Source organism: Alosa pseudoharengus, unplaced genomic scaffold (assembly GCF_046254945.1).
Source record: "Alosa pseudoharengus isolate Yale_2024_CS ecotype anadromous, Long Island Sound unplaced genomic scaffold, YU_APseudo_1.1 YU_APseudo_1.1_scf_12, whole genome shotgun sequence".
Lineage (NCBI taxonomy): Eukaryota > Metazoa > Chordata > Actinopteri > Clupeiformes > Clupeidae > Alosa > Alosa pseudoharengus.
The window spans coordinates 6895150-6967046 of record NW_027468587.1 but is presented as its reverse complement, the minus strand read 5'-3'; the positions used below and the strand labels follow the sequence as shown (position 1 = coordinate 6967046).

Here is a 71897-nt window from a genome sequence, read left to right as displayed (position 1 = left end):
CTGAGCCAGTGGCGGCCCCACCCGAACTGTGGCTCTGCAGTGCGGTGGGCGCTAGTTTTCCGGAACCTGAGCGGGATGAGGCTGCCTCCCAGAGTGAGGAGAAACATGTGAAGACTGTGAGCGAGGAGGAACACGTACCCAATCACAGTCTCTTGCAAAATGGCCAGGCTGCTGACAACGTCTGCATATGATGGGGCCACTACGAGGAGAACGACTACGCTGGTGAGAGCCCTGCAGCAGGGCCATGCTCTGAGTGAGCTGCTTTAACTGCTCTTGCTGACATTTCAGCTGCTCTTGTTGGACTTTTAATAGCTCCTTCAACTCACTCATCGCAGACACCTGGGGGGCACTAGACACAACTTCTGGTCTACTCTGAACCCCATACTGGATGCCAAAAGCTGAAGGGACAGAGTGACTTCGACTCCTCGCACCACCAGGCAAACCTTCCCGTTCCCACCTGATCGCCTCCCCCCTGACTTCAAGTAAGGTTGCAGTAGGTTGCCTGCGGACTATCTGCTTAAGCTCCCGACGCAGTGCACCATCAAGGACATATTCTACAAACTGGTCCCTGAGCAATGCCTCTGCATTAGGCATGTCACTGGGCGCGCGCTGCTTGACCTTCTCCATGAGTCCCATTAGGGCAAGGGAGAATTCTTGTAGAGTCTCCCCGTCTTGCTGTTTTCGGGAGAAAAATGCCTCCTGCAAAACTACATAAGACTCAGAACGCCCATAGAGCTCCTGCAACACAGAGATTATCCGGTCTGGATCGCCCCGATCAGCACTTGGGCGATATTTGATTTCATCACGTGCCTCCCCTTCTAAGTGGTCAAACAAAAAGAACGCTTGATCAGTTCTGGAAAGATGCCGAGATCTAATACAAGCATGCATTTCCTCAAGCCATTCATTCAACTCTATCCCCAATCTTCCCCTAAACATGGGACATCTCCTCTCCCTCGGTACAAAAACCAGTCGCTCTGATACAGAAGCGCCAGCAGTAGGGGGGACAGTAGCTGGTCTAGATGGAGTGGGAATCCCAGCATCAGGGTCAGGTACAGTGCGCTCCCGTTGGAGCCGTTCATTATCTGCTCTAAGCTGTGCCACTTGATCCCTCAACCCTTGCAATTCCTCCTCCATAACTCTATCCCCGAAAAAGAGAGAAGAGAAAGAAAGAAAAAAAAAAAAAAAGAAGGCTCACCCAATTGTTAGAAATCTGTCTAAAAGCCGCTGCTGCTTTGCCTTTTTTAAAAAAAAAAATTTTACACTCCCAAACAAAATAGAAGTTTGCGGAGCACACAAACACACAATCACCCAAGCAAATACTAAAGGAGGAGGGGAAAAAAAGGGAAACAAAAAGAATGTAAACACACGTCTCTGTTTTTAGCAGTAAATCCTGCCGACACTACGCCAAATGTGGCAGATGGGAGTTGAGTAGTACGTAGGTACTAACCCAAGTAAGATCGACTACGCCACCCTGGGAATTGCACCCAGGGAAATGTATATAGTGAATTGGTCTAATATGCACACAGGTTCATTAACTGACAGAGACGTGGTTTCATCCAAGTAAAAAACACAATTTTATTGACAATGTCTAAAATTACAGCTGATGTAGCTCAAGCACACCACACACACAAAGAGGGCGACAGACAACAGGAACTGAGGCTTACCAGTGAAGGGACCGGCTAACTAGTGAGGGGGGCGTCCAGGAAAAGGTCACACCACTGCAAAAGTGTCCACGCGCACACACACACACACGCCAGGTCAAGTCTGAAACACCCGTGATGTAAGTAGCACACCAGAAGGGGAACGCCACCAGGAAGATAGCAGACCCTCCACCGCAGGCCTCAGCTCCTAGGAAAGACACAGGACAGGGTAAGACAATTAGTGGGACCACAGTCAACCAACCAATTAACTAAAGAAAAACAATAACTAAGAGTAGGACACCGGCTCTCAGCAGCTGGAAAAAATGGCCTCCTGCCAGTGCAACCCTAGTGGAAAATCCAGTTCAAACCAGTAGAAAATTCCCAATAGACATCCAGTAGCTCACCAGTAGAAAACGAATAGTATACCCGTAGAGAACCATTTAGAAACCAGTATAAATTCTAACTGGTTCTTATTGGCTTTTACATGGAATTTGGAACACATTCTACTGGTGTTTAACTGGTTTCTACTGGAATGTATTGGTCTGGTTCCAGTTGGAAAATCCTGCTGGTCTCAAATGGTCTGTATTGGTTGACAACGGGTTGGTTCTACTTTCTATTGGTTTTCTACTTTCTATTGGTATTTTACTGGATGTCTACTGGTGTTCTGTTTTCTATTGGTTTTCTACTGTTTTTTTTTACTTTCTACTGGTGTTCTACAGAATGTTTACTGGGAATGGTTTACTGGTTAGACATTGGTTTAACTGGCCGAAATGGTCAGTATGTGTGTAGTCTCAAATGGTCTGTCGTGGTTTCCGCGGCTGCAGGGTCAATAAGTTCACAATAATTTATTGGAACCTTGATAATATCAGTTTAACATAAATATTGAAAGCAACAAGCAAAGGTTTTAGATCAGATACTCTTTTTTATTGATTTATTTATGTCCATAATCTTCTCAGTGACATACTGCCCAATTTTCCGGGTGCGGGTAGCCACCTCTTCATCTGGGAGGCCCTTATCCACCAGCCATTTCCTGAAAGTGTCTGTCATTAGGGAAAAAACACACAGAACAGAGAGAAACAATTTAACAAATTAATTAATTTCAATATTTATACTCAAACTGGACAAAACACACTGATTGGAATAGTGTAAAACACTAACAACTGAATAGGCTTTGCTGCATGGTTTACAGTGCCTATGAAATGCATTAGTATTAGATATGTTCCCCTTTTATAGCTTTTATCAACGGAATGTTGGTCACTTTAATCTGGCCTTTTTACTATAATTTACAAAACAACTAAAATGGTATGTGGCATAGTAGGAACACAGACATCAATGTGGGAATAGCTGAGTTCATGGTTCGTATTACGGGGGGTCTGACCCCCCTAGATGAGACTTGGACCCTCCCAAAAGGGATGAAAATAATAGTTTGGGGGGTACTGAAAACATGTAATAAAATTTTATGTTATCCAATATTTAATGTAATTAAATGCAGTATTACCATCACATACCAAGAATTCAGGATATAATCTAATGAAATACGATTTTCAAACCCTCACCCCCATTGGGCTGTACCATTTCTCTGGTAAATTCAGATTGTGTTTTTTTGCTATGATATAATACTGACGAATTAATACAAATGCACAGTGTAGGCTTCCTGATATACGAATAGGTTAACAAGCGGTGGCCATACATTTGTCTAATATTTCACTGCCTTTGTAACATAGTGATAGCTAACCTTTGAAAAACATTGATCGCTATGGTTTAATTGGAGGTTTCCCTTCCACTCATTGGCCATGACCATCGCTGCTGCTTAGCTTAAAAGTCATTAGGCCTACAATCACACACCATAGGAGGAGGTCCATAGATATACTTACACAGGGAGAGGTTTAATGAGGCGATTTATCATTTTGTGCAGTTTCATTCTTAATGTCTTAACAAGAGAGAATCTGCACTAATATTCAGGGAATTTCACATGTAGATGGTTCTCAACCTTTTTTAAGCAAATGCCCATATAGGCTACCCCCATAATTGCAACGGATCTGCAGTTTGTTTGAAACGCTACGTGAACTAGGGATGTCCCGATCCAGCTTTTTGCACTTCCGATCCAATACCGATATTGTAGCTTTTAGCATCGGCCGATACCGATACCGGCCGATCCAAGCATGTATTAAAGATTAGAGATATTTACTTATTTTGTTGTTATACTCATGTTGAAAAGGGTTTTACTCTTAAGAACAACTAGCCAACTTAATTAGGTTAGTTTGAATAATCCACAGTGGTTGGTAATGAGAAGCTGACCTGTTTATTCTTAACAGGGTTAAATAAACACAAAATAATAAATAGTCAATTAACCACACAAACTGAATTGGCATCAGTGCTCTGCTCTTGAACAACAAGAGTGTAAACCAGGGCTTAAAAAGCCATCAGTGCAAACAATATTGTAAACTGTATAAAAAAAGCAAAACACACAGAAAAGCTGAGTAGAAAATAAATAGTCAATTAACCACACAAACTGAATTGGCATCAGTGCTCTGCTCAAGAGTGTAAACCAAGGCTTAAAAAAGCCATCAGTGTAAACAATATAAAATTATATATAAAAGCAACACACACAAAACCTGAGTAGAAAATAGTCAAATTACCACACACACACTGAATTGGCTATAACAACCCAAATAACTGTCACGCCTTCTACAGTATTGCTATCTCCTCCACACTTTACTGTTCCATCTCCATACTCCCTTCAATTTCTACTGTTTGCCCCGGCTGCAGTCTGAGCATGATGGGGAGATTCTTCTTCACAAAGGTGATCATTTCAACATGATCAGGTGTCAGCCTGCTCCTGTGCTCATCAATGATAAGTGAGACTGCGCTAAAAAGCCTCTCACTGTTGCATTTTAAAAGCGAAACTGATGCCACAACTGGTCTGGGTTTGCTGAAGTAACCTAGGCTACAGGCTGCATTTATTATCTATCTACACTATCTACACTATTTAGAGACAGGAGCTTAAGTTTACCGCGACAACAGCTGTCACTAATTCACATCGTCGTAGGCTGCGCCGATGCACAGACTAAACGGTAAAAAAAGTTATGATAGCCTACTGGAAGCTTCTACCCTTTTGGATGTGTAGAGTTGTAGGCCTAGGTGCACTTAGTTGTTAGCGACTGACCAGGTTGCTTTTTGAAATGAAATGCATTTGTTAGGCTAGCCGATTGTAAAAATAGGGAAATTAAAGTGCGTGCTGTGCCTATACATTACACAAACAATCTTAAATCGCGAAGATAACATTCGTTAGACAGGCAAAGCTGTCAGCAGCAACATGCATAAGAGCCTTAATAGTAAGAAGGTCTCGCGGACGGTCGCGGTTAACATTAGGCTATATTAATTCAACTGTGAATGAAGTTCCAGTCCTTGCGTAGTGATATGAAAGACCTGAATTAGAAGCACAAACTCCGTTGCCATTGACAGCTGTCATCATTTTTTTTCAGGTCCTTTCCTCAAAAATAATGACCGCTAGAAATCCCATTCAAGTCAACGGAGTGTTCTACTTGCATTCTGAAGAGCCGTGTAATGATATAAATTACAAACCTTTAACTGCCTGATACTTTTCTGGCGTTAGAGGAGGTTTAGCCACAGCTCCTTGTGACTTCATCCTGTTGCAGATCTTCCCCTCAGTGGACCGCAGTCTCAGAACCTCGGATCCCCAGACTGCAACACACAGGTCCTTGCAGAATCTGGAATCGTTTTTGGACCCCTGAATCCACGCCCATGACCCAGAGGACACATATGCTCCACCACCAAGATGTATCTAAGAGGAAAAAAAAGAGTAAAGATCCAATTCCAACTAATTCAGTTCCAAACATCAAATTGTGTTTTTTACTCCTCTTAATTAGTCACGGGTATGTTTTGGGTGTGACACCCATTATTATTAGAGATGCACCGATATGGAATTTTAGGGCCGATAAAGATAACCGATATTTATTGGTTTGTTGTGGCCGATACCGATACGATAACCGATAATATTACTCTTGAAAAAAATTGTGAAAAGTGATTTGGGGAAAGCATTTAATAAGCATAATTTTATTGCAGTAATTTTACCTACCACCAAATCAGGGTGCTTGCTCTTTTTCCAAATTAAAATTCCAGACTTTTTCCAGACTTTTTTAAAACTGGATTTTTTTTTCTCAAGACCTTAACTTTATGTACTTGTATACTTGTGTGCCTACTTCCTACTTCATTGGTTGAGATTGTACCAACTGTGTTTATTAGAAATAAATTTTTTATAGGCTAGAATTCAATTAACAAATGCATTATTCACAGTAAATTATGCTTTTACTGATGAAAATGTTTCAAAACATGAAAATCACAAGTACATGAATTTCACATCAAACAAGTGTCACAAAAACTATCGGTAACACTTTACTTGACGGGTGAGTTCATAACACATTCATAGCAGCTGTCATAAACTGCACATAAAGCATTCATGACTGTTTCATGAGACATGACTCAACATTCATACCAAACCTTTCATGAATGTGGAAGACAGAACGACGAAAACTTGTCAAAATAAAAGTCCATCAATCGTAAAGCAGCATTGCCGTTTTTGTAAATATTTCATGAATATCTTATGAAGTCTACATTGCATGTCACTTTACTATAGAAGTTGTGAAGTATTTGTAATCACTGAGTTTAACACTGGGAGGCAAACTAGCCTACATTCGACTTGTATTTGTGTAACCTGGAATGGTTGGACATTCCCAGTAGCAAAAGATGAGAAATTATCTGCAAAGGTTACATCATAAAACAAATACATTTTTATGAAACAAAAATTATTTACTTGACCATGTTCTGTCTTTTTGGCACTGCACTAGCCCATTGACTCAGATGTGACATGGTCAGGTAAGAGGTTTGGAACAAAAATGGCAAAAATGCTGCTTTGCGATTGATTTTGACGAGTTGTCGTCGTTCTGTCTTCCACATTCATGAAAGGTTTGGTATGAATGTTGAGTCATGTCTCATGAAACAGTCATGAATGCTTTATGTGAAGTTTATGACAGCTGCTATGAATGTGTTAAGAACTCACCCGTCAAGTAAAGTGTTACCAAACTATCTATAAAAAAACATGAATGGATGGATGAATGTATGTAGAATTCAGTCTCACTCACATCTAATTTTTTCTGTCCTTGACATGACTGAACTTATCTTTATGTTATCTCATTTTAACTTCTGAACAAGCTGTGTCACAACACTCACAAAAGTGCATACATTTGACCTAGCGCACTTGGTTAGAACAAAAAATAAACTGCACAGTATGGCAAATACTCAAATTTTTAATTAAATTTAACTTCAAATCCAGCCATAAATTCAAAAACACGCAACGACCCATTTCTGTTGACCACTAGGCTAGCTATGTGTCAATAGACCTCAGCAGTGACGAAAAGGTGCCAGACTAGGCTAAGCAAGCGTTGATTGGATATCATTCCATTAGGCCAATACAGTACGTGTTAGTAAAATTATAGTTTTATAGCCTAGCCTACCTTCCTATTTCTCATTTCACAATGCCTTTGAGCATACTGTAAGATTCTACCATACATTTTTTCCATACTTTATTAAGACTTTCACACAAAATTCAAGACTTTTCAAGGTCTGGAAAACAGTGTTTCAAAATTCCATACTTATTAAGACTTTCAAGACTTGCGCAAGCACCCTGCCAAATGATGGACAGAACTCATAATAGTCCTCAATAGTGCGGCAGTCAACAACATAAAAGAAGCCTAGCCCTACAGTATGTGTGGCTCCTTTAAGTGAACCTGACGTCAGTGAATTGCGAGTGAGTGGCTAGAGAGTATGAATCGTTTTAATTTAGGACTAAACGCTCATAAACGGCTCAGCTGGGAATAAGCTACAGTTAAGTGACCAAATCAGAGTTTGTGAGGGAAACTTAGGTTTAGTTTCAACTGCGGGTAACTGAATAAAGCTGCAACTCCTCAGACTGTATCTTATGTCCGTCTACTCTGTTGCGCACAACCTGCTGCAGCAGAAATGAAAGGGGTTAGCCCCGAAGGTTTTAATAACTTATTATGATGACCTGTCTCTGAAGCAGGAATGGTTAGCATATTTCTAGGTAGTAATACAAAACCCAAGCAAGTAATGCAAATATAATACTAAAACACAACTTAGAACTAGGCCTACTTATGTACTCGTCCCACTAACGAGTTTGTTTATTTGTTTCCCCGACCAGCGCGGTAAAGTGCAAACACACCAGCACAAGACGGCTCTAGATAGGGCTGAGCTCCGCTCTGGTAAAGTTAAATGGCGGATCATTCACGAGACGATTTTGAGATGCACAGATTCCCAAATGAACGCATATCCACAGATTTTTTTTGTGGATTGTGATTTTGAGTGGTGAAATACATTCACACTGCTGACATTATATTGAGGAAAAAGTATAGCCAACCAAGCTCAAGTAGCTCAGTGTAGCCAGACGGACCTTACGTAGGCCTAAATTAGGACTTTAAATATCGGCGCGAATTATCGGCCAGAATTCTGTTATCGGACCGATAATAATATTTACATTTTTTCACTTATCGGCCAATAATATATCGGCCGCCGATATATCGTGCATCCCTAATTATTATACTGATCTTCACAATGCTAGTAGAATGATCCATTGACTTGAATGGGATTTCCCGATGTTCTGCAGTAAAATGAATTCATGTAATTACCGCTGAAACACATAATTCCCACTGTCAATGGTGTGATATCTGCTAGTTAATTTTTTTTTACCCTACCCGGGCACCCTCTCTAAAAAAAAAAAAAAAAAAAAAGGTTCACCTATATTATGGCATTTGGCTGCCGGACTATCAGCTGTGTTTTAAAGAATGTTTGATTCAGTTTCAGCTAGGGGTGCACCGATCTGATATTTGGATCGGATATCAACAAAATAGATTTCTTCTGTGTTTGTCATTAGGCTACATCATTATCTTTACAGTCTGCCCGTCATTATATGTCTGGTTTACTATTCATTATTTTATTAACCGTTTGTCATTGATTAATGACGTTTGATTGATTCATGCATTTTTGTTCAATTTTTAAGCAAAACTGAAACGCAAACGTTCAATGCGTGACGGTCAACAAATATTCAAACCAAACACATTATCATTTTCATCTCTCATCTGTATAAACTGTTCCTGGTATCAAGAAATGCAAATGTTCACACTAGCTGTTAAAAACTTCTCATTTATTAGTTAAAACTTACAACTTCGTATACCGATGTAAGCAGGGGTGCCTTAATACCACTCGAGGCCCCTGAGCTATATGTTTTTTAAGCCCCCCCCCCCAACCGCAAATATTAATTATGATTAAATGATACCCGGCCCGTGATCTGACCCGCCTATTTACATAGCGTGCACTTTTGGTTAATAACATGCAGTGTAGCCTATCATTATTGAGCCTATATAAAACCTTTACATAAACAGGAACAGAAAGTCCTCGAATCACGTCAGCCTACCCATGACATCGCTTATCAAAAAGGCTAGCCTACTGCACGAAAACAAGCGTTGAACTTTTACAACACTGGCTGTAGGTGAAGTTAAAAGATGGGTACACATATGGACGTTTAAAAGCTTTTGAAAAGTGCATGTGTTTGTCGTGTCGGGGGGTTCCCCAGGAGTTTTTTTTTGATATTCTGTCTACTTAACACACCAGTTTAAAGGGGTGGTTCAGGATTTTGGACATAGGACCTCATTTCCAAGTAAGCAAGTGTGATATTTATCAGTGGAGACCGTTTTCAACACGTTTCATTCAGTCCTTCTAATTGCAGAGTTCGCAGGTGCTAGGCTAGCGCAAGTCAACGGTATGTGCTAGCCTGCCACTAAAAACAGTCTTACCCACTCCAAAGTACACCCGAGGCAAACAAATTCTAACGCCAGACTATCGATGTAAATGTCTGCATTGATAGTGTTATTTCTAACGTAAATCTATCTTTGCATTTCAACGATCGCATTACATTTTGATGGACTAGTTTCTTAGCAGCGGCGGAATTATACTTCTCCGGTTAGTAGTACTGCGCCGAAAAGTAAACAATAAAGCGCACTCCAATGGGGATACCTAGTAGTAGCCTTGGTAATAGCAGTCCGCCGCTGAGTTGCAAAATGACTACTAACAACTTCAGGGACCAAAGTATAACTATTGCAACGCGATGCAAGGGTAGTTGTATTTCTTACACTATTCTATCAACACAGACATTTACATCGATTGTCTGGAATTTGCCTCAGGTGTAGTTTAGAGTGGGTAAGACTGTCTTTAGTGACAGGCTAGCACATACCGTTGACTTGCGCTAGCCTAGCACCTGCGAACTCTGCAATTAGAAGGACTGGATGAAACGTGTTGAAAACGGTCTCCACTGATAAATATCACACTTGCTTACTTGGAAATGAGGTCTTATGTCCAAAATCCTGAACCACCCCTTTAACACAGTTTGGGAGGGACAGAAATACTTTTAGCCTACAGAACAAACTGGCTCATGTGATTTGAACATGGCTACCTTATGCATTATCACTACAGTACATGGAGACATATCTCACGTTGACAATGGAGAAAACATAACATAGGCTATTATATGTGCGAATGGGTTAGCACAAACTTAGCTGTTGGTGAACGGAGATGCAGATCACTAATTCATTTCTTTGCGCAAAACGGTAACAAATAAATGTAAAGAGACATATCGTGTGGAGTTTATTTTTTTTGTTTTGGGAATTAGCCGTATAATAAGCAGGATAATGTATGGAACGCCAGTCATTATCAGTAAAATAAGGCCTTTCAGGGCGAAGCAAGAACCCTCCGCTGGTGCGTTGGGGTCCGGTACGCCTGTTGGGACTTATTTTCCCGATAATGACCACCGTTCAATACATTATCCCTTACAAAAACCAATGAGTGTCACATCTGTTATTCTCTTTAAAAGCAAGGAGCGCAAACAGGGTGTTGGTATTTTGTCAACAAGTAAGCGTTTCTTTGTAGAAGGAATCTGCTTGCACACAAAACTGTGTATGCAAACCCAGGATTCCACTAAACCTTGTTACTATGCGCCGGGTATAAGATAGGGCCCTATATGTGCACAATAACTGTTGTATAATGTAATTTAACAAACAACTTCATACTCAACACTTCCTGCAGCCAATGGCACCGAGGGAAAAGAACAGAATAGTCTAGAATTATGAAATGTACCTTTCCGTCTGGGCAGGGAGGTCTTGGCTCCTCTGCAGAGCTTGTTGCCCCTGTGTCCGGTCCCTGACGAGGTGTGCAGGATACTGCAAAGAGAAACAGTTTCATTATACTATCTTGTAATTGTCAAATCTCTGTTATTGTCAGAAGTGTCTTTTTAAGTAGCAGCAGCTTCAAAATTTACCCTTAAAGGGAAACTTGGCAGGATTATCTATATTTTCCCCTGCTCGAGAAATTGTGCATTATGCTATTTCAAACTGTGGAAAAAGGTAACGATAAAGAACATGGATTTGTTTACAAGCTAGCGAAACGGTTTGCATAAGTTCGGAAGAACAATGTGGATGTTACAAGGTAAGAAACACGATTTAAAACGAGTTTCTTGTTTCTCACTTCCCTTTCCGGGACGGTAGTCTCAATGTTGCAAGGTTGGTTTTCCGCCTGGGGACGCTAGGGGCAGCGGGGAAAGTCACCATTTTCACCGAAACCGGTCATTTAACCATCCAAATGATTTCTAAACAGGTTTATTACGTTGAAATAGTTGCCAAGTTTCCCTTTAATTGTAATATTTATATTTATAAGGGGCAGTCAGCTATTGGTCATGTTGTCGAGTTTGTTTATGTTTATATTTAAGTCTATTGCCAACAATAGGACATGTTGTCCTGTTATCATTTATTTGTTTTCTATGTTTTCTCACCCTGCAACACATCCCCCTTAAACATCCTGGTAATATCTCCCTGGATGGAGCGGAGATGATTTTTGTAGCGATCCCGCTCACTTGTGATTTGTCGATTTTGTGTTTCCAATTCTGCATACCTTGGGGATTACATAAAAAAAGAATCTGTTGTTTAAATTCAATGGTAAACTCAACAATAATGCTAAAGACTAATTACTCATCCAAAATCTATTTCCTTCAGGAAATGTAATTAATGAAAACAACTGTTAAGTACCTCTTCTGTAGATCATTCAATTCTGCCGCCAGTCTCTTATTTATTTTTTTTAGGTTGTGGTAGTCCCCCAACAATTCCTCATGGATTTGTTGAGGGACCACCCCTTCATCACCTGATAAATCAGAATCCTGAATATGAAGGAAAGACATCAATGAATACCTTAGGCTAATCATATTGTAGTGGCCAACGGGTGCAAACTATCTAATTTATGCAAATAAAAAAAAAAAAGAACACAAGCAACTTAAAGGGGTGGTTTAGGATTTTGGACATAGGACCTCATTTCCAAATTAGCAAGTATGATGTTCATCAGTGGAGACCGTTTTCAACACGTTTCATCCAGTCCTTCTAATTGCAGAGTTTGCAGGTGCTAGGCTAGCGCAAGTCATCAGTATGTGTTAGCCTGCGACTAAAAACAATCTTACCCACTCCAAAGAAATGAGGCCCTATGTCCAATATCCTGAACCACATTGTCTTAATCAATTCGACAACATCAGACAGCGTTAAGAAAATTAGCCATTTCAAGAGTCTTCCGTACATAGAGTGCATTCCTCAGAGCCGTAAATGTATGTAACATATTATATAAATATGCGGTTATATTTCACAACTTTTGCTAAGTAGGCCTAGTCTAGGCCTACTGGAAAACGCTGGCAAGCAAGCTGCTGACAGATATTACAGGTATTATAACTTCAACAGATATTTTCTTCCCTAGGCTAGTCCAGCAACACACGCTGGAAAGATGCAAACAGATCAACTTAACATGTAGGCCTACAGTATTTCCTCCTGATTGCGAAAACGTTTGTTTTCTTTTTCTGTCAGTCCGTGGTTCCTTCATAAATTGCGCAGCAAATTATCAGACGAGTGACCGAAGCACTGCGCATAATAATACATACTGTATTATTACCGTTTTCACACCATTAACCACACCCGTGAAAAACATCTTCACTCTGCAACTGCACTTCCTCCCGTAGCCTTATACAATTGCGTTTTAAATACACGAAACTGGATGGAGACATTTCACTCACTCACTTGCTGGCGGTCCCATACAATTTAAGACTTGAATTTAAGCTTGTCTGATTTCAATTGTCATTTCCAAGTGTGAGCTTGTATCTCTTCAGTGATAATTTAACTGAACCTAAATGTTGCATAAAAGGTATTTTTTCATGGGAGTCCTACCTCATCATCTGACACCACTCTTCTTTTTTTTCTTTTTTTGTCAGGGGGTCCCCCTGAGGTATCCTATAGACAGATAGTTCAGCAGTATGACATTAAGGTTCATTATGATTAAAAATAAAATAGCTAATGTAGACTAGATGTTGAGCATAGAAGCATTTGAAAGCAACAGTATTATCAAATCCTGCGAATTACATTGAGACATCCCTAAGGTATCCTATAGACAAGCAGATAACATGAAGGTTCATTATCACTAGCTTAACTGTTGCATAATGCTAAGCATACACTTCGGTGATGGGTATCTGTCATGGGAGTCCTACCTCATCGTCTGACACCCCTTTTTCATCAGGTCTCTCTGAGGTATCCTATAGACAGATATATCAGTAAACTGGCATGAACTGACATGAATGTTCATTCAATTTTAAATGATGTCAAGCCCATACATTTTTGTCACATTCAGCAATCATCTCCTCATGACTGTTCATGTTCAAGCTGCTCATTCTGTTATTACATTGTAAAAAAATTTTTTTTTACCAAATTCGGTGACTTATTACCACAAAGGGGATTTTTTTTCTTTCTTATCATTTTCTTCTTGAGAAGAATTGTGGTTTTCTTCATAGCCTACAAATCAAAAGAATGTGAACGACCAGTGTCATATTTCTATGTCAGAATGGGATTTTAACTTGATGTTACAGCTTTTTTTCTGAATACTTAAAGCTGATGATAGTGCTGGGCGGTATGACCAAAAATTTATATCACGGTATTTTTCGAAATTCTAACGGTTTCACAGTATTTTTTTTTTTTTATGCCTAATCAGGTGTTCAGCATTTTTTACTGGTCGAGAAAGGAATTACTGCAGTAGATTGACTGACTTAGGATAGTCATGATGAGTGAATATTGTAGAATAACTCCACACTTGTATTAATAGCCTACAGGTTTGCATGGCCCCAGAAAATGATGCGCCAAGGAGCCACCCATGATTCTAATGAAAGCAGAAAGCTTTCTCAGAAAGCATAGACAATTTCTAAATATAGAACTTTTACTGTGCAAATTACACAAACATCTTTTATAAAAACAATACAAAAAGTATAGCCTAGTGCAACTTAGAAATAATTATAGGCCTACGTTTCAAGTTCAAGCCAAAGTAGCCTACATTACACAGTATTCAAGTAAATCTAAAAGGTAATATAAAACAAGTGTGACTTAGTTGAGACAATTTGCATTAATATGGGCTTTGACTACTTTGAAAATAAAACCTATCTGCTAATATTCTTCCTCTGTCAAAAAAGGCCTACAGTAGGTCCCATTTAGAAGTGGCCACTTCATTCGCGCTTCCATGACCACGTAGCTGCGTGAAATGTATTACAACTTTTCGCCAAGAGGTGGCAGCTTAAGCCGGTAAACAGGGCAACGCACTGCATTTATTACAGTAAGGCGTTGCAAGCGGCAATGTGATTGATACTGTGTAAGCCATTGGAATAGCTCTGAAACTGGGGGGCGAACACGTCACAGAGGGGACGCCAGAGCCTTGGATATCTCACTAACAAAATAAAACAATATTTCTGTGTGAGCCGGTGTTGCACCAAATTCTGTGGCCTGTCAAATTTTGTGACTCTAGAGGGCGCTGTTTTATTGTGTTGTCTATGAATGTACTGGGCTTTGAAACATGGAACATTGACCGGGTGTGGGTGTATTACTTTACAGGCCTGCCTGTGTATCTTCGTTCTCTATACTATCTCTATAGAGTAGAGCTAAAGCCTACCCCTCACCACTCCTGTGAACAGGTGGACTTCAGCAGGACAGGTCACATATTTTGATAGGCTACTGTCATATTATGTGACTGTAACTGCTTTGGAGGTCACAAACTGCCTCCTTAAGTTTGTATATCAGTTTGAGGTGCCAAAAAGGATATAATTAACAGACAATGGCAACGAGTTTGTCAATAATGTAAGTAAAGTGTTTGCTCATGTAAATGGCAATATACTGTACAATATCAGTCAATTTCTGCAATTACAGTGACATAATTTGACAGTAGCCTATCAAAATATGTGACCTGTCCTGCTGATGTCCACCTGTTCACAGGGGTAGGCTTTAGCTTTACTCTGAAGTAATACACCCACACCCGGTCAATGTTCCATGTTTCAAAGATTTAGATAGTTTATTAGAAGAGTTACACACATAACAGAATTGCCTCGTCTCTGTGTCAGTACAGCTCAGTACATTCATAGACAGCGCAATAAAACAGCGTCCACTATAGTCACAAAATTCGACAGGTCACAGAATTTGGTGCAAAACCTGTTGACCGCCCAGCACTAGCTGATGATACAAAAGGCAACTTTCTGAGCAATGTTATGGTATTTGGCAGACGCCTTTGTCCAAAGCGACATACAAATACAAAAACATAAGCGCTTAATGACCTAAGTGCATGTTGAACAGATATGCCTTAGAGCCCTCTTAAAAGACCCCAAACTATTACAGGAATGGAGAGCCCTGACCAACTGGTAACAGTACTGGGTACTGGTAACAGTAATTTCACTAACCACCCCACTATTAACAGTTTGTCCATAAGAGAACCCTTCAAACTACTGACATACCTCTGATTGTTGGTGAGCAGCACTTATGACCTCCATCATTTTTTGGTCTCCATCCTTTTCATGTCTCTTCATTGCCTGAAGAGCAGAGATGTAGAGTAATAAAGTAGCTATACTTTAGTACAATACTGAAGTATGAATGGGGAGTATCTGTACTTTACTTGAGTTTTTAAAAGACAATTTGAAGACAAATATCTGTACTTCTACTCAAGTGTGGGTTTTGCATACAGTACTTTATACAACTCTGCTAAGGATATTGAATTGGCTGAAGACTACATAGGGATAAGGTTATGTCATGGAAATACAAAATGCAAATCTTTGCAAATTAAATGGGTTATTACAACATCCCTGCGATTCAAAGGCCTACTTTCTTAGTGGCTTTGACCTCCACTGCCACTTTCTTGGTCACGTTATGTCCTGGCGAAGTCTCTTCCCTAATCTTTGGGACAGGGGCTCTTTTGTTTTCCAGACGCTCCCTCAGCAGATTTTCTTCATCTGAAATACAGCACATTTGACTAACTTTACAAATTAAGGCAGAAGGAAAACATTACCAACAGCTGATTGACTTAAGGTACTGGAACAACAGACTGCATATTGTGCCAGTAGGTTAAACTGGCACGCGCTATAACGTTAGGCTAAATGAACTTGTCTTTCTTCAACAAAACAAGCAAGGTGAGTAACGTTAACACGAAAGTTAACTTGACATTATGGTCATATTTCTAAGTAACTGGTCTAATTGTTATGTGTCATTTTCTATAAAGTATCTTTGAAGTGTTGTAGCTAGTGACTGGTGTTAGACTGTTTAATCCTAAATTACAGTAAAAGTTTTAATTGCGCCACTGTCAAGTAACATTAACTTATCAATGCTAACGTTAATGGCAACTAACGTTAGCTAGCTAGCTAGCTGGCATCTATCTTATAATTTTCTAGCCTACGAACAGATCTAATATCTTAAGACTCTATTGGGGTTAAGGTAGAAGCTAAGCAGTTAATGACAGCTTTAGAGTAATTTACTTACCAGAAATGAGCAATACTTGGCCTTGGTAGTAACGTTAGGCACCGTCGCCCGCCCATAAAATCCAGTATGTTTTTTTTTTAAAGTCTGTATCTTCAGGTTTAAAGTTTCTCACGTTTGAAGTGGGCACAATAGCCCGATGATTGTCGGCCAGATATCTCACTAATGCAAACATTTAACTTAACTTTCAGCAGTATATTTCATAGAAATATATTTATGTTTAAACTCTCGCATTCAACTGGAACATTCAACTCGACAACTAACGTTAGCTTCTAGCCTGACTGTCTGAAAAGACGTTAAAGACGTTAGAGGCTGCCTCATAAACGGACCGCTGGCACATGCGCAGTTGGTACAAACAAAGGTTCAAGAGCGCTACGTTCCGCTCTAGAATCGTTGGTCTCGTCCAAACCAGAGTAACATGCAACGCAGACCAGCAGCTGGTGGCAGAAACCTTGGTTCTGGCTAATGGTTCTGGCCTATTGATATCGGGGTGTGGTCCATACAATGATCACTGTAGAGATTATGATTATTGTTTGGTTACTTATCAGATGCCTTTATCCCAATCCACTAGGGTCTATTATAATAACATAAGGATTTATTTGTCACATATATTAGATACTTTATTGAACATAGTGAATTGGCATATAGGCCTACTATAAATAATAATAATGATAATAATAATAATAATAATAATAATAAGTGGCTAAGTGAAATAGACTGTAGGTCCTACAAGACTTTTGATGTGAACGTGTTTCATTCTGTGACTTCTCAATGGACATTTGTGTCATTAGTCCACATTCATTCATTTTATAATGTATTTATTATTACAGTTTAGCTATGGCAACAAGGAGAAGACAATATAAGAGATTCCTAGAGCCACATACCCCTTCTTCAATTCCACGTAATTCTAAGTGGCGACGGCGGGAGCACTCTACAAAAGATGGGTGGCCTGATGAGAACACAAGCGTTGATGATGCTGCCTCTGTGGTAAGTTTTTGACTGATTGTCACACAATTTGCATAGAAGTTATTCAATACTGTAAAAATACCCACAGGGTGAAAGCACATACAGATAGATAGATAGATAGATAGATAGATAGAGATAGATAGATAGATAGATAGATAGATAGATAGATAGATAGATAGAGATAGATAGATTACTTTATTCATCCTCAGAGGGAAATTATGGTGTTACAGCAGCAATTAATAATATGTAAGGGATAATGTATTGTCCGCCGGTAATTATCAGAAAATAAGTCCCGACAGGGAGAACAGAACCCCGACGCGCAGCGGAGGGGTTTTGCTTTGACCTGAAGGGACTTATTTACTGATAATTATTCATGTGAATTCATGTGAATGGAACTTTCTGCAGCACTCTGAATTTCCTAATTCACTGCCCAAATACTTACCTAACTGTACTGTGTAACACACACACACACACACACACAACCCTCATGTAATTCTCCACAATGTGTATTTGTTCCAAACTGTAGAAATTTACAAATTGGAGTTATTTCAATTTTTACAACTTTCCCTTGACAGGAACATGGCGAAAACCCCTGGCCCGATGAAGACCCGGATCTTAATGATGTCGGATCTGAGGTAAGCGTTGTGCCAGGGAAGGTTCTGCAGAATCTAACATTATCCATGTCATTGGAGTTATTTCAATTTTTACAACTTTCCCTTGACAGGAACATGGCGAAAACCCCTGGCCCGATGAAGACCCGGATCTTAATGATGTCGGATCTGAGGTAGGCGTTGTGCCAGGGAAGGTTCTGCAGAATCTGACATTATCCATGTCATTGGAGTTATTTACATTTTTACAACTTTCCCTTGACAGGAACATGGCGAAAACCCCTGGCCCGATGAAGACCTAGATCTTAATGATGTCGGATCTGAGGTAGGCGTTGTGCAAGGGAAGGTTCTGCAGAATCTGACATTATCCATGTCATTGGAGTTATTTCAATTTTTACAACTTTCCCTTGACAAGGAATGTACTGTTATGTAATGTAATGTAATGTCTGTACTTCAATGTAATGTTTTTCTAAGTCTGTAATCTGCTTTAAATAAAAATGTCTGCTACATGACTAAGGGTCCTACCTTGGCGATCTATTGACTGAAAGCGGTTAAAATCAAATACGTAGCCTGAAAAAAACACTTAACCCAATAACGTTCAAATGACAATATGCCCTAAATATGACTGTAATGTAGGCAAAATTTATATGGATAAAACCATCTGCTAAATTATGAGCTTTTTTCTTCCATTCTATTCCAATCTATCTTCTTGTTTAGGCTAATGACAATAGTAGTAGCAGTGACAGTGAAGATACTTCATCTGAAGGATCAGAAAATGAGGAAAGATCAGGATGCTGGAGTGATCCATTTAACATCTTTGGAAGTATCCCAAATATGAGCCAACCACTGTGTACTTTTGTCAATGTAACAAAGGCTGAAGCTCTCCTGCTGGTTCTGTCATTTGCCATGAGGCATTGTCTCAGTGGAGTTGCAATTGTTGACCTTTTACAGCTAATTAATGTTTTGTTTGGTATGGATGTCCTGGGGAGTTCCAAACATTTATTCCAAAAGGTGTTTGGTAAAACTTCAGAGACACTTAAATTCCATTTCTATTGTAGTTTTTGTAAGTCATACATAGGTATGCAAAGCTCTAGTGATGTGACAGAGAAGGAATGCCCTCAGTGCCACGGTATATGTAAGACACAAGACCTTAAACAAAACAATTTCTTTATTACAATTCCCCTTGCTCCGCAAATCCAGTGCATCCTTGAGAAATTAGATGGTACAGATATTTTCAACTACAGAAAAAACAGACACGCCAATGATTCTATTTCAGACATTTTAGATGGTGACCTATACCAAAAATTATCAGGCCCTGGAGAAATCTTAAATGATGATCATAACTTTTCTTACATCTTCAACAGTGATGGAAGCCCAGTTTTCAAATCCTCCCCCTTTTCAATTTGGCCAATCCACTGTATGTTAAATGAGCTACCCCCTAAAGAGAGAGGAAAACATATGGCGCTAGCTGGTCTGTGGTTTGGGAAGGGACACCCCAAAATGAGCAGTTTCCTCCACCATTTTGTTGAGGATGCAAAAATGCTAGCTGAAAGAGGGGTTAGGTGGATGACCAAATCTCACAATTGGGTTGTTTCTAAATTAATAGGTTTATGCTGTGTTGTTGACTCTGTGGCAAGACCCACAATGCAAAATACAACACAGTTCAATGGGTATTTTGGCTGCAGTTGGTGCTACCATCCAGGCCAGTTGGTGTCAGGGCAAGTAAAATACCCTGTGACACAATTTGAATACCCTGACAGAAGTAGCAGAGATATGGTGAGGCATATGGAAAAAGCCCTTAAAGATGGGGTCACCTATAAGGGTGTAAAAGGGCCATCTCCTCTTATAAACCTGCCTTATTTTGATATTGTCTGGGGTTTCATACCAGATTATATGCACTCTGTACTTCTTGGTGTGACAAGACAGCTGACAGAACTCTGGCTTTCCTCTTCTGGGAGAGCATTTTACATTGGTGCTCCAAATGCATTGCAAGCAATTGACTCAATACTTCTAGGCATTCGCCCTCCTAGAAATATTTCACGTTTACCCAGATCAGTTAAAGAGCGCAGATTTTGGAAAGCTTCTGAGTGGCGTTCTTGGCTGTTATTTTACTCTTTACCCTGTTTAAATTCAATTCTCCCCTCAAAATTCCTCAATCATTTTGCTAAACTGGTCAAAGCTGTGTACCTCTTGCTAAAATCAAATATTTATCCAAGAGAAGTAAATGCCGCAGACATGCTTTTACTTGAATTTGTGTGTGGGGTTCAGGAGCATTACAGTGAAGAGCAAATGACTTCAAATGTACATTCACTACTTCATCTTGCCAAAAGTGTAAAGCTTTGGGGACCTCTTTGGGCCCACAGTGCTTTTGTTTTTGAATCTGCAAATGGGGAAATTTTGAAGCTAGTGAAGGGAACGCGAGGTGTAGCCACACAAATAATTGACAAATTTGTGCTGCGTAACACACTTGTCATATTTTCTAAAATTCACACCATCAAAGATGACATTCTTACATACTGTCTAGAGCTAACATCTTGTCCGAGATTAAAAGTGGCAGAAGAGCATTATGGAACAACAGTTTTGGGAGAGGGACATCCATATGAACTTAGCTCTGAGGAGAGGGAGTTGTTTTCCAGGAGTGGTAGGCAGCTAACAACAGTCTCAGTCTACAGCAGAGCCACCTACAAAGGTGAAAGGCTTGACAGCATAGATTATAAAAGATGCTTAAAAACTAAAAATTCTGTAATAGAGTTGCCTGAGGGAAAATTTGGAGAAATAACTCAAATTTGTGTGCACAACTCTGAAATTATGTTTATTGTAAAGCTTTTCAAGGTTGATCACAAGAAATCTATTGCAAGCACCCCTCATATAACATGTGTCCATAATACAGAGCAAAAATGTGTTTTGGTCCCGAGTGAGATTGTTAGTAAGTGTATGCTTGTTGACCTTGGGGAAAAAATTTACATCTGCACATTCCCCAATACCTATGAAAAAGACTGATGTTAAACTTCCAAAATAAACAAAATAAAACAAAGTTGTTGTTATTTGTTGAACTGTTAAACTTCCAAAATAATCTATCTATTATAGGCCTATGTAGCCAGAGGCGGACAGAGTACACAGCTTCATTACTTGAGTAAAAATACAGATACCCTTTGCTAAATTTTACTCAAGTACAAGTAAAAGTACAACAGTCAGATCTCTACTTAATTTAAAGTACTGAAATACTTGTTTTTAAAAGTACTTGAGTACCAAGAGTACAGGAGTAGCCTACATTTTCTAAATATTGCATTACTAGTGCCACAGTGCTTACATTTATGTACAGAAACGTCCTACATGGAGTTATGAAAAATACTAGGGCTGTCAAAATAACTGATTCATTTTGATTAATTAATTTTAACGCAGATTAATCGATTCCGTATGACCTTTGACCCCGAGCTGTTGTAGTCAGTAACCATTAGACTGTAAAAAGAAGGAGAGAAGAAAATGTGCTGTCTAGATCATTGATTGGAACATTTACTTTTAAAAAACGTCCTGAAGGTGTTGATTAAAATAAAGTCCTCTGCGATGTCTGCAGCAAGGAATTTGCATATCACCGGAGTTCATCAACTCTAAAGTCGCACATCAATGCAAAGAAATAGACATTGAGGGGAGTGTTCATTCAGGGTTCATCCCGGGGACACAATGAAAATAAATGAACACTCCCCTCAATGTCTATTTCTTTGCTAGGTTATATCTGTGGCCTGAAATACCTTGTATTTAAATTTATTTCCTCAGCATATTAGGTCATATCATAGATTATTATGTCCATTATTAAAATAATAATAAAAGAGTTTTTGAACTTTAATGTCACTAATGCTGATTATTCAATGATTAATTAGTTAATACCTTGGAGAATGTAAAAGGAATTGAAAGTAAAATCAAGTCATTTTCATCTTTTAACATGTTGCCAGGGATGAGCAGTATTTCTAATACATGTATTTAAAATACTATTTTGTAATTGAAACACTTGAAGGGAAAACTATCATTAACTTTTTCAGAAAATTGAAATAGTCTGGCGAGGTGGGGCCACAGGTTGGCACATTCCCGGGATGGACCTTTTGCGTCTTCATCCATTGTTTCATCCATGGTTTCGTCTCTTATCTAAATCTGACCATGGAGTTGACTGAAGGTGATTGCTGATAGGCTGTCCCAATCAGTGGCGCCTGCACAATCCAATCACGTTTGAGAGGGAAACAACAAATTGAGGGTTTCCGAGATTTTTCTTTTTTCCTTTTTTTGTACAAGTAGTAACGGGTACTCACAGTTATGGATAGAAATGTGGTGGAGTAAAGAGTATAATATTTGCCTCTTAAATGTACTTGAGTAGTCATGAGTACTCCCCAAAAATGATACTCGAGTAAAGTACAGATCCCTCAAAATTGTACTCAAGTACTGTAATAATAATAATAATATAATAAAATTTATTTATATAGCACTTTTCAAGCACAAAGCACAAAGTGCTCTACAGACAAACAAACAAACAAAACAAAGCAAAAAACAAAACAATAGTAATGATAACAACAATAATAATAATAATAGTAATAATAATAATAATAATAAAAATGATAAAATAGTAAACTACCAAACTACAAACACAAACTTAACTAAATATATATAAAAAAGAAAATAGAAAAGGTATACAGTATAGTACCCAAGACAAAATAAACAAACAGAAATGATAATAATGATAATAAATTAGCAGAGACATGAGTGGAATCATTCACTATTTAAGGAAAGCTATTTTATATAAGTGGGTCTTTAGACTAGATTTGAAAACAGCCACAGATGGTGCAGATTTGATGTTATAAGGGAGGCTGTTCCAAAGCTTGGGTGCTCTAACTGCAAATGATCGGTCACCCCTAGTTGAAAGTTTACTTTCTGGAACAACTAAAAGTCCCAGGCTGGAGGATCTGAGGGGCCGAGCTGGACAGTAGGGGGTTAATAAATCTGTTAAATAGTCAGGTGCCAAACCATGTAATGCTTTATAGGTAATAAGGAGGATTTTAAAATCAATCCTAAAACTCACTGGCAACCAGTGAAGATTGGCCAAAACTGGGGTGATGTGTTCCCTAAATTTAGACTTTGTCAAAAGTCTGGCTGCGGAATTAAGAACAGTTTGTAAACAAGAGATGGAATGACGATTTAAACAGGTGAATAAGGCGTTGCAGTAATCAAGTCTAGATGAGACAAATGCATGTATAATTCTCTCTGTGTCCTTTAAAGAAAGCATTGATCTGATTTTGGAAATGTTTCTCAGTTGATAACAGGACTGCACAAGGAGTTTTACATGTTGGTCAAATTTTAAATTTGTATCAAATAAAACCCCTAAGTTTCTAGAAGTAGTCTTGTTATTTGAGGCTAAATTTCCAAGAAAAGTCTTAGCTTGATTATAAACTTTGTCAGGGCCAATGAAAAGGACTTCTGTTTTGTCAGAGTTAAGCTGTAGGAAATTCTGAGACAAGTTCTGTACTCAAGTAAATGTACTCCGTTACTGTCCGGCTCTGTATGTAGCATAAAGGCCATTTGTTTTCAGATAGATTAAAATACTCTTGAATTGATTAATTAATCCAATGTGGTTTTAGGCCCTGCTAGACCAGTTGAGACCACTTGTTTAACCAGTTGAGACCAATATTCATTTAAACTGGCAGACACCAGTTACATCCTATTGGTTTCAACTGGATGGTACTGGTGAGCCACCCCTGCCCAATAGCTCTATTGGTTCTAATGGGTTTAAAATGGTTTTAACTGGTGTTACTTACTGGGCAAACCAGTACAAAATCAAAAAAACAGTTGGAACCAATACAGACCATTTCAGACCAGTTCACACCAGTAGACTACCTACTGGATTTTCTACTGGAATTTCCACTAGGGAACACAAACAAAATATACAAAATAAAGAAGTGAATAACAAAACAAATGCTAAGACACTGGTTATCAACAGCGCAGGTGAAATAGCCTCCTGCCAATGATAAATCAAATTGGAATAACTGCAAACCAGAAAGGAGTTACAAAGTAACAGAGGTTGAGACACTGGTTATCTGCAGCACAGGGGAAGCGGCCTCCTGCCAGTGGAACACAAACAAACAGACAAATATACAAAATAAAGAAGTGAATAACAAAACAAATGCTAAGACACTGGTTATCAGCAGCACAAGTGAATGGGCCTCCTGCCAATGGCAAATCAAATCAACAAAAGAAATCAGACGTTAGAAACAAGTTACAAAATCAACATAAATCAGAGTTGGAGAGGTGAGATGGCTGGACACCTTAACTAAACACACAGAATGGAGGGGGTGACACATAAGACAACATGAAGTCGAGACAATGATGGTCACACAATAATACACTATAGGAAGACTGATGGCCAGCTAGCCAGCTAGGTGTAAGCTGCGGCGTTACGACCGCTTGTCTATGCGCCGCTAACAATAAAACAAAAATACAAGGGCAGATTGCAGCACTTTGTGTAGAAGGCCTAAACACTGGTGGCAGAAAGGGTCCGACGTAGTCAAGACAAAGCAGCAGCGGTTACACAGCAGCACGGCAGCAGTTCCCCATCCCGCTGTTAATTACCCGTAGTTTTCTGCAATACGAAATAAAACTGAATGTCAATGTATATTTTAAAAGGAAAGACTGGCTAACACTCGAAAAGGGCTACGTACCAGCAAGTTTGCACTGCAGAGGGCAAAAGCACTAGGGTGAAAGTAGCAGCAACTACCTAAAATGCAAACAAACATTTACTATATGTGACACAATGTAGCCTACATGTGCCGCGAAGAAAAGTGTAAACATACCAGCTGCGAAGCGATGCCAGCTACAGAGATGGGGGAGGATCGATCCACAAGGACGCTGTATACACAAAAAGGCACTAGTATAACTAAACGGCCACCAAGTCAAACAAAAGCAGAGCCTCAAGAGGAAAACGCCGAAACGCTGTTACCTGTGTAAATAGCGGAAATTGGGTGAGCAACAACCAGCCAGTCGGACGTAACAGAAAAAGGCAGTCACTGAGTATATATGTAGGAGTCTCACCAAAGCGATTGGCTGACCAATTACCTGCTAGTTGACGTGACGTTGACTACAGACAGGAACCACATTCCTTTCTGCTACACATGCAAAACCAAAGTTAATGAGATGCATAAACTGGAGATTGATATGAACATTTGTCTCGTAGAAACGGCAGAAATTAGCTGTTTAAAATGCTAGTCAAAGTCTGCAGTGTAATGCTAGTTGACTAGTTTTGTTTACTTATGGCAACAGTTGACATGGATGGTCTTCAGGGGCCCGTTGCACAAAACTAGGATAAGGGATTAAGCTGGGATATCTTGGTTATCCTGGCTCAATTTATCCGTGATCCAGTTGCACAAACGTGGGATAGGGGGCAGCAGGATATGTTATGGTATAAGTTACCATGGCGATTTATTCTGTGGAGCTAGCCTGCTCCAGACCAGGCTAAATTCCAGGATCTATTTAATCTCATCCCTTATCTCAGTCAGCAGTCACCACAAACGGAAACCAATAATTTTTCCATTGCCCACTACACATTGTTATCACATATACCTAGACCCACTGTCATTATTTAAACGTTTGTGATCATTAAATAACTTTTACATACTCGCCATTCCCGACCTGCATATGCGACAATGTGACGTCACGGGAGTGCCTAACCATTTCACGCGTGGTGGTCGCGGAACTAGTTGCAATATTCTCCTTAACAGAGGTGTTGCTGTTTGTTGCTGTTGTGAGAAGACTATCTACCTACTTCACACCGTAGAAGAAGCAATGAAGCCGCTCTAGTTGCCATGGTGAATCAGTGAATCTGTGATCGGTGGCGGGGTCTATTTGAGGTAGCCGTGAGCGCGCACTTATCCAGGATAGGTTTCACCTGGCTTGATGAATCCGTGTCTGCTCATCCTGGCTTGCTCGTTGTGCAACCAATTAAGCCTGTACGCTCTTGTTTTGGATTCATTGAGCGCAGCTCAGTAACTTATCCTGGATGTCTTAATTCTGCTTTTGTGCAATAGGCCCCAGGAGGAATACTCACTGGCGCGAAGATAAAAGCACAGAGCAGGCTACTAACGTCCTAGTGATGTCCAGGCTGTGAAAGCAGGCAAAGGTATCACCCAAAGGCCATCTCGCACTTCAGTTGAACTGCCTTGGTCCCACAGCAGATGAAGAGCTGTTCAGTCTTGTATTTGGGGCCGTGTTCGGTTGGTGTAAGTGCAGAGCGCTTTCACTGAGCAGAGTTTGTGTAGCCACATCTCCTCCTGCTGGACATCAGGACGGAAAGCAGACGGCTCGATGACTCTGAGGGCTGAGGTAAGCACCTTAGTGGGTTCGGATGTAAGATGGTAAGGTTTACTGATAGTGCTGTTAGGTCACTCACACGTCTGACTCTTGTCTGAGCAAGCAGCAGCTCTGTTTTAACACATTGAGCTCAATATTATCTAGGGGCTCGAAAGGCATGCTAGCAAGAGGTTTTAGCATCACTGTGAAGTCCCATGGGGGCATTGACACTGTCGACGGCACTCTAAGGGGTTGTGTGCCTTAGTGGAAGCGGGACACAAAGTGGTGAGCCCTTGGTGTCAGGCCAGACCAACCTTCGTGGAAGGCGGGGCTGCCAGGTACACTTTGAGGGTGGAGGTGGATGCTGCAAGATCATTAGTACTGATTCAATGATACGCGTCAGTCGCATCTGGCAGATATGTACATTGAGGGTATCTCCCAGCGGAACTACTGTATGCTTAGCAGGCACACATCGAGGATGTCCGCCTGTTGCCTTTATGTCTGCTTCGCTGCCATGTGCTTGGAGTTGAGATCGGGTCCAAGAAAATCCAGCCTCTGAGTGGGTTTGAGAGAGCACTCTGAACAGTTCACTTGTAAGCCGAGCCACCTGAGGTGACTGAGCGTGACCGACAGGTGGCGCTTTAGGAGTGTTGGTGCGCTAAGTCAGTCCCAATGCCGAACACTGTTCAGGATTTGATGATGAGAAATCATTCTGAATGGTATTTGTTTCAAATAGGCATTCAGATGACTCAAGTTTAAGATCAGTCTGAGACCGCCATCTTCTTTCAACCCAATATAATATACTCTGTAAAGCCATTTCTGTCTGTCCACAGCATACATGGGCAACATACGGCCCGCGGGCCACATCCGGCCCGTGGCCTTTCTCTGACCGGCCCGCGTAAGGTCCGTGAAAGAACAATAGTCAAGAGCCTAGCATAGAGATAATGCATGCAAATCAATATCGTTGTTTTTATTTTTAAAGCGACTGCTATTTGTACGCCCATACATTTGTGCGTGGATGCATACGACGTAAACACCCTCACTGATGTGCTGGTGAATAGAATTTATGCTTCTGCGTCGACACAATGCAGTTGCCTTTACGTCGGCGTAAAAGTTTTGTGTCTTATGTCTGCGTCGCTCACCACCGCAAAGGTTGTTAGAACGAACTCCTACTGCTGCTCGTTGGCGATACGAAGTGTTCATTTCAAAACGTTACTGGCAGATAGACAGTTTACAATCGGATAACCCCGTAATTGTAACCAAAATATGTCTGAGTTTATTTGCAATTAAAGCTTATGTTAGCAAACTAGTATGATGCTACTACCCACAGGTTGCTTGAAGCAGCCGACTCAACACACAGAGCGAGTTGACCAATCACAGTTATGTGCATAAAGTTAAAGCAAAAACATAGCCTACATTTTTAAAATAGTTTTCTTTGTGCATGTTGATTAACTAATGACAGCCTACTATTGTCTGCTCCACATTTTCGTAGTCTAATTCTGCATAGAGTTAATGTAATGAATGATTTAATGATGAAATATTGCTGAGTGTTGATGAAATGGTGGCACAGGCCTATCGGTTGTACTGACTCCTTCACATTTTCATGACCTAGCCTAACTATATAGATATTGTAGTAGTTTTTTATATCAGTCTTTGAAAACTGAAAAAAAATGTCAATGTCAAAAAATAATTTTCGAGAATGAGGATTAAATACTGGACATAGATTAAATATTGCTGTTTTTCCTTTGTCTCCCTCACATTTTCATCTGTTCTTACGACTAGTAAACAAAACCATATGATTTACTTAATGTTATACAAGAACAGAATAGAATTGAACATAATTGAGTTCAGACTTGAGTTCGGTATTTTGGGTCCGGCCCTCCTCAACAGTCCCAGTTTGTCATGTGGCCCCTTGGGGAAATTAGTTGCCCACCCCTGGTCCACAGGGACCAGGTGAACGGTGGGCTTTGCCACCATGATGAAAAATGTACATCTCACATACACATACTCTATAAGAGCCAATACGTTTCTATTCTTCTCATGTAAGTAGTGAGTAGATACTTTTTTTTTTGTCTCTCAGGAATGTATCAGTCCTGGCTGGCTAATCTGGCTAATACACACACACACACACACGTCATCAAGAAAAGCTAAAACGATTTCTGAGCACTGCCACCTCACTTAAAAATTATTTAGTAGACACTGTGACCTGAAACAGCTTATAGCTGTGCAGTGCAGGTACACATCGTCTGTATTAATGGTGTGAATTAAAAATAGAAAAGTAGAAATTTCTTAAAATTAATAATTTATTTACAATCTTGCAAGAATGAAAGAAGTAGTACAAAAAGGGCAATGGAGGTGTGCTGTATACATTTGCCTAATGCAAAGTGTTTCCTATATTATTTGATGATCTTGTTCAAGCTGTAACAAGTTTTGATATGATATGCTCTTTGTATTTATCTTGGAACAAGCTTTTTTATACATCACACCCAAGATAGTGCAGATAATAAAGATCAAGGACAGCACAACTGTGACTACAACCCATGGGGAGACATCAGTCTTGATTGAAAACACTCCAGATCTGTGGAAAAGAGATGATGTACAGTGTAAGACATCATACCAATTGATTAGCTTCCAAACTGTTCTTCTCTAGAGTTGCTTTTAACACTTTACATGTATGATTATTGGATCTATCTATCTATCTATCTATGCAAAATATTGAATCATATTGCATGTTGGAGGCTCTCGCTGAATTAAGTTGGTTTGGTGAGGTGGTATGTTGTTGTGCTTGTGGTAAGTGAGACTCCACAGGCATCAGAATCCATTGGGTTACATACCCGTCAGTGCTGCCTGTAGTCATGACCTGGTGATCTCTGTGGAGATGAATGGTTATTGAACATTTTTGAGGTCCAATGAAAATAAGAGCAATCTTAATTGTGACACAAATTAATGTGGATATGCATAACAGCGCCATACCCAGTTGTTGCAGTAGCTGGACTGAGGATGGTGCTAGGGAGCATACTGTAGGTGTCAAAACAGTTTTATTAAAAAAAAGACATTCATGGGACCATTACAAAGCACAACATCTAATATAGTCTACCAGTCTTTCCCAGGCAAGCATTAGCAGCCCTGGTCCCTTGGTCATACGTTACGATGTAAGCATTATTAATGTTACAGAAAAAAAAGTTAAAGTTAAAATATCCTGTACAATCCCTTACATTCAACATCATTGTGTCACCAATACTCCCGAATGCATTGGATCACTTACCTGTCAGGTGGGGTGACCTCAGGGTTGCCTGGGGTCATGATGCGGTGTTCTCTGTGGAGATTAAAGATAAAAACACATTTGTGAGGTGTGTGAGAGAAAAAAAAAATCATTATCATACAAAGTAGTATGAATAGGTATTACATGTTTTAGTGTCATACCTGGTTGTTGATGCTGTTGTACAGGGGGTGGTGCTAGGGTGTGGAGTTTTATAAAGAGAAGACCTGTATGGGAGTTTAACAAAACACTGAGTATCTACCTTAAACAACCTTTTCAAGCATACGTCCCTAGTCCCTTCACACTACATGACCATTAGTGATGTTACAAATGGGCCTCAGCACAAAAATACTGTACACACACACACACACACACACACGCACACCATCCTGTAAAAATGACCTGTTCATCACATCCTTCACACTGAACACAATTTAGTTCACTGGCATGTTATCAAAAGGTACAGATTTAATCAGATGCTAGTAGTCTGATCTTACAGAGTTGTACATGGGACTTCATGGTCATCATTGTTTTGCCCAGGTAAGTTCTTCACTGAGATGCTGGGGCATGGAAGTGAGTCCAGGTTGCGTAATTTGGAGATGTCTACAAACATATACATCAACTATTGCTTGTGGAATTTGCGTATACAGTACATTTAAATATTATAGTGAACATGGAAACCAAAGAATGATTACAATGATCACACAAGCACAGAACATATGTTAACAGTGTTATTTTAAATTACTTTAGACATCATTTCGTTCAGTGGAGATTTATCTTGGCTAAGACCAACCCCCTCATGGTTAATTTGCAGGGACAAAAAAAATGATCAAGACCAACCTTGTATAGAAACGAGGAAGAAAACATCCCCTCCTTTCATAAATTCTCTGGATTGGAGAATAGTAGCTGACATGAAGACGCCATCCCCTATCCCATCGTTAGTATAGAAATCTTCTGAGCTGTCATCTGTTTGCAGAGTTCCCTGTGTTCTTGGCTTGTGAAAGAATTCTGGATTTGTGGAGGAGAGAATATTCACCTTTGTGCTTTTGGTTTTTGTGTGAAGAACAAGTTTCATTACTGCAATCAAAAGGCCTAGTGTTCGCAAAGCTAAGATCATTGCTCCCGAAATTGAGCTCACCGTCAAGGTCTTGTGATGAACTTGTAGTTACGCTTCTTTGTTTGGACATGCGCTTTTGAATGTGAGGGTTCTGGTCCAGCAATGTAACTGTGACCTGCCTTGAGTCGCAAGGCCATTCAAGTGTATCATCATTAATCCCTGACACTAGTCGTACAAATACTCCAAAATAATCTTTGTTCAGTCGTATCATTATCTGGTACCTATATCCGTCTTCAGAGTAGTACTTTGGGCTGAGAATAAATGAGTTGTTTGCACTAATGTTTAATTTTTCCTCAAAGTTACTGATCTGCCATGTGTGATGGGGGCATTCGGTTTCTGACAGGTTGAGGTCATCCACAGAGAAGCCGCCTTTGGAGGAACCCCCTCCTTTGATGGCCTCAAGCTCCACTTGGAAGGTCTTAGTGGCGTTCAGAGGAACATGGTGGAGCTGCCAGTAGTCAGCTGGAGAACCTGGAAGTGAAGTGGAAAAACAATGGATTTTTGGAGACTACAGTAGGCCTATGTCTCAAAGAAAACCTCATAAAACACAGTAATGGCACAGTAATACTTGCACATTGCAGTTTAGTGGTTAAGAGCAAAAGCTAATTACTGCATTAGTGATTTTAAGAACAAAGACAATTAGGCCTTTGTGAGTTCATTTAGAACTGTAGGAGGTGTTTAGGTGTTTAAGTGTGATTTGTTATGCTGTACTAAGTACCTTGTATTCGACTCATGAGTCTACGAGTTCCTTCAGTGTCATTCACACCATCAAACTCTCTTATCCAGATGTTGAGCTGGTCAGACCAACACCCACTGTGGTAGTAGAAGAACTCAAGGCACTGGACCTTGCAGCTTCTTCTGGGGGTCATCCTCCTGGTCTGTAGTCTGGCCGAGTGTCCCACTCTGCCTCTCTTGGTGCTGAAGTGCATGAAGAATCCTGTGCCTAAACATACAGAAAGAACACAGACATAATATATTATAACTAGATGTACCGCAGAGCGGTACAAAATATGACCGCCGCCCAGTCCAGCACAATTTTTCCACAAAAATAAATCACGCTGAAAGGCCTATATGATTCTAACTGTCTCACTAAATTGCATTATCCACACTCAATTCTCACTGGTATCTGCTAGACAACAAGTACCAAAACATGATTAGTTCATAGATTTCACATGTAAAATTCATTTTATACAACCCCACCTCCATCTTGCCTGTTCATAATTCTGAGAAATTCTTGAATTGTGTGCATGTGTGCATGTACATGTTTATGTTATGTGTGTGGGTGTGTGTGTGTGTGCGTGTGCGTGTGCGTGCTTGTGTGTGTGCCTGCGTATGTGCCTGTGCATGCAAGCTAGAGCTTAGATCGGGCCCAAAAAATCAAGCCCGACCCTACCCGAGCCCGTGCACATTGTGCCCGAGCCCGACCCGGCCCGACACGTTAACTGTAATTATGAGCCCAAGCCTGATTTAAACCCGACATTTTTTAAATACGTGGGCCATTATAACTGACGTTCTCAACTACAATTCAGAGCTGTTTGAGCTACAGAAATCCGTTTAGAGGACATTGAGAGGACAAAAGAGGAAATTGAAGGCTGGCTATCATTATTTCTGCCATGGCAAGCCTGCTTCATGTTCATGTTAAAGTATTTTTGCTGTTATAGGTGAACATCGTGCGCACTTAATGCACGCAACAAAGCATAGGCCTACCTGACAAATGCATACCTCCGACTTTTCTCCAAACTTCCTCGAAGTTATTTCTCCTGTTTTCATTTTTTTTCTTTACATCTTCAAGCTTCACGTTGCACTTAAGCTACACAATACAGCACAGCAGGCCCGGTGTGATGTGTGCGAGTGGAGAAGCTGCGCATGACACGTGTTGCGCAGATGACATTACAATTGACATTTTGTAACTCTGAGCCTAACTTGTATAACTTTGTATACACTTGTTACTTAGGCCTACTTTGATAAATATAAAATATTTCTGAGTCTGACTATGGCATAGCTTTAGCTCCCCACCCAAGTAGGCTAAAAAAAAAGCAAGCTTGATCAAGGACCCGGCCCGAGGATAGTGGCTGGAAATATCGGCCCGACCCGGCCCGCGGGTCAAGTTCGGGCTCGGGCTCGGGCAGAGAATCTAAACTCTAATGCAAGCGTACATACTGTATGTCTACTGTGTGAGTATGTGTCATACGTATGATTACTGTGAATGTATGTGTGTGTGTGTGTATATCTGTTTGTGCACATGTGTGCACATGAAAGGGGTTAACATGACCCTTGGAGGCAAACATACGGAAAAAAATGTTCATCCTAGTCCATGATAGCTTCAGCGAAGCTCCTTACTCCTCCCATGCTTACACGGAGCCAATCTTAGCTTTGCCTACTTTCGGGAAAGCCCTGCAATCTGATCATTCACTCATTCAATCAGCGCTAGCCTATAGGAATTCAATGGGCTCTTTAAATATGTACCACCCAACACTGCTTCTGCTTCTCAGTACGCCGACTTTGACGTCCCCTCCACCTCCCCTCCAGCCACCTCTGCCAGCAGTCCACGTCCATCGGGCACGGTCTGCCTACCACATCATCTTCCTTCAGCCACCGCCACCAGTTGGTCCCCGTCTCGTCGTGGGGGGTAGGCTCCCCGCCCCTGCCTTCATCCATCGGCAGGAGACGAGATCCGCTCATCGCTGGACGGATCTGAGACGGGGCCTACGCCAAAGACTGTTACCTATTCAGGACTCTATCATGCTTGCATCCAAGCCGTTCCTTTACTAATTCAATTGTTAACTGATTCTATTCTGTCTACTGAGTCTTTCTGGTAGAACTACAGTTCTCAAGATATTCACAGAGAACTGTGTCTGCCCTACCCTCCTTTCGGGGGGTCCAGTCCAACGGGGGGGCTACAGATCAAAACAAAAAACGACGGTTCCATGCTATCCATGTGGGGTTACATGCCCACCAAGTTTTATGTACCCCGGTCTTTCAGTGTCCCGGGAATCCTTGTTGGTGTACGTCACTAAATGTACACATACATTATTTTATTGTAAGGCCCCCCATGAACGAAAGTACCCAAAACTTGGCATGCATTCGGAGGATGTCATAATGATCCTACACTTTTAATTTCGTGCAGTTTTGACCTTGTCAGCCAGAGATATTGTGATGAAAACACCTAATGTTTTGCTTTTTAATTTTTAACTAGGTGGCGCTATACATGAAATAAGTGGTAATGGGATGGGTTGACATGCCCCCTTAAGACCAACATACATAAAAAAGGTGGACCTCCTAGGCCCTACGGTTCTCGAGATATTCACAGAAAACTGTCTCCGGCCACCTACAGGCCAGTTGGTGTATAGTAACATAAATTAATTTATTGTGTGGCCCCCCATGAACGGAATTCCACAAAATTGGCGTGCATACAGAGGGTGTCATAATGATCCTACACTTCCAATTTCGTGCAGTTTTGACTATGTTAGGTCACAGATACCTGCGATTACAACACCTCATTTTTACTTTTTTGTGTTACAGTGCTAGGTGGCGCTATACATGAAATGAGTGGTTATGGAATGGGTTGATATGGCCCCTTGAGATTGATATATTATTATATCAATAATACCAGTTTCCAATACATTGATTAGGCATCTCACCATGGGAGTCTGTGTCCAGATGTGTGTGGTCAGACTGGGGACCTCTAGCTACTCGGCTCTCTCTTCTCCAACCTTGTGATCTTCTGAAGCAGAGCCTCATGTCACACATGCTCTTGTCATCATCAAAGCTGCAGTGGTCCAGGAAGGAGATGGACTCATCTATGAGCACAGAATATACCTGTCAGGGTTACGGCAGGAGGACCGAAGCGCAAGACACTTCTAGGCGGAAATTTAGAAAAACACACATGATTGTAACAAACTTACACATTTACGAATTTACTTACGGACAGGACTCAGACAGGGTGAACAGAGAGACGAACCAACAAAGGACAGAGGAACAGGGGGGTAGAAATACACAATTAACATTGAATTTACCCTTGGGGATCATTAAAGTATCTATCTATCTATCTATCTATCTATGTATCTATCTATCTATCTATCTATCTATCTATCTATCTATCCAGAAACAGGAAGTGCAGACCATATAAGGAGATGGGCGGGACAAAGACCGATGACAGACAGGACAAACAGAGCACATGGTAAACAGGCAAAAGCAAACACACACAGGACAATACACAAAATGGCCAACAGAGTGGCAAAAGTCCCTGACAATACCCAGTTTACCAGTAGAGGTTCAGGTAGTGTTTTGCAGTAAGCAAAGCATTTTGTTTCATTTTATTTTTATGTTTAACTCTCCGTCAAGCACAGGAGTTTCAAGATGATCTCTCAGATAGACTGTTTCATTAGGAGCACAATTACAGTGTGCAGAGGCAAATTACTTACTGCATCTGTAGAACTTGTTGAGCTCTTCTACATCATAATGGCTCATATCCAGTGTCTGTCCAATCACATCTTGGAACTCAGGTAGTTTAGTGATGATGGTAGATCCCTTGCCATTGCTGAAGGCATCTTTAGGGTAGTGCATGACTGAGAAGTAGTCATATGGGGTGTCCATGGTGCTGTTGGTAGTTTTGGTGTTAATTTGAAATTGGTCCTGTTCATCTACAATGAAATAATATCATTATATTGTTGAAGCCATGAATGGCATAGCATGGAAATCAAACAATTTCATGAAATGTTGTAACAGATAATACATTCCCAATTAAAAATATATTAAATATCTATCACTGACCTATTTCGATGTTTTCCCAGTTGATTGAGATGTAATTGTCCCGGTCATATCTTGACTGCTCATGCCAGAAGCCAAGAGTGTGCATGAGCTCATGCTCTACGGTGGCCACTTGGTCACAGCCAGTGCCAATGGCGAGGTCCTGTGCCATTTTAGGCTGTCTTCCTACCTCAGACCAGCATCTGTATCATAATATGCTATTATATGGTATGGTATATAATATGAAAAGCATGGGTGTGCACAATTCGAATTGCAATTTTGCTTCTTGTTTGCTACCTCAATTGAAATGCAAGTGAAATTCAAGAATTGAATTGGAATTTAAGAGCCCGTTTCAATTCAATTCTGGAATTTTGCACAAGCCTGATGAAAAGTGCCATGTGTGGTGACATGTACCCTGTTGTGCAGACAAATATGTATGGACCTACCCTAGACCCCACCTCAGTGTGACATGTTGTTCAAACCCTTGACGGGGCTGAAAATCAATGCATGTCTTGAGCCTGAATTGCTCAAAGGCTTTAAGGATGACTCCTTTGGCATTCATGTCTGAATGTTAACACAAAATTGAACACATTTAGACAAAAAAGAAAAACATTAAAGGAGCGGGAAGCAGGTCATTCTGAGTGTGTAATTGGTGTGTTTACCCAAGCTGTAGCTGAAATCATATGGGACGGGCAATGGCCAGTGGTACTGTTGACCTCTAATGGACCTCTTCTGCCTAGTCTGAGGACCATACAGAGCTGTCATTTTCATACTATAGACGATACTATTGAGGAAATATTTCCCAAGTTTGTCCACCCCCCCCCCAAAAAAAAACCCCTCCTGATATGAAATGATTAACTCACTGTCTTGATGTCCCCTTCAACAAGGTGTAAATCTGATCAAGAATCAATAACAATTTCAGTTCATTATTATGGATATCTAATGTATTTCAGTTCATTATTATGGATATCTAATGTATTTCAGTTCATTATTATGGATATCTAATGTATTTCAGTTCATTATTATGGATATCTAATGTATTTGTTACTGTGTTACAAGTGTTTTTTCTTGTGTGCATGTCTCTTTTATTTTGCTTTTCATACCTTTATTTATCTCTGTGATATCAAGATTTCTATTTGTTTCTGTAAGAACATAAAACTGTGTTATACAAAGCTTTAACAGCATGCAAAAATTAAAAAGCTGTAAAATGTATATATATCTTTGTGTGTGTGTGTGTGTGTGTGTGTGTGTGTGTGTGTGTGCAGGGCTGGACTGGGACAAGAAAATCAGACCCTGACATATTTGGCCCAAGCGGCCCTGTAGCAGCCAGTAATGTATGTGGGGCAGTTGTGGTCTACTGGTTACGGCTTCGGACTTGTAATTGGAGGGTTGCCGGTTCAAACCCCGACCAGTAGGAACGGCTGAAGTGCCCTTGAGCAAGGCACCTAACCCCTCACTGCTCCCCGAGTGCCGCTGTAGCAGGCAGCTCACTGCGTCGGGATTAGTATGTGCTTCACCTCACTGTGTGTTCACTGTGTGCTGAGTGTGTTTCACTAATTCACGGATTGGGATAAATGCAGAGACCAAATTTCCCTCACGGGAAATGTCAAAAGAGTATATATACTGTATGTAATAACGGCCAATAATGTAATAAAACCAATAATAACATTTCTGAACCAATAAAATAATGCATCAACCTAGGCCATAACCCAAATACATCATTTGTGATTTTAATTAATTTATGTGTACATTTAGTAACCGTACACCCATCGGCCTGTAGATAGTGGTGTTGCCAGTAAGGGATATTTGATTCTAATTGATTCTAATCATCCACTGGTACAAATAGCTAAATTGACATTTGAATCGGGTGAAAATAGTCTTTGCCTTATTATTATTAACTGACACTAAACAGCATTGGCAGTCAGGAAACGAAAAGTTATTATGTTATTGGTTCAGAAATTGTATAACATTATTGGCAAATTATTACATTATCGACTTACATTCAAACTATTTTTATTATGTTGTACTGTAGACCGTTATTACATTATTGGCCAATCAGAGCAAGTGGACAGTGTGCAAGTTTGGCCATGCAAGCACATAATCTTCATATTGAAGTATAAATACAAGCAATTGTCAATTGGTGTATCACTCAGATTTGTCTGTCAAACAACTCTTTCTATTCAATGTGACATCATTTGAATGCATTACTCTCTTTCAACCCCTCCCAATAGCTGTTGCTAGTTTATCGGCCACCTAAACCATCTACTAAGTTTCTGTATGAACTGAAACTACTCACAGTTACCTCATCTGTCTGCCCTGCTGTTATTATGCTTGATAATTTCAACATCCATGTTGATGAATGTTCACCTCTGAGTTCATCTCTGTGCTGGACTGTTTTAATCTGGTGCAGCATATTGACTTTCCAACGCACACTCGGGGTCATACGCTAGACCTGCTTTGTTCTACTGGTCTGAATGACAACTCTGTCACTGGTTCTGTCTCTGGTATCTCTGATCATAAATGAATTGAATGCAGTTGCCATACCACCTCCCCCCTCCTCTGAGCAAATCACCTACCGTGACATTAGGTCCATTGACCACAACCTCTCTGCTGCTTCCATACAGACATTCTCCTCTATCTGACCTACAAGATGAGCTCTCCTCACCTGATAATTTGGTCACCAGCTATAATGACACTCTTTCTACATTGCTGGATGATGCAGCCCCTGTAAAGAATAGGCTTGTCCCTGCCACCTGCTCATCCCCCTGGTACACCCCCCCTGAGCTTAGAGAAATGAAGGCTACAGGCCGCCGTATTGAGCGCCTGTATAAGAAAACTGGTCTTACCATTCACTCAATGCTCTATACTTAACACATACATAAGTACATTCAGAACTCCGCAGCTAGACTACTCACTCATACCAGGAGATCTGCTCACATCACCCCTATTCTTTCTCAGCTTCACTGGTTACCAGTTCTGTCCCGAATCAAATTCAAAATTCTACTACTCACTTTCAAAGCCCTCCATGACCTTGCTCCTCCTTACGTCTGTGACCTTCTGATCACTTACACTCCTTCCCGCTCCCTCAGATCCTCTATCCAAAATCTCCTCTCTGTCCCCCGCACCAGACTCTCTACCCAAGGTGACAGGTCTTTCAGCTCCATGGCCCCTAAGCTCTGGAATTCCCTCCCTCACTTTGTTGCCTGTTGTTGGAATTAAATGTTTTCTCTTATCTTTCCTGTATACATATCCTATGTACCTACATTGCTGGTACATTTTAGTAGTAGAGCAGAGCTACATGAACTCATTTCACTTTGATGTCTTTCAATGTCTTAAAGCTTTTCCTTTTGCATATGACTTGACATTTTGTTGCCCAGTCTACAGTCTTTCAGCCCATCTTTACCATAAGGGAACTCTTGACTTTGAGAGAACGACAACCCACGCTGTCGATTGACCTTTGAGTTTTGGTCATCTAATGTAAACTGAGCAATCTGACCAGCAATCAACGTCGCTTTGACGCACCTTTGCTACCAGGATTAGAAAATTATTAGCAAACTTAATATACTGTGCTATTAATTGTGATAACAGCAGTCTCTGGCAGTCTTTTCTAGTGCCACTTGGGCCAAATATACCTGGGCCGGTTTTTTGTCCTAGTCCAGCCCTGGGTCAATCATTGGCCAAATTAATCCAATCAAATATTATATTATATTCCGTCGGCCCACCTGGAAAACACCTAGTATGCTAGATGGCCAGTTTAGTTTCACTTTTTCCCTGTGTGTGAGTGTATTTATATACAGTATATTGCATACCTTCTCAAAACAAGATCTTGTCTCATGGCATAACATAGTTGTTATTATGTCATGAGACTGAGAGCTTGTTCTCACAAGACTAACATCATATTTGACATTTTTGGTGACTGATATAGGAAAAATGTGCTGCTGACAGCCATAAAGTTACTCACAGACTCACAGTTTCAAGAAACAGAATCAACCAAAATTATGTGATTAAGAAACCAAATATATGGTTTATATATAACAGAAGATTGATCTATTGCTTCTGACAATTGCAATTAATCACCCAATTGATAATTTCTGATACGATTAATTTGTTTTCCCATTGAGTGGGTCATAAATGGCATTAAGAATCTGTTAGGGCGTGATAGTACTCGAAACCCTAATCACAGGTACATCTTGTAGCAATATGATAACTGACTATTGAAGGCACATCATATCAAAAAATAACTGTGTAAGAACATACTGTACTATAAATGTAATTGTTTTGACAATGTAATCAAAACACAAAAATAAATAATTTCATCATTATAATTAATTAACTACTCAATTTTAAACAATGATACTTAATTAACATAGCATCCCGACATGGCAAATCCAACATCACAGTCATTATATGCTTTGATTCATTATTTTAACTCACCTTGAACCCTGTGCTGAGGCTGAAAAATAGGGGTTGGTTTTTGATTATGTTTGTACATCAAATAATAGGTGTCACTAAACATTTAACATATTACTTCAAATCATTATTTTCCTTCATGGTTTCTTGATACTAACCATTGTCAATGCTGTCCAGGATGGAAAGCTCACCAAAAGTAGAAGATATACAATGTAAACCATTGGACCTATACAGTGAACAATAGTATCTGTATTACCGATATACTGTATGACACTGTATGTATAGTCACAATGGAAAGAAATGAAATACTGTTCATACACACTTGACACCCTTTGATCTTTGTAGTTTAACAGCTGTATTTTAGAGCCACATGTTATGAAGTGAAGTATTGCTCCTGAATATTCTGGAAAATGTCAAGTGGTTTAGACACAATTATTTTTTTTAAAACTGAAATACCTTATTGACGTGTTGATCGAACCCTTGAAAAAATGTGTTGGTCCCAGCTGCCGGCAGGTACAATATTGGAGTGGCACTCCAATGGTTTAGTTTCACTTTTGTTATAGTATGTGTACCATGACGACAAGTAATACGTAAACCTTATCTTTCTCATCTTTTGATGTGCCTGTCTTGCAACCTGGGATGCAGTGATAAAATAAGAAGTGGGTAAACTATGAATTCTGTGATAACTGTGAGGTGCACTGTGCCATTGGATTAATAAAATCAGAACATGTTTGATAATGGTGGAGGTTATTGTCCAATGTTTATAACAATACCAATGGTATTAAATGGTTCCGAGAATGTTGATGAGTGTACATATTCTGAATTTGGATAATACAGTGTGATGTGTTGAATGTTAAAAGTTGCAATCGGTGAGTAAACTCTTTTGAGAGGTGGATAAACTGTAATAAGAGGTAGATAAACTTTATTTCTGAAATTTCAGAGATGGATAAACTGTGTTTACGGTACTTGCATTTGGCCTCCACTACATCCCTGTTTGGAACAGACAATAGCTAAACCTTGTCATTCTCATCTTTTGCCAGAAATACTATACCTCTTACCCTTACTCAATAATGTGCCTGCCACGCAACAGGTTCAGAGTTGTTCCAAAGTCATACTGTCATGACTACTAAACAAATAAATTACATTAAGAGTCCATGTAATAATAAACATACTGTATATTGTATACACAGATGTATTAAGTTTAATGTATAGTGTTATGGTTGTGTGCAGAAATTATGTTAAAACTACAGTAGTCTGTAAAGTAAGGATACTATGAATATGGAATGTTTCTATTTCACAATCAGAAACTCCAAGAAATGTTTGATAATCTAAATATATAAACACTAATGCATAAGAAAAAAATAATTTTGTCAAGGGAAATGCCTAAAACGTTTGCACAGCCAATTAATATACAAGCTGATCAGGTCATTTCTGATGTCTGAGAAATGAACAAAACTATTGGTGACATACTGTATTTCTCCCATTAATATAATCAGCTTTAGTTTTCAAGTAAAGCACGTGTCAACCTGTTGTGTAACTGAAGTAGCCTGGCCACGCCTGCATGCCTGTTATCATTTCACTGAAATACTTGCCTGGCTCCTGGCAATGCGTTTCCATTTCCTGGATGGCGGGCTTATCAACGTAGCCTGGCCACGCTCACTTACAGTAGATCTCCTTTCATGGACATACTAGTCACCTAATTCCACGGGCGGGGCGGGGGCGGGGATATTTCTTATCTTGATTCAAGCAACTTTGTCTCGTTTTCATCCTGTTCCTAGGCATCAATGTTCCAAAATAAGAATGGAAATCTAATTATAAACCTCAACATGAATACTTATCTCAACATGAATCTCAACATGAATACTTAAAATTAAGCAATAAGCCTCGAGAGGCCGTAGGTTACTTTACAGGGCCTACATTTCAGCGCGGGATTGCGGGTATTGCGCATAATTTATTTAAGTCCCGCAACTCTAGCCATCATGCAAGAACTTCCCGCACATGTTTTACAGCACTGTCTGATAACGTTAATCTAATAATGGAGCGGCGTGAATGAGGGGCTTGACTGGACTGACCACCTTCTGACTTCAATTGAACGTAGCCCCATGCAGAGACACACAAACGCGCACAGGACCACTTTGGACCACTCTCTCTCTTTCTCTCTCGCGCTCTCTCTCTCAGCAGAATTTGTCGCTGAAGTTAAATTATGCTTGGTGCTTCTACATCAACTGCTAATCGATAGGAAATGAAAGCAAAAGTTTAGTGATCAGGAACTGTCAGGAATTTTGCAAACACAGAGAAGCCTAGAGAGACGCGAGGGGACATGGATGTGTTCTCCATTTTCGAAGGTTGTATAGTAAAAGTGCCTGCTCATTGAATAAATGTAAATGTAACCTTTACAAAGCATACACCGTGTGCACAATTATTAGGCAAGTGAGTATTTTTACCTTATCATCATTTTTATGCATATTTCCAACTCCAAGCTATATAAACCTGAATGCTAATTGGATTTATGCATCATCAGATGATGTGTATTTGTGTAAGGAGGGAGGGTGCGGCCTAAAGTGATCAACACCCTATATCAAGGTGTGCATAATTATTAGGCAGCTTCTCTACCTACCTTTCAGACAAAATGGGCCAAAAAAGAGATTTAACGGACTCTGAAAAGTCAAAAATGTTAAAATACCTTTCACAGGGATGCAGCACTCTTGAAGAAGCAAAGGTATTGAGGCGTGATCACCAAATAATCAAACGTTTTGTTGCAAATAGTCAAAAGGGTTGCAAGAAGGCCCCAGCAGTGGCGCGACTGGCTGGGGCACCTGCACTGTACGCCGGCGACCCGGGTTCGATTCCCGCCCCGTGGTCCTTTCCGGATCCCACCCCGACTCTCTCTCCCACTCACTTCCTGTCAGTCTCCACTATCCTATCTGAGTAAAGGCATAAAAAGCCCAAAAAATATACTTAAAAAAAAAAAAGGGTTGCAAGAAACGTGTGGAGAAAGAAAGATGCAGAATAACTGCTAGAGACTTGAGAATAATTAAACATGAAGTTACCAGGAACCCATTGACCTCCAGTGCTACCTTATTCCAGAAATGCAAACTACCTGCAGTGTCCAGAAGTGCAAGGTGTTCAGTGTTCAGAGACATGGCCCAGGTAAGAAAGGCTGAAACACGACCACCACGACTCATACGTTTAATGTCAAGACTGGGCCAAGAAATATCTGAAGACAGATTTTTCAACGGTTTTACGGACAGATGAAATGAGAGTGACTCTTGACGGACCAGACAGATGGGCCCGTGGCTGGATCACTAATGGGCACAGAGCTCCACTTAGTCAGACGCCAGCAAGGTGGAGGTGGGGTACTGGTATGGGCTGCTATTGTTAAGGATGAGCTAGTTGGACCTTTTCGGGTTGAAGATGGACTTAAAATCAACTCCCAAAACTACTGACAGTTTTCAGAAGATACTTTCTTCAAACAGTGGTACAGAAAAAACTATGCTGACTATGTGACTATGCTCCATCACATGCATCCAAGTACTCCATTGAGTGGCTAGCCAGCAAAGACTTTAAAGATGTCAGAATAATGACATGGCCCCCTTCTTCACCTGACCTAAACCCATTGAGAACTTGTGGACCCTTCTTAAATGTGAGATTTACAGTGAGGGAAGACAGTACACCCCTTTGAACAGCATTTGGGAAGCTGTGGTTGCTGCTGGACAAAATGTTCATCATCAACAGATCAAAAAATTAACAGACTTCATGGATGGAAGGATCATGACAGTTATTGAAAAGAAGGGTGGCTATATTGGTCGCTGAATATTTCATGAAATGTCAGAAGTGTTTATTTGTACATTTTGAGTTGTTTATTTTGTTTATTCTTACTCTTAGAAATGAAAATAAACAAGTGGGGTGGGAAAATTTTAGTTTCTTATTTAGTTGCATAATAATTCTGCACACCAATAGTTGCCTAATAATTCTGCACACATAGATTTTCTCCTGAGAAAGCCAAAACTCACTTTCCCTTTGTTAAATATTCAGGTTTGAGGTTCATTAACATTTTTGATTGACTGACATCATTGTATTTGTTCAACTATACAATTAATCTTCAGAAATACAACTTGCCTAATAATTTTGCACACAGTGTAGAAAGACCTCATTTAGATGAGCTCACAAAATATCCTTAACTATCCTAAACATATTTTAGATATAGACTTATTTACTATGAACAAACCATTTATAACAGTGTGCTTTACAAGGTTTACTGATGATAATTAATGTAGGAACATGTAGAAGCATTTAGTAATAGTTTACAAATGCTTAATAAATGCTTGAATTCTTAACTTTCAGCCCCATTTTAAGTGTTTTGCCCGACATTGCACATCATCTATTAAAGTGGGCACTGCTCCTACATACTTTGGCCCATCTTCAAATGCTTGACCTCTTTGGAAAGCTTAGACCCAGTAGAATTCTCAGAAACAGTCAGTGTGACTGTGATGTACTGGCAACGAGTTACATAGGCTTGAAGGTTGTTTTTTCCTTTGAGCCGGTAACATCTCTGGAACTGCCCACATTTCGGCCCTCTAGTCTAGGTCACTTAAAGTGGCCTTGGAACACAATTGAGGCCTGAAACCAGGTCTTATGAAGCTGTAACTCAAAGTAGATGACTATAGAGTAAAATTTGTATTTTTTTACAAATTTATTTTATGTTGAAATAAATACCTATGCGTTTAGCTCAGTGTCATTTTTAGAAAACAGCCACAGTAGAAGATTAATGTGTAAAAGTAATCCTTTTTCTTTGTATATATTTCTTTTACATTTTTTGGCCGGATTATACATCTACCAAACATGTTATGAATAAAACAACAATGGATATTCCACTACTTTGGATTCATACCGACATTTCAAGACCATTTATGTTGGAATATTGGCATCCTTGTCTAACTGTATGTTCATGGGCATCGGAAGAACCTTTTTCCTAGTAAAAACGTCATCATTCCGCATCATTCACGTCACTTCATGTGGGAATCAGAGGTCGGAAACGGAGTCAGAGTTTCCCAGTTAGGGAGCCGCTCATCACTTTTGTCGTCACGTTGTAGTTCGTTTGTAGTTAGGGTTGCCAACTTCCTCAACCCCAAATGAGGGACACTTCACTTCAAATGCGGGACAAAAAAACTAATTTACAAATGGTGTACTGTCACTTTAAGAGCATGTCTACACGCTATTTATAATATTTTGCCAGCTCCATTCAAATATAGCCTATGGTCATTCCACAACGTCTAACATTGTTTGTGCCACATTTAGGCCTATAGCACAATGATAAGTTAAGTTGGTTTAAACAACCTTCATTCCTGTGGAAATAGAAGCATGTAATGATGCTAGCTAGATATTTTCTGTTTGCAATTAAAAGTGAATTATGAACCTGGTAGCCACCTAGCTATCTAAGTGGAAAGTGTTTCAATTGGCATAGCTATCATGTGCTTCATGTAAATGCTTAGTTTAAGGGAAACGGATTATTGAAGACTTCAAGACTCACCAATTCCATTACACAAAGGCAATTGACCACTCTTCATATTCAATCAGTCCAAATCACAGTGCGTGCAGCCTATGTCAAAGTGCCCTCACATTGTAAATGGTCAGTAGCAGTGTGAACCGGATAATTCCGCAATCTCCTCGCGTTGTTTTTGTTGTTCACATGACTTCCTTTTAAAAGTTTCTTATTTTAAAAAGGTGAAATCAATTACCAATGATCACAAGTCAGCTGGAAACTTCCACCCTCTCTCCCTCTCGTTCCCAATTAAAATGAGTAGCATAACGTTCAAGTTAGATCTGCTGCATAATAGAGAGACTGAGAGGACCCAAAAAGTATCATCCTTATGTAAGATGCTGTTGCTGCATTTTGACATTGTAATCGTTCTCTAAGAAAGAGTGAAAAGCAGTTTGCAGTAAAGCTTCTCTGGCTAAATTGTGGTGCCCCTTCTGTCCCTTGGTGCGGCGCCACTGGACACTTCGTTCCAGGTGCGTTTACAGTAGCCTACTATTGACAAGTTAACAAGGCCGATGAGCTGTGATTGAAAATCGGGAGTGGTGCTGTCCCTGACGGGACAAATCAAAATCACCCAAAATACGGGATGTCCCGCCCAATTTCGGACGGTTGGCAACCCTATTTGTAGTCCATGTGGCCTTTCATGTCCAACAGTTTTAATGTAAACTTGGGAATTTGGCGTTTTTTTCACTTGAAAGCTGCATATCTTTCTTTCACAAAATGTTTTAGTGAGTATGTTTTAAGCATTGTTGTGGAATGAACATTTGCGATGGAAAAACAACGTAATCATGGGGGCGGCCTTGTCATTCCCAGCTGCCATGAATGCACAGTCATCCAGATTCAAAGGTAGATGGTCACGTCACGGCCTCACAATGGGGTGGAGGGGAGCATTTTAACGCAGGTTGATAAGATGTATAGTGAAATTAATCAAATACAGTAATGCACAAAACAATTTTTGTCATAGAAAGCTTAACATTGATTGATTCGTGAGACTCTTGATCGATGTGACTGGTTAGGCTGGGCCAATAATTTGAAAGATAACGCAAAGTCTCCTATTACAAAGCATTCCCCAATGGAGGGTACTCAGACTCTTTTTATGAAGTGAAATTAAGAAATCAGTCTGGTGAAACCAGGCGAAAACTAAAGACCTGTTCCTATATCAGATGACTGATTGATTGATTAATTTAATGATCACACAGCCAGGCTGGTGGAATTTGTTCTCAGTGCATCTCTTTGGTACAGGTTCCAACATTACATTAGACATTAAACATATAGTATACATACATACAGACAGACACATTGAACATGATACATAAGGGTCATACTTAATCCACAATCCTCAGCGTTCAGAGTTCAGAATGTTTATTGCTATGGGAATGAAACTGTTTTTGAAGCGGGTTGTTCTGGAGGTGATTGTTCTGTAATGCCTCCCAGAGGGCAGTAGTTGGAAGGCATAGTGTGCAGGGTGGGTGATATCAGCTCTGCGTAGTGTGCAGGGTGGGTGATATCAGCTCTGCGTAGTGTGCAGGGTGGGTGATATCAGCTCTGCGTAGTGTGCAGGGTGGGTGATATCAGCTCTGCGTAGTGTGCAGGGTGGGTGATATCCGAGATGATCTTGTGGGCTCTGCGTAGTGTCCATTTGTGTTAGAGTGATTCAAGGGATGGTAGGGGTGAACCAATGACTTTGGATGCTCTGTTGATGATGCGCTGTAGTTTCTTCCGGGAGAGTGTGTCAAGACTGCCAAACCAGACTGTGATGGATGAGGTGAGGATGCTTTCCACGGTGGCTGTGTAGAAGCAGAGCAGGAGATGAGACCTTACTCTGAACTTCTTGAGCTGTCGGAGATGGAAAAGTCTTTGCTGGTCTTTTTTGTAGATGTGGTCTGTGCTGATTTTCCATTTGTTTTCCATTTGTATTGTTGATCCTCACCTTCTGTTGCCTGTTCCAGAGAAAACTGTGAATCCAGTGACAGATGCATGGGTCGATATTCATGTCCAGTAATATATTGAACAGTTTGGCCGGGTTTATTGTATTGAATGCAGAACTGAAATCCATGAACAGGATGTGGGCATACTGTATGGTTTTGCGGGCTTGAGGTGGTTCAGTATGTGATACATTTCTGAGTTGACGGTGTCCTCAACTGACCTGTTGGCTCTGTATGCAAATTGGAATGGGTCCATGAGGGGGGTGGTGACGGTTTTTAGGTGATATATATATATATGTATTTTTATACATCTTGACATTCCTGTCTGTCAGGTCATATTTACTAAAGAGACTAGGACAAATAGTTATGACAAATAGTTCAACACATTTGCATATAATGACACAAGCGATGAAATAAGGCCAATTTGCAGAGATGGCAAAAGTACTCACTTCCCGTACTCAAGTAGAAGTACAAATACTTGTGTTAAAAAATACTCTGGTAAAAGTACTGATTTAACTTATTTACTCAAGTAAAAGTAACAAAGTACTGGCTTGGAAATTTACTTAAAGTATAAAAGTAAAAGTAGTCTTGTGAATGACAACTATTTTTTATGCAACGGTACCTGGACCATACAAATGTTACTAGAGTGCAAGAGTGCCAGTCTCTCTTTTTAAATCTTCCCATAACCTGTTGGGCCATTTCTAAGCCCCCCCCCCCCCAACATTGCACTGCCTACTTCAGAGGGCAGTGTGTTCTTTGGCCTACCATCAAATGCTGGACATCTTTAGAAAGCTAAGATCCTGTAGTTTCTTAGAAAGCACTGGCACAGAGTTACAGAGCCTAGCATATTGTTTTTTCTTTCTGCCGGATAACAAGCTTCTCTGAACTGACCACATTTCAGCCCTGTAGGTCACTTGATATGATTTTAGAAACACAACTGAGCCCTAGCACCAGGTCTTGCGAAGCTGTGTGCAAAAGTAGATCAATATAGAATGAAAAATGAGTACTTTAGACCATTATTTGCCAAGGTATGCTCATGCGTTTTGTAATGCCCTGGAAACTCCCCAAAATGCATACTGACTATTATAGTATGCATTTCTGAGGTTTCTTGTAGACTATTTGGATTGTATGTCAGGTTCTGATATAGAATGACTAAACAAAATGGAACTAGATGTACCGCAGAGCGGTACAAATTATGACCGCCGCCCAGTCCAGCACATTTTTTCCACAAAAATAAATCACGCTGAAAGGCCTATATGATTCGAACTGTCTCACTAAAATGCATTATCCACACTCAATTCTCACTGGAATCTGCTAGACAACAAGTACCAAAACATGATTAGTTCATAGATTTCACATGTAAAATTCATTTGATACAACTCCACCCCCATCTTGCCTGTTTATAATTCTGAGAAATTCTTGAATTGTGTGCATGTGTGCGTGTACACGTTTATGTCTATGTGTGTGGGTGTGTGTGTGTGTGTGTGTGTGCGTGCTTGTGTGTTTGCCTGCGTATGTGTGTTTGTGCATATGCGTACATACTGTATGTCTACTGTGTGAGTATGTGTCATACGTATGATTACTGTGAATACTGTGTATCTGTTTATGCACATGTGTGCACATGGAATGGGTTAACATGACCCCTGGAGGCAAACATACGGAAAAAATTGGTCATCCTAGGCCCTACGGTTCTCAAGATATTCACAGAAAGCTGTGTCTGCCCTACCCTCCTTTCGGGGGGTCCAGTACAGCGGGGGGGCTACAGATCAAAACGACAAATGATGGTTCCATGCTATCCATGTGGGGTTACATGCCCACCAAGTTTCTTGTACCCCGGTCTTTCAGTGTCCCGGGAATCCTTGACGGAAATTTGGGCATGCAAAAAAGAAAAAAAAAGAAAAAAAAATCTGACTAAACCTATATGACCGCCGCTTCGCAGCGGTCATAATTACCATTCTGATCTGAGAAAAGTGCCAAAGCACATTTCTTTGTTTATTGTCATATGTGTATACATGTGTGTGTGTGTGTGTGTGGGGGGGGGGGGGGGGTGAGAGAGAGAAAGAGATACAGAGATAGAGAAAGTGAGAAAGACAGAGAGAGAGAGAGAGAGAGAGAGAGAGAGAGAGAAGATGGCCATGAAATAATTTGCTAAGTTGCATAATGCCCACAACGGGATAGGTACATGGAGAGTGTAAACCTCTGCCCAGACCAGCAGATGGTGCTACGGTCAGCAACTCAGCATATGTACAGACTGGCCTTTTGCAATGTTAGAGGAAGTGAAATGCACAAAAATCAAGGAAGGAGCTCGCTCTTCAAAAAGTATCTTCAAAAACACATCGAAAAGTGATTTATTGGCTCACCAGACTATACAGGTAAAGCTAAAGTGCAAGTGCAAATGTTTCGGGTGACCCCATCCTCAGTGCAAATTCCCAGCAATCAGAGTTCACAGCATAATATAAAGGACATGACATCATTAGCAAGATTCAAATGGACCAATCACAGTCCACTTAACCAAACCCTCAATTAGCAACCAATTAACAAACACCTACAAAGACAATAGCCACCGTCAAAGGCGCAGATCCTCTCTTTGGAAATCATCTCAGAGGAAGTGAAATAGAAATTCCTGGGGCCACCTACTCATTCAAGATCCGTGTCAAAATGTAATGGGCACTTTCTTAGCCAATGCTACACCCTTCCAGCAAATTTCATGAAAATCCACCGTTAGTTTATGCTGACATGACTGACATATCATTAACATAAACAATCTATTACTGTATATTATGTTGTCTTGTAAATATGTAGTATGTACATCAAATACTAAACATAGTACTATAACTATATACTGTATATTGTTATTGTCTATATATTGGACTACTGCTAGACACCAATCGCCAGAATAAGATTTCTTCAGGGTTCCCACTCTAAGTCAAATGCAAAATTTCCTGACTTTCCCTGACAAAAAACCTGAATTTCCATGACTTAGGTATAATGAATAGAATAACATACCGACCAATGATTTCAGAGCACCCGCGTAGCATTCAAGAATCTTTTACTTTTTTAGAGCGCTAGGTGAATAAATAGGCATTGAATAAACACAGTTGGGCTACTCAAGCAAGCAGTGAAGCTAAAAACCAAATACACAAATTTTGGAGTGGAAATATATTTGTATTAATGTATTTTGTAAATGTTAAACTGCTACAGCAAAATTCCCTGATATTCCATGATTTTGCCCCAAAAATGATAAAAGTTTCCATGTCTGGAATAGACTTTCTAAAATTCCATGATATTCCAGACATTCCATGACCCGTGGGAACCCTGTTTCTTACATGTGTGGACAAAAAGTAAAAACTGATTCTGACACATTCCATTTTGTTCTTATATGCATAACTGGAGTAGTGTCTGGAAATGGAAACACTGAAAAACATCACAAAACCACAAAGCCGTTTCTTCTCCATAACCACCACCTGCTGCATAAATCATGTTTAAGGTTCATGTACTTTCCACTGTTGAAAAAGTGATAACTTTAAAGTTCAATGCAGAGGTGGCAGCAAAGGTGTACTTTGATCCCAGTTAACTCACAGCTTTTTGCGCTAAACTCTGTGCCTGCCACTGTTAGGTTGCTGTGCCTCCCATACTCATGCGGTAGTAATCTCTATCTACCACATGATGAGGATAACATCTCACATGTTTTCAAAATTATGACCTCCACACTCAGTTTGTCATCCACAGCTGATGTCTGCCACAGTGACCAAAGTCAGCCTGATAAAACTCTGCCACTCTTTGATGTGGAAGTTCACAGTCTGAAAGTAGTTACAAAGTTATTCTAAAATGGCATTGAATGATGTACACACAGAAATAAAAGCTTTCTTGTATCAAGCATTTTGTAACGAAATAAAGCACAAACAGTACTTGAAGTACATTTTTTTCATCTGACATGGAAAAGTAATGGTGTTAGACCAGGGGTGGACAACTAATTTCCCCAAGGGGCCACATGACAAACTGGGACTGTTGAGGAGGGCCGGACCCAAAATACCAAACTCAAGTCTGAACTCAATTCTGTTCAATTCTATTCTGTTCTTATATAACATTAAGTAAATCATATGGTTTTGTTTACTAGTCATAAGAACAGACGATAATATGAGGGAGACAAAGGAAAAACAGCAATATTTAATCTATGTCCAGTATTTAATCCTCATTCTCCAAAATGATTTTTTGACATTGACTTTTTTTTCAGTTTTCAAAGACTGATATAAAAAAGTACTACAATATCTATATAATTAGGCTAGGTCATGAAACCGATAGGCCTGTGCCACCATTTCATCATTAAATCATTACCATCATTAAATTAACTCTATGCAGAATTAGACTACGAAAATGTGGAGCAGACAATAGTAGGCTGTCATTAGTTAATCAACATGTACAAAGAAAACTTTTTTAAAAATGTAGGCTATTTTTTTGCTTTAACTTTATGCAAATAACTGTGATTGGTCAACTCGCTCTGTGTGTTGAGCCGGCTGCTTCAAGCAACCTGTAGGTAGTAGCATCATACTAGTTCGCTAACATAAGCTTTGCAAATAAACTCAGACATATTTTGGTTACAATTACGGGGTTATCCGATTGTAAACTGTCTATCTGCCAGTAACGTTTTGAAATGAACACTTCGTATCGCCAACGAGCAGCAGTAGGAGTTCCAGTCGTTCTAACAACTTTGCGGTGGTGAGCGACGCAGACATAAGAGACACAAAACTTTGAAAGGTTTACGCCGACGTAAAGGCAACTGCATTGTGTCGACGCAGAAGCATAAATTCTGTTCACCAGCACATCAGTGAGGGTGTTTACGTCGTATGCATCCACGCACAAATGTATCGGCGTACAAATAGCAGTCGCTTTCAAAATAAAAACAACGATATTGATTTGCATGCTTTATCTCTATGCTAGGCTCTTGACTATTGTTCTTTCACGGACCTTACGCGGGCCGGTCAGGGAAAGCCCACGGGCCGGATGTGGCCCGCGGGCCGTATGTTGCCCATGTATGTGTTAGACAATCAGCCTACAGATTCAGACCATTCAGTCACTCTCTGCAATCATTTCCAATAAGAATGAGATCATTTCCTGATTGTGTAACTTTATTCTACCAGCTTTACATCCAACTGTTTCTTGAAGTTGAAACCTGGCGAGTGGAAATATACAGTACTCTATAAACATACTGATCTGTTCAAAATGATGGGCTCAGAAATGTATCGATATAGGTACATAAAATGATCATTATGAGTATCATTATCACAATTATTGTTGTTATGCTATATTGTTACATGCACATCAGAGCGCCGCTTTACTAATATCAAATATAATTACAATAGTTTCATTGCTTTACTCAGCACATTTGCCTTTTGAGCCCCTGTGGGTCACTCCCTGCCACTGCTGGACTTGGGGTGCACGGTATGCATATCATCTCCCCTAGTGTAACGGTGTTAATAAAGTGCTCCATATAGTTATTGTTAAATCCTGCAAAATGGGTCAAGACTTTTATTTTGGAATTATTCTGTACAGTAGTTGCATTGTGGGTGTCCTGCAGCAGAAGGGAAGTTAACTGCTGCAGGTAAGCTGGGAAAATGAGGGTCCGCATTAAAAGTCATTAAAAGTGTTATAAATTGTATTATATATGTCCTATATCTATTGTTAAAATCATTATGTATGTTCATCCACATAACTCGCGTTTCAGCGATGTTTTGTATTGTCTTGTAACTTTTATTTGGTTTTGTATTTTCGTTTGACCTTGAAGCACGATCGTATGGCTTTAGTGCAAATTTTAATATCACATTTATTTTGTTCAGGCGGACCAGATCTCACTGTCTTCCCTCATGTTGTATTTCCTGACCCATGCAGGTAACCAATAAGTATTTGTTGTTTTGATTTTATGTTTCGTGAATGTTTTATGTTTCACTCGTAGCATGGCTAGCATTCGCGAGGTAGAATGACTAGCCGTTAACGTCTTTGTAGCGTTCTAAATGCAGTACCGCTGTATCACCACAAGAGTGGAGTGTTTACCTTTTTATGAGCGCTGTTTTGCGTGTTTTCTAATGAAAATAGATGAAGTAGTGTTTGTATTTGTATGTGGTATATCGAATTCACTCTCTGATTGAATGTGTGCATATTCTACTGTTTATATTTATTTTATCATACTGGATGATCACCCCATGTAAGAATATAATTAGATCTAATTAGAAATATAACAGATTTCAACAGATTAGATATATAAGTAGTTTACTCATACAGTTACATACATTTACACATTCACACTTATGTTTTTATGCCACATTATTCCCTTTTGGAATTTATTTTGTATTATTTTATTGACACACCTCACCTCATACTGGACCTGAAATGAAATAACCATATGCTTAGATACTTAGTGTAGTAATAGGATTGTGTCTGAGAGCAGAAGGGAAGTTAACTGCTGCAGGCGGACCAGATCTCACTGTCTTCCCTCATGTTGTATTTCCTGACCCATGCAGACAAATAAACCTGCTTCATCTACCATCATCGTTTCCGAGTGATACACCAGTAAAACACAACGCAAGTTACAGTGGTGCCGTGACCCCGTGTTCTCCAGTTGGTCGCCGATCAACGCCTCTTCGGACCGGTGGGCCTGTTGTCCTCTTTTGGCTTAACATCAGCTGAGTGCATATGGTTCAGTATACCTGCAGCATGTGAATTATGTAATTATATGATTGTGATGTGAGATGATAGTATTTGTATTATAGTGTACATAGGTTTTCTGCTTTCTACTTTTCTACTTTCTACTTTTCTATATTGCTCTTTCATTGTAATGGATAGCTCACAGTTTACCAGATCTCAGTACTTCCAGACTCCGGGTAGTGTTGGTCGGGGTAGGGGTTTATTGGGGGCGCCTATCCCTTTTCCAGAGTTTAGCTCAGATGTAGGTTGTAGCGTAGGGATGGCAGCCCATGCTTTACCTCCTCTCATTAGGGATTCACCACACACTGCTCCCACACAACAGGATAGCTCCTCCACACACCAGCTCCCGTACACGTCCACTCCTCTTGACCTTGTAGGTCAGATGGGTAACATTGTGCAACACATAGGTCAGCAGCTCGCAGACAGTATTCTCACACACTTGAGCAGGCCTAGCCCAACAGCAGCTATAGCTAGTACACACACACAGGACAGTCACACTCCAGCTCAGGACTTTTTATCTAGTTCATCTCAGCTTCACGTAGTGAGTCAGAGGAAAGTGAGAGATCCTCCTACCTTCAGAGGTGACTCATCAGATTCTGTTACACTTGAAGAGTGGATTGAGCTCATGCGGACCTTCATCAGGAAGGGTGGCCTGCCGACTGAGGAACAAGGTGAGGAGATTCTCATTCACTTAAGAGGCAAAGCCAAGGATGTTGTCAGAGTGGGCATGAAATCTAGCGGAGTCGACATCAGGAGTAACCCAGATGTAATGTACAGTCTTTTGAGGAAGCATTTCAGTTGTCAGCAGTTTTCACCTCTCCCTTTGCAAGACTTTTACACCACTCTCCCTGAGCCACAGGAAGACCCCTATGACTACTGGCTGCGCCTCAACCGTGCTGCTGATGTCACTGCGGAATGTCTCAAAGAACAGGGTAAGCAGCAAGACAATCTGTCCATTGAGGTCACACGAATGTTCATTCGGAACTGCCCGAACTCTGATTTGGCCCTCACATTTCGTTCTAAGACCATTGATAAGTGGTCTGCTTCTGAGGTGCAGGAAGTCTTGAATGAATACCACTCAGAGAAATTCATCAGAGCAGCAGGGAAGAGGAAAGATAAGACAGTCCTGGAGAAGGAAGTGGCTGTGAACAGAATAGAGGTAGCTACTAGCCCAGCGCCCCTGTGTAACCCACGGTCTCCACAACAGTCTGCACCCACAGATCACTCTTCTCTGGAGAGGATAATTAGTATGCTGGAGAAAGTTCTCATGAGCAATGCCCAGTCCAGACCGACTAGTAGGAAGCCCAGTGGCCTACCTCGGATTCAGGGCCTTAACGACACACCTTGCTTAGTCTGTAAAGACTCCTCTCATTCTGCTCTGTCACACTGTAGGGATAACAGACTGTGTTTCCAGTGTTTCTCGCCTGATCACCCACGGAACAAATGTCCACACAGAGGCGGGAGTGCAACACCCATCAGCCAGCCGTCAAACTGACTGATCTGCGTGTAGGGGAGGACCACGTAGATCTTGAGAGTGAGCCTCCCACCTCTAGTTTCGAAGCTTTTTCAGATTATGAATCTTTAAGTCAGCTGTACAGTAGTGATATTTCTTCAGACAAGACAGTCATTTTTCAGAGTTTACAGACAGTTCCAAGATCAGATAGTCTGTTTTACACATCAGTTTCAATTGAGAATGGCCCCACTTTTAAAGCCCTTATTGATAGTGGATCCATGGCATGTACTCTTAGCGAGTTTGCTGAAGCTAGTTTATTGAGATGCATTCCAGATATAGCAAAGCAGTCAGCGCACAACATTGTTATTGTTGGCTGTGGAGGCAATCGTGTCAGTCCCACAGCGATTTATGACCTTCAAGTGTCGATGTATGGTTGTTCCATGACGGTCCCTACTTTAGTTGTGCCAGGTCAGACTGAGGAGATGATCCTGGGCACCAACGCCATCAAGAGGCTCTTGACACAGCTGAAAGGGACGACTGGCTACTGGAGACTCATGTCCACGCCCAGCCATATCCAGAGTGATGAGTGTCACGAGTTTTTGTCCCTTTTCTCCAACACTGAGAGGTGGAGAGGTGAGTCTGTGCCAGAGAGAGTAGGCACTGTGAAGCTCCAGAGAAGTGTGACATTAGAGCCGCAGACAGAACACCTGGTTTGGGGAAAGCTACCCGTGTCTTCAGTGTTGTCGGTGGGCAGCACAGTCATCGTTGAGCCGACGAAGTCAAGGTCAAGACCAAAGCAGATAATGGTTGGCAGAGTAATCACACCGCTTTGGGGAGATGGTTCTGTTCCGCTGAAAGTCATCAATCCAACCAACCACAGAGTCGTGTTGAGAAAGAACACCAAGATAGCTGATGTGTCCCCTTGTATCGCTGTGGAAGAACTACCACAACCAGAACAGATCAAGTCAAATGTGCAGTGCGCTGAGAATGCCTGTCCCGCTTCAACGCCCAGATCCAGTGACGAGATTAAACATGTCCTGCGCAACCTGAATCTTCCCGACGTCGACTTGGAGTCTTGTGAGGTGTCAGCACACTGGAAAGATGAGCTGCTTCAAGTCATTGAGAGATATGAGTCAATATTCTCAAGAGACAAAATGGACTGTGGAGAAGCCAGAGACTTTGTCCATCGCATCCATTTGACCGATGACCGACCCTTTCGTTTGCCGTACAGGCGAATACCACCAAGCCAGTATGCTTCACTAAGAACAGCTTTGAACGAGATGGAGGAGAAAGGAATCATCAGTAAGTCACACAGTGATTATGCATCTCCACTTGTGTTGGTCTGGAAGAAGAATGGCGATTTAAGGATCTGCACTGACTTCAGGTGGCTTAATGCACGAACTGTCAGAGACGCTTACCCGCTGCCGCACCAGTCTGACGTGTTAGCTGCTCTGGGTGGAAACGTCTTCTTCTCCACTATGGACCTGACGTCAGGCTATTATAATGTGCCTCTACAGGAAGAGCACAAGAAATACACCGCTTTTTCTTCTCCCTTTGGCCTGCACGAGTACAACAGACTCCCTCAGGGTCTCTCCAACAGTCCAGCCACATTCATGAGAATGATGATGTCTATCTTTGGAGATGAGAACTTCAGTAGTGTTCTGTGCTACCTGGACGATCTGATGGTGTTTGCGGCGTCTGAGTCTGTGGCCCTCCAACGCCTTGAAATGGTCTTCTCCCGTCTGTCCAGTCATAACCTGAAGCTGGCCCCTAAGAAGTGTTTCTTCCTGAGACGATCCGTGAAGTTCCTTGGCCACATCATCTGTGAGGATGGAATCCAGACAGACCCTGGCAAAGTCGAAGCCATCAGCAAAGTCCAGAGAACAGATCTTATGGAGATTGATGGACAAACCCCGTGTCCAAAGAAGATCAGGTCGTTCCTCGGTATGGTGCTGTATTACCAACACTTTATCCAGGGATGTTCTGCCAAAGCCAAGCCGCTCTTCCAGTTGACTGCAGGTTCCAGCAAGCAGACTAATGTGAGAAAGGGAAGAAAACCTAGGAGGAGAATCAGCTATGCCAAACTTGCTCCCTCTGACTGGACGTCTGCATGTCAGACCGCTTTTGATACCTTGAAGTCAGACCTGCTGCAGAATGTAACTTTGGCTCATCCCACCTTTGACCAACCTTTCATTCTGGCCATAGATGCGTCCTTTGATGGAGTCGGGGCAGTTCTATCTCAAGTCCCTCCTGGTGAAGACGTGGCAAGACCAGTAGCCTTTGCCAGCAGAACGCTTTCTCGCTCTCAGATGAATTACCCTGCTCACAGACTGGAATTCTTTGCTTTAAAGTGGGCTGTATGCGAAAAGTTCAGCCATTGGCTAAAAGGACGTCACTTCACAGCCTGGACGGACAACAATCCTTTGACGTACATCTTGACAAAGCCTAGGCTAGACGCTTGTGAGCAGCGATGGGTGGCTAAACTCGCATCATACAGTTTTGATCTGAAGTATGTTCCAGGCCCCAGAAATGTTGTCGCTGATGCTTTGAGCAGAGAGCCGTTTGTCCAGTCTTGCATAAGTCACCGTCTCGTCACAGAGCCATACTTGTCTCTTTTGAAGAATGTCAGTGCTGTTGTTGATGACACTGTTCAACATGCTTTCAAGTACACCACCAACCATCAGATGGTCCTGAGATCAGGAAATGGTCCACAGGACGCACACAGTGTTGAAGCCTCAGCCAGTGGTTCAGTCGGAGCTCCAGAAATTTCAGCTGTTTTGGACGCACACTCTACAGGTGGCCTGAGTGAAGTCATGGGGGCGAACCCAGCTGTTCCTCAATTGCAGCATGTTGACTCCATTCCCCACAGCAGTCTTGTGAACCAGCAGGGACAAGATGTAACCATCAACCGAGTTCTCTACTACATTGAGAGACGTCGAAAGCCTTCTAAGAGCGAAAGAGCAGATGAGCCCTCCAGTGTACGTCAGCTCCTGAAGTACTGGGACAAGCTGGTTATCCGTGATGGTGTGCTGTCCAAGGTTAGAAGAGACCACAACATGAACAGACGACTTTTCCTCTTTGTGGTGCCGAACTCTCTCAAAGCACAAGTTCTCACAGGGCTTCATGATACAGCTGGTCACCAGGGGAAAAGCCGAACGTTGTCTCTTGCAAGACAGAGATTCTTCTGGGTTGGCATGAAGAGAGACATTGACGATCATGTGAAGAACTGTCATCGTTGTGTTGTTGGGAAGACACCGGAGCCCAATGCTCGTGCTCCGCTGGAGAGTATCCGCACATCAGAGCCGATGGAGTTGATCTGCATCGACTTTTGGTCTGCGGAGGTCAATGATGGGAAGTCCATGGATGTGCTCGTCGTGACTGATCACTTCTCTAAGATGGCCCATGCATTCCCATGCAAAAATCAATCTGCCAAGCAAGTAGCTCGGAGACTCTGGAATGACTTCTTTCTCGTTTACGGCTTTCCCAAGAGAATTCACTCTGACCAAGGTGCAAATTTCGAAAGCAAATTGATCAAGGAACTGTTGACTCTGTCAGGTGTCGAGAAGTCACACACGACGCCATACCACCCCATGGGCAACGGCGTTGTTGAAAGATTCAACAGGACCCTTGGATCTATGATCAGAACTTTGCCGCCTAAGTCAAAAGCCAGATGGCCTCAGATGTTACAGCTGCTCACCTTCTGTTACAACTGCACAGAGCATGAGACAACAGGATTTGCACCTTTCTATCTCATGTTTGGTAGAGTCCCTCGTCTCCCAGTTGACATCCTGTTTCAGACTGTCCTCTCTGATGGTGTAGTGGTGGACCACAATGAGTTTGTGTATCGCCTGAAGAAAGACCTGCGTGAGGCGGTGCAGATAGCACAGAAGCACAGTCAGAAAGAACAGACTCGACACGCCAGGCTCTACAACAGGAAAGTCAAGGGCTCCCCACTTGCCATCGGTGACAGAGTGCTCATCGCGAACAGAGGTGAAAGAGGAAAGAGGAAGGTAGCAGACAAATGGGAGTCTTTTCCATATGAGGTCGTGGCTGTGAATCCCAACATCAATGTCTACAAGATCAGAGAAGTCAACTCAGACAGAGTGAAGGTAGTCCACAGAAATCTTCTGCTTCCTGTGAACTTTTTGCCTGTTGGAGATATGCAAGAACTCCCTTCCAGTGACAGTGGTGAGGCGGTCCCTGAGATCATCCCTCCAGATGAGGACGATGGCTGTGGTGACCGGACTTCACAGTGGGTGCTCACTAGCCCTGCTGACTTCGAGGTGGAGGATTGTCAAACTCCCAACACAGACTCGCCGGATGTGTCTGATTGTTTGTCAGAACTAGTTGACTCAGCTAGTGACGTCGCAGGTGAAGAGAGAAAACAGAACAGTGATGTTGTCCCTGCGAGTAATGGCTTTGGTTCACACGATGCTGAGCTCCAACCAGTATGCACTCAACCCCAGGGTTTTGACGACACAGTTACTCATACCAGACGAGGCAGGGCTGTCAAACCTCCTATAAGACTCATTTGTGAGATGAATGAACAACTTCTTGACACTCCTGAGTCCACAGTAAATTCTTTTATTTCTCTAGTTAAAAGTTTGTTTTAGGCTGAACTCTTAGTATTAGATTTAGTCAGTCTGAGAGTACACAAGACACAAATAGAGAGAAGTATCAGATATATGTAGTGTTATAGCAGAATTTGAGGTGTAGCAGGCATCTCTAGAGTCTACTTTCAGTCTGGGGTAAGGCGCCATCCCATTCTTTAGGTACTCCCTAGTTGGAGGATTTCTTGATCGACAGCTTTTGATACTCTTTAGTGAAATACTAGTTTCTTCTTCTCTTCATACAGGCGAATGACCACAGAATTTTTTTTTCTCTCTCTTCTCTTTTTTTTTTTTCTCTTGATATTCTCTTTATGGTACGTCCCCAATTTAGCAGTATTTAAGGGGGGTGTATGTAACGGTGTTAATAAAGTGCTCCATATAGTTATTGTTAAATCCTGCAAAATGGGTCAAGACTTTTATTTTGGAATTATTCTGTACAGTAGTTGCATTGTGGGTGTCCTGCAGCAGAAGGGAAGTTAACTGCTGCAGGTAAGCTGGGAAAATGAGGGTCCGCATTAAAAGTCATTAAAAGTGTTATAAATTGTATTATATATGTCCTATATCTATTGTTAAAATCATTATGTATGTTCATCCACATAACTCGCGTTTCAGCGATGTTTTGTATTGTCTTGTAACTTTTATTTGGTTTTGTATTTTCGTTTGACCTTGAAGCACGATCGTATGGCTTTAGTGCAAATTTTAATATCACATTTATTTTGTTCAGGCGGACCAGATCTCACTGTCTTCCCTCATGTTGTATTTCCTGACCCATGCAGGTAACCAATAAGTATTTGTTGTTTTGATTTTATGTTTCGTGAATGTTTTATGTTTCACTCGTAGCATGGCTAGCATTCGCGAGGTAGAATGACTAGCCGTTAACGTCTTTGTAGCGTTCTAAATGCAGTACCGCTGTATCACCACAAGAGTGGAGTGTTTACCTTTTTATGAGCGCTGTTTTGCGTGTTTTCTAATGAAAATAGATGAAGTAGTGTTTGTATTTGTATGTGGTATATCGAATTCACTCTCTGATTGAATGTGTGCATATTCTACTGTTTATATTTATTTTATCATACTGGATGATCACCCCATGTAAGAATATAATTAGATCTAATTAGAAATATAACAGATTTCAACAGATTAGATATATAAGTAGTTTACTCATACAGTTACATACATTTACACATTCACACTTATGTTTTTATGCCACATTATTCCCTTTTGGAATTTATTTTGTATTATTTTATTGACACACCTCACCTCATACTGGACCTGAAATGAAATAACCATCTGATTAGATACTTAGTGTAGTAATAGGATTGTGTCTGAGAGCAGAAGGGAAGTTAACTGCTGCAGGCGGACCAGATCTCACTGTCTTCCCTCATGTTGTATTTCCTGACCCATGCAGACAAATAAACCTGCTTCATCTACCATCATCGTTTCCGAGTGATACACCAGTAAAACACAACGCAAGTTACACTAGCACCTCGCTTCACTGCTCACCTGAGCACGTGCATGCACAGACTCTGTATGGGTTCTGCGTATGGTGTTGAGGGGCTACGCGCTACAGTTTTCACCCTCTCCACCGCGCTTCACGGCGTTGCTCCCCATGACTGTTCCCCCTCACTGTGTCGCGGTTCTGAGACAGGAAATAAGCAAGGTGGCAGTGGAACACGCCTAGAGTTTTCGCTCACCGCAGCTCGGAAAACTGGCGAGGAGACTGTTGTGGGTACGCACGCATTCTCTCACTACATTAGTTACTCAGAACATGGGTGCTGATCTGCTCGATCTGCTACAGAAGATCTGGGAAGCATACTTTATTTTCTTTGCATAGCTGGTGGCAACACCATGCACCAGTCGATATTCAACTCCATATTTGTTATTTTGATATTAATTTTATGCTGTTTCAGAATCATTCTGTAGGCCTAATTTGTGTATATCTGAACATTTCTGGACTGTAAAATCTAAAGATATATAATTGGTTAGGTTTATACCTAGAGGAATGAATTGCAATTATTTTCGTCTTCACCTCATAGTCAAAATGCTACAACCTCCCTTGTGTGGAAGGAAGATGAAATATGTTATTGCAAATAAGTCAGTCACAATCATAACAGATTTAGATGGACTCAAAATGTGCTAATTAAGTATAGTATAAGTATTAAGTATATATACTTTTTTGATCCCGTGAGGGAAATTTGGTCTCTGCATTTAACCCAATCGGTGAATTAGTGAAACACAAACAACACACAGTGAACACACAGTGAGGTGAAGCACACACTAATCCCGGCGTAGTGAGCTCCCTGCTTCAACGGCGGCGCTCGGGGAGCAGTGAGGTAGGTGCCTTGCTCAAGGGCACTTCAGCCGCGGCCCACTGGTCGGGGCTCGAACTGGCAACCCTCCGGTTCGAAGTCCAGAGTGCTAACCAGTGGGCCACGGCTGCCCTATTTTTATTCCTAAATTAATTTAGGAATAAAAACATCCATCTGAATACACATGGTTTTCTAGTTGATTATGTTGTGTGTTTGAACAGTTTGAAATGTCTTTCATGCGCCCTCAGATTGAAAGAAGGCAGAACCAACAAAAAAAACGATCAAGAGTCTTTCCTGAAAGCACATGATTGCCAAGAAGCGCCAAACCACAACTGGGTTCCTGTCAGAATACCACAAAAAAAGGAACGCACAGATATCATGACTTCTGCATGTGTTGTATTTCCTTCCTCTGCTTAGCCAGTTGGGGTAAATTTGAGGAAAGGCCATTCATATAGATAGATAGATAGATAGATAGATAGATAGATAGATAGAGATACTTTATTGATCCCCAAGAGGAAATTCAAAATTGGGGATGGATATCAGTGAACATTTTAATTATCTATCTATTACAATGCTACTTTCGCCCTTGCCTTAACCCTTACAGAAATTTCAGGTTGCTGGCGAACAGTTGCCACAAATTTGGTTACTGGCAAACAGTTGCGTTTAACTTTTGGCAATGATGCAGCAAATTTGCAGCAATGTCATATACAAATGAGGCTTGTTGTCACCAGAAGTCCACTGGAAGTTTGCCATTATTGGCTTTATGTTTGGTGGCAAATCACTAGTGAACACATTTGCCATAGTGGCAAACTTCTCATTGTTGCCAGGACTTTACTGGAGGTTTGCCTCTATCGGCCAACATTGGCAAACTTCTGGCAATATTTTCTAGTGAAAACATTTGTTTCCCACACATCACCCACAAGTTATTATTTTTTTTTTTTGTAAGGGAAGTGTCCAGATCATTATGCTTTTTAGCTGTGTTTTCATTGTATTGTTTTACTCCAAATGGACTTCATCAGATGTAATGCTGCAGCAATGCCATGATAGTGGGGTGATAATGTGACAGTGATGCTCCACAATGCCTTGAGCCAGGTAACAACAACCAATCAACTTGTCAAGTCAATAACACCCGCCTTCCCATAATTATAAGTCAGATTCTCTTAACCCAAAGGTTCACTAGTTCGCCCTTCTATATGATGCTCAGCTAGTCTGGAATGTATGGGAGAAGTGCGTGATTGGCAAGGTAGCTGTCCGTGGTCCTGGAGTGCCTGGAGCGGACATCGCGATAGAGCGATGACCGCTTGCACCCCCCTGTGTAAGGAGGATGAGTAATCAGGGCAATTGGTGAAATGGAGGAGTAGGGGGAGGAGGGGGGATGATTTCGCGAACGTCGGAGCATGTGACGTTTGGAAAAGGAGGTCGGCTTAAATAGCCTACCCTGCGGCGGCAGTGGGTGAGTTAATTGCTGTCAATCATCCCGAAGGCTCCTCCCGAACTTTGTTTAGAAAACATCATTAATACATGCATAAGTGGGGTCAAAAATGACCCCAGCAGTTGTTTTTTTTGCAATATCTTGGTAATTTTACATTTCTATGGTTTAATCTTCCATGTGTTCCTCAAATATGTTGTCTTTGACATGAGGCCTTTTGGATTTGTATCTAATTGGTATATGTTTTAAGGAATTGCATTTTTTGTATCAGTACCACACTTTTCTATACGTGGGGTCAAAAATGACCCCAAGCATTTTCTATGGAATTTCACAGGTTAACCCTAGGAACCTTTGATTTTTATCAACTGTGACATTACATACATACATACATACATTTACTGATGTATTGTCAACAACTTTTTTTTAACATATCAATGTAGGTGTCATATGAATTTACAAAAAACTGCATGTTGCCCTTAGGCAACATTGAACCATAACGGACTCACATATGGCCATACCAAATATACTAAGTAGGGAAGCACCTGTATATGTCAAGTGCATGAGTGTGCTTCATTAAGTTTTATAGAATGCCATCACTATGGTTGAGTATGTGCCCTGACTATCATACCAACATCCATGTCTAAGACAATCTGGGTAATTTAACTCTTTACACATAGGCTTCAGTAATTTTTGGTGCTGCTGTCAATTGTAGCCCATTGAATAATTTGAAATGATACTTTGAATTCAAGCAGAAACTCTTCTTTAATAATTGCTTGTTAGTCTACTTGAATATGGAGATCATATGCTCCATGCCTACCTCTGATCAGTCAGAGAGATAACCAATGAGGCCTATATCACTTTCAGTGCTCCATGAGTTGAAAAGATATGCATATTTAAGGGTAATGCAAAGATTTTGTATTTAATTAGGTGTGCCCGACCGATTTGAGGGCCGCTTGGGCCAAATATGCCAGGGCCAATTTTTGGTGCCAGTCCGCCCCTGTCCATGGCTTTTTGGTGTTGCGGTGAATACTTGCTACCCCTGTAGCCCCAAATTTGAGGCCTAACTGATCCATCTATTTGGTATAGGCCTACCCACTGTGTTTCTCTTTTGAGACAAATTGCTTACTAAACTTTTAGAAAGTCAGGTGCAGGTCTCAAAGGGAAAGTGGATGTTGTAATGTGTGTGTGTGTGTGTGTGTGTGTGCATGAGTGTGCATCAGTACGCATACATAAGTATGCATGGGTGTAAGTGTGCAACTCGTGGATGTGTGTATGTGGTTGTGTGTGTATATGTATACTGTACCTGAGAATGTTTGGGGAGATTTATGGAGCCTTTAACTAGTAAATAACAATGATCAACAATTTTGATGATTTCATATGATAATTTGTATTATTATAACTTATCTGTGAAATTTTGATTTTCTTTCCGCAATGGTACAATGTTGCCTGGGGTCAAAAAATGAAATTTTTGTTAAGTATGAGACTTGTAATGCATTGAAAACCATATAAACATTTGTGTGTTAGTGTTAAGTTATAAGGATAGGGGTTTTAAATGATTATTATTATTATTATTATTATTCTCATCATTATCATCATCATCAAATCATCATCTTTAACCAAAATGAAAGAAATTTCTTAAGTTTACAGCATAAAACGCGTTCATTCTAATTGAATCTAAATGTTTGACCCCACTCTTGGAAGAGTGTAGGTATTGGTAGGTCATGCATTTAAGGGTTAATGCTGTGGCTGTTATTCTCCTCATGAAGTTATGAATTCATCTTCATATCTCCCCTTCACCTCATGGTGTTTCACATCAAGGCAATAATGGAAGATGGGTGGAAACAGGCAATGGAAGGTGGGTGGAAACAGGCAATGGTAAAAAAGGCAATGGCAATGCTGGACCCAACGCTGCCCTCTTTTTTGTGACTGGCCTACTTTGGTTTGACCTGTTTTGTTGGTTTGTGAGAATGAGTGTGAGAATACAATGTGTTTCATGACCACAACCCCCTGCCCCCCCCCCCCCCCCCCACCCATGCCAATGTTGCAGCAAATGTGCAGCAATGTCATATACAAAATTAGGCTTGTCACTAAATGAGAAAAGGTTACCAGTACATAACAAAATAGCCCACTGGATTTACTTAATTTTAATCTGGATATTGGTTGCACATACATTAAATACTCATGTAATTTCAACATCATTGTGTTATACAGATAGAGACATATACTCAGAATAGGCATTCAGATGTACTTAGTACTGTAACATCAATATTAATGAAGATCATTTTGAGATTAAATACATTATTAGTCTTGACATGAAACATTATCAGGGTGTCTACAGGTACCAGTAAGTTACATTTAAGACTTTTTAAAGGTAAACTATGCAGTATTGGCAATTTCCTTACTGTTTTCTCGGTTTTTGCTTCTTTTTCGCTGGCTCGGTCATGACGAGTGTCTGAGAAACTCCATCACTACCTTTTTCTAGCCGGTGCCTGGCGTGTATGTGTATTTGAATGCAGTAAAGCAATTCGTTACACTCGTTATACTTCCTGACACTGAGGCCGTCGGCCCGCCGGCCCACAGTTGCAAGGGTGGTTTTTCCGCTCACAGGCGCTAGGGGGAAGTGAGACGGCCACCATTCAATCCGAAAAAAGTAATATAACCATTCCAATGACTCTGAAGCTGTTAAATGAAGGTAAATTAACCCATTTACTCCTAAAATGCCTGCTAAAACGCCTATAGAATCCTATGGCATTCTAGACTAAATAACCTTATTTCCTGAGGGCTTTCTGAAAACATACTAAAAATTGTCAACGTCTACCAAAATTTAATATCTAAGCCTCTGTAGCACCTAAAACATAAAATAAAAAGCATGCTGCGCTACGCAGCATCCAGCGGGAGGGTCAATGTTGCGCTACGCAGCATCCAGCGGGAGGGTCAATGTTGCGTCATGCAGCATCCAGCACGAATGGGTTAAGCTAAAAAACCTGCATAGTGTGCCTTTAAAACATTTTAATACCACGTCTAAATGACATTTAAGACCAAGCAAGCATACTTTATTTTCTTTGCATAGCTGCACCAGTCATATGTGGTAAATCTAGTTTTATTTAATTTTATTTATTTATACATAGAGTTAATTTGACTTAACTTTGAAAAGCAGCACAATCACTATTTCACATTTCATACTAATGAAGATGGCAGTGTTTTCAGTCGTCTTGATTCTAAATTGTAGAATCACAGAGGGGTGGACAGTACAAATGCACGTAAGAATGAGAGACAGATGCATTCATACTCTTTATCGTTCGTCATAGTTAACGTTTTCAGAAAAAGGAAGTGGTTGTGCAGGCGGGGCTTAACCATTGTTTGATATATATCCTTCAGTTGAAAAAGCCCTCTCACACATCAACAACATAAAACCAAGAAGTAGTTAGGATTTCTGCCAACAAGATTTACAGAATATAATTACTGAATCAGCTCAAAGTGATATAAAATAATTAATTTGGATATTTCCTTCTGTGTCCAGGAGAAATGGTTACTTTTATTAAGCTTGACACTTTTTAACCTTTTGTCAGGCTTGTCACAGGTAGGTGAAACAAAATGGTTTTGTTCGTAAGACTTAGAAGTGGAAAGAATGGGATCTTTTCTTATTTCTTTGTGATACATTTCTTGAGTTAGAATTAATTCCCAATTGTATCATTTTCCTTCAGCCACAACCAAGAGTAACAAGTACTGTATAGTACAAACTCACACAAGTAATTGTATGTACTGTATGAGAACATTTAAAAACAAATTCATTTTCATTTGTTCATTACTCTATGTAGTTTCATAAACAATGTTTTTTGCTCTTTAAACAGAAATTGATGGAGACCTGGACATTACCAACATAAATAAAGGTTAAGACTCAGCTCAATTATGTTTCGTGAATTTATAAGGGGTTTCCACTGTTGTTCATTTTCATGATTTCATGAACTATTAACATTTTTTACAGGTTTGCACCTCTTAGAAGGGGACATCATGAAGGTAAGTTGATCATTTCAAATGGACAAATGCATAGTAGCCTATATACTGGTTTATTATGATGCAAGTAGTGTTTAAACTATCTCTCTCTCTCTCTCTCTGTTTGGTCACCGTCTGTGTGCTAGACTGTCACAAAGGTAAGGAGTCACAGCAGTCTTCATATTAAGATACTTGCACAGACATGCACCTGTGATTGACAAAAATATCATTAATTGCGGTGTTGTCTTTTCTGTCCTTTGTACTGAGGAGGAAAGAACCTGAAATGTCCTCTTTACTGTTTGGCCCTCAGACCAGGAAGAGGAGGTCCCTCTCTACTGATCGCAGCCTTTGGCCACTGCCCGTCAAGTATTCACTACACTGGACTCTTGGTAAGGAAAATGTTACTACAATGCACTAAACCACCAGACTCACCAACAGCTTCATACACCAGGCTGCTAGGATGCTGAACTCTCTCCCCCCTCTCCCCCCTCCACCCTCAGCTACATAACATCCTGGACTTTGGCTGCCTTGCACTACTCCACTTGTACACTTGTACACTTTGCACACTTTGCAACTTCTTGTTGTTATCCTGTTATCCTGAAAACACAAACACTTCTGCTCCTCTTACATAACTTGCACCACTATGCCACTTTCTTACTTAGGTCAAACAGAACTACCTCAGCCATTTATTGGCCTGACTTTGCACTAATATATTGACTGTCTATGCACAATTTCAACCCAATTTTGCTGCTCTTATTTCTTCATTGTATGTGCCTTCTTATTTACTTATTTTTTTTGTTTACTTGAATGTTATGTTTGTCTGTGGACTTAATTGGTAAAATATGTCTTGTCTTCACCGTGGGATAGTGAGAAACGTAATTTCGATCTCTTTGTATGTCTGGTGCATGTGAAGAGATTGACAATAAAGCAGACTTTGACTTTGAAGACTTTGACTTTGACTGGACTCTTGGTAAGGACAATGTTACTACAATGCACTAAAATGCATCTGATTGGCAATAGTTCTTTTGTCATGAAGTCATGAACTCATGAAGTGTATATTTGAGATTTAGATGCATCCAGTAAAAACAGATTATGGTTTTCCAAACTAAGGAATACTAAAAGTGTTTGTAGGTTTTGCTTAGGAAAACTAATAGACTGAAGAACAGCTTTTTGAGCAATTGATAAAATAAAAGTCACCTTTCTTTGGTGGTATAACAATGTTTTTTTGTTTTTTTCGTAGACATGAATGCCAAAGGAGTCTTCCTTAATGCCTTTGAGCGAGCATACAGTGCTTTGTTAAGCAATAAACAGTAGGTTGAGTAGCCTAGTTTGTACAGGCTTTGCATTAGCTTCTAAAGTGGAGTGACACCTCACAGGGACCTGGGTTCAAGTCCGACCCAAGTCTATTCACAATCCTACCCCCTCCCTCTTACTCACTTCCTGTCAGTCTCTCACTATCAAAATAAAGGCAAAAAGGCCCAAAAAATGTCATACACATGTTATGGCTGATCATATGTTATACACATCATGAGAGTTGGTCCTACTATCACAATGCCATGTTACCATTACAGTTTTAGTAATTGCTATGATGCAATACAGTCATTACAATACTGGTTAAAGTTACTGTACATTACTAATGTAGCTACATAATGTTTCTGAAGTAAGGTTCAAGTGACACAGCCACCACACGCCTTGCACGCACCATAGTAAGCAGCCCTGACCATCCCCTGAACCGGTTCTTCACCCTACTCCCATCTGGCCGCAGATACAGAGTCCTGGACTGGAAAAAAGCGCACTTTAAGAAAAGTTTTATACCCTCAGCAATCACTGCACTAAACAAACTCCTGTGACAATAACCCATTCCCCCTATTCTTTTGTGTTTTATGTTGTCTGCACTGTCCACCTTTTTGCGTGTATGGTGTTGAGGAGGGAGGGAACTGGGGGGGGGGGGGGGTTATGTTATGTGTTATTTATGTTACTTATACTTACATTATCAACACTACCATACTGCATCTCATTGCAAGTGCATATTACAGTTGAGAAACATTAATATTGGTCACACACAAATGCCCATATTTATAAAAAACAAGTCAAGTCAAAGTCTTCCTTCAGTCCTCCAGGAGACAATGGCCATGTAAAAACCCCAGCATGCTTCACATTGTAGTAGTTTGCTTTCAACGTCACGGCTTCTGCGGCTGGGTGATAGACATTCAATTCCCACTACCTCCAAGTCACTTGTGTGCATTTTAGCGTGTATGTCTGTGAGGCCGCCAATCTCGGTAAAAGTAGCCATGCTGACCATACACAATGGTGGCTGCAGGATCCCAGTGAGGTCAAAGATGCGCCTTTGACGGTGGCTATTGTCTTTGTCAGTGTGTGGGCTCCAAAACATGTGATAAGGACAAAAATCAAGGAAGGAGCTCGGTCTTCAAAAAGCATCTTCAAAAACCGAGTTTCACATCGAAAAGTGATTTATTGGCTCACCAGACTAAACAGGTAAAACTAAAGTGCAAGTGCAAGTGCAAACGTTTCGGGTGAACCCATCTTCAGTGCAAATTCCCAGCGATCAGAGTTCACATATAAAGGACATGACATCACTTTTTGAAGAGCGAGCTCCTTTCTTGATTTTTGTCCTTATCACGTTTTGGAGCCCACGCACTGACAAAGACAATAGCCACCGTCAAAGGTGCAGATCCTCTCTTTGGAAATCACTGAAATACACATAAACAATCACTTACTTTCAATTTCAATCGTTTTGTCATAGGCTAAAACCTGGCAAAACCCAAATAAGGAAGCGGGAGCTGACTGCACAGAGTCTCGCAAGCAAGCGGGCTAGTTGAATAGCCTACTTAAGTCTTTTCACAATCCCACCCCCCCTCTCTCTCTTTCTCACTTCCTGTCAGTCTCTCATTATTCTATCAAAATAAAGGCAAAAAGGCCCAAAAAATGTCATACACATATTATGGCTGATCATATCATACACATCATGAGAGTTGGTCCTATACTATCACAATGCCATGTTACCATTATAGTTTTAGTAATTGCTATGATGCAATCATACAGTCATTACAATACTGATTAAAGTTACTGTACATTGACCTACACAGACCTTGAATTTCCCCTTGGGGATCAATAAAGTATCTATCGATCTATCTACATTACTAATATATAGAGTTCAAGTCAAGATTTCCAAAAACACATAGCACACTAATTTGTTATCACAGTGCACAGTTAGCACACCTCTCACTGTGCAAACCACAAACCCTTGTTCTGACCTATTTTTCTCTCAACAATCTCAACAGTGAATCAGTTGCTCATTCTAACCACACAAGCCCCCAGACCTGTTTAGAGTTTTACTTGGAAAGTCCATAGAAACCACACAAGTTCTTCTGAACACCACAAAGGGTCATACAAAATGAACATTTTGAGTCATCTCAAAGCCTTTTTATAGGTAAATGTAAAAATATAGTCCTACACTCTTAAAACGAATGTGTTGCCCCAATCTGGACACAGAGATGTCTTAAAAACAAAAAAAAACAATGCAAGTTGTGTTGTTTTCAATGCAAGTTGTGTTATTTTCAACACACATTGTGTAACAAATAAAAAAAGAAAACAACACAAACTGTGTGGTCCCTATCTGGACACAGAGATGTGATAAAAACAACAAAAATAATAAAGATTATTTGATGCAAAAAATTATGAGAGGTACAGTACATGTATTTCAAAATCTGGTGCAGAGGCAGAGCCAGATGGAGGGCATAGGGGGCCACAGGCCCTCAAATCTAGTCGGCCACCACAAGTGCCACCCCACCAGAGATGTGATAGTAGGACTTGTCAGCACAAACCAATGTCTAAGCCAAAACAAGCACTTTACATTGATTTGATGTTGGGCATTTTGTTTAGGCTATAATGTATATAATAATATTATTA

At 40.6% G+C, this 71897-nt stretch overlaps 2 protein-coding genes across 4 annotated transcripts; one reads left to right on the top strand and one right to left on the bottom strand.

Moving 5' to 3' along the window:
* Positions 1-28763: 28763 nt before the first annotated feature.
* LOC143118810 (meprin A subunit beta-like) lies at positions 28764-40578 on the bottom strand. Of its 3 annotated transcripts, XM_076279925.1 has the most exons (19): positions 40470-40578; positions 40172-40239; positions 40038-40056; positions 36707-36745; positions 36467-36498; positions 36266-36344; positions 36050-36167; positions 35628-35806; positions 35279-35497; positions 34496-34654; positions 31573-31797; positions 30876-31325; positions 30578-30745; positions 30235-30340; positions 29902-29964; positions 29744-29794; positions 29452-29496; positions 29313-29348; positions 28764-29056 (listed from the first exon to the last, which is right to left on the bottom strand). In XM_076279925.1, exons 2-19 carry the CDS (start codon positions 40232-40234, stop codon positions 28870-28872), a joined length of 2238 nt encoding a protein of 745 aa, XP_076136040.1. In that variant the 5' UTR covers positions 40235-40239; positions 40470-40578; the 3' UTR covers positions 28764-28869. The 3 variants fall into 3 exon arrangements, 2 of the variants coding, with proteins under 2 accessions (XP_076136040.1, XP_076136041.1); XM_076279926.1 differs by lacking the exons at positions 40038-40056; positions 40172-40239 and having other exon boundaries at positions 40470-40553; XR_012986216.1 differs by lacking the exons at positions 28764-29056; positions 30235-30340.
* Positions 40579-47086: 6508 nt separating this feature from the next.
* On the top strand, positions 47087-55671 carry LOC143118592 (uncharacterized). Its single transcript, XM_076279618.1, has 2 exons — positions 47087-47317; positions 53312-55671. Exon 2 carries the CDS (start codon positions 54307-54309, stop codon positions 55669-55671), a length of 1365 nt encoding a protein of 454 aa, XP_076135733.1. The 5' UTR covers positions 47087-47317; positions 53312-54306.
* Positions 55672-71897: the final 16226 nt, after the last annotated feature.

Bases quoted from the DNA above. Each gene is read 5' to 3' on its own strand.
- LOC143118592 (XM_076279618.1), top strand. From the start codon at position 54,307: ATGGATAGCTCACAGTTTACCAGATCTCAGTACTTCCAGACTCCGGGT.
- LOC143118810 (XM_076279925.1), bottom strand. From the start codon at position 40,234: ATGGTTTACATTGTATATCTTCTACTTTTGGTGAGCTTTCCATCCTGG. The intron at 35,807-36,049 runs GTAGGTCCATAC...ATTATGATACAG, and splicing joins ACACTGAGGTGGGGTCTAGG to ATGCTGGTCTGAGGTAGGAA. The intron at 29,795-29,901 runs GTATGACACTAA...TAATCTCCACAG, and splicing joins ACAACAGCATCAACAACCAG to AGAACACCGCATCATGACCC.